At 40.4% G+C, this 72,089-nt stretch overlaps 1 protein-coding gene and 1 long non-coding RNA gene across 2 annotated transcripts; both read right to left on the bottom strand.

Annotated features, from left to right (window-relative positions):
• Positions 1-17,097: 17,097 nt before the first annotated feature.
• Positions 17,098-21,637, bottom strand: LOC134582900 (uncharacterized). Its single transcript, XR_010086287.1, has 3 exons — positions 21,584-21,637; positions 20,376-20,537; positions 17,098-17,163 (listed from the first exon to the last, which is right to left on the bottom strand). It is a non-coding gene; the product is annotated as an uncharacterized LOC134582900 (long non-coding RNA).
• A 3,868-nt stretch (positions 21,638-25,505) lies between these two features.
• SEL1L (SEL1L adaptor subunit of SYVN1 ubiquitin ligase) lies at positions 25,506-59,691 on the bottom strand. Its single transcript, XM_063440395.1, has 21 exons — positions 59,482-59,691; positions 57,806-57,834; positions 55,616-55,946; positions 51,463-51,630; positions 50,220-50,325; positions 49,760-49,922; positions 48,941-48,994; positions 48,802-48,861; positions 48,560-48,641; positions 41,444-41,598; positions 40,621-40,677; positions 38,482-38,550; positions 38,269-38,346; positions 36,815-36,877; positions 36,598-36,685; positions 36,102-36,250; positions 33,970-34,135; positions 29,872-29,946; positions 28,122-28,294; positions 27,281-27,409; positions 25,506-26,844 (listed from the first exon to the last, which is right to left on the bottom strand). Exons 1-21 carry the CDS (start codon positions 59,678-59,680, stop codon positions 26,617-26,619), a joined length of 2,622 nt encoding a protein of 873 aa, XP_063296465.1. The 5' UTR covers positions 59,681-59,691; the 3' UTR covers positions 25,506-26,616.
• Between the last annotated feature and the right edge of the window lie 12,398 nt (positions 59,692-72,089).

Raw genomic sequence — 72,089 nt, 5'->3', positions numbered from 1 at the left:
CCCCCCCCCCCCTCCTATGTATCCCTCAGTTGCCCTCCCCTTTACCTCCATTTGTCTCATTCCCCACTGGCCCCATCCATGTGTCTTCATTCCCCACCGGCCCCACCCTCTGTGTCTTCATTCCCCACCGGCCCCACCCTCTGTGTCTTCATTCCCCACCGGCCCCACCCTCTGTGTCTTCATTCCCCACCGGCTCCACCCTCTGTGTCTTCATTCTCCACCACCATGTGGCTCATCCCCCCCCCCCATGTGGCTCATTCCCCCCCCCCATGTGGCTCATCCCCCCCCCCCATGTGGCTCATTTCCCCCCCCCATGTGGCTCATTTCCCCCCCCCCCATGTGGCTCATTCCCCCCCCCCCCATGTGGCTCATTTCCCCCCCCCCCTCCCCATGTGGCTCATTCCCCCCCATGTGGCTCATTCCCCCCCCCCCATGTGGCTCATTTCCCCCCCCTCCATGCGTCTTATTTTCCCCATGCGTCTTATTTTCCCCATGCGTCTTATTTTCCCCATGCGTCTTATTTTCCCCATGCGTCTTATTTTCCCCATGCGTCTTATTTTCCCCATACGTCTTATTTTCCCCATACGTCTTATTTTACCCATACGTCTTATTTTACCCATACGTCTTATTTTACCCATACGTCTTATTTTACCCATACGTCTTATTTTACCCATACGTCTTATTTTACCCATACGTCTTATTTTACCCATACGTCTTATTTTACCCATACGTCTTATTTTACCCATACGTCTTATTTTACCCATACGTCTTATTTTACCCATACGTCTTATTTTACCCATACGTCTTATTTTACCCATACGTCTTATTTTACCCATACGTCTTATTTTACCCATACGTCTTATTTTACCCATACGTCTTATTTTACCCATACGTCTTATTCACCCCCCTCCATGCGTCTTATTCTACCCCCCTCCATGTGTCTTTTTCTACCCCCTCCATGTGTCTTTTTCTCCCCTCCATGTGTCTTTTTCTCCCCTCCGTGTGTCTTTTTCTCCCCTCCGTGTGTCATTCTCCCCCCTCCGTGTGTCATTCTCCCCCCTCCGTGTGTCATTCTCCCCCCTCCGTGTGTCATTCTCCCCCCTCCGTGTGTCATTCTCCCCCCTCCGTGTGTCATTCTCCCCCCTCCGTGTGTCATTCTCCCCCCTCCGTGTGTCATTCTCCCCCCTCCGTGTGTCATTCTCCCCCCTCCGTGTGTCATTCTCCCCCCTCCGTGTGTCATTCTCCCCCCTCCGTGTGTCATTCTCCCCCCTCCGTGTGTCATTCTCCCCCCTCCGTGTGTCATTCTCCTCCTCCGTGTGTCATTCTCCCCCTCCGTGTGTCATTCTCCCCCCTCCGTGTGTCATTCTCCCCCCTCCGTGTGTCATTCTCCCCCCTCCATGCGTGTTACTCTCCCCCTCCATGCGTGTTACTCTCCCCCCTCCATGCGTGTTACTCTCCCCCCTCCATGCGTGTTACTCTCCCCCCTCCATGCGTGTTATTCTCCCCCCTCCATGCGTGTTATTCTCCCCCCTCCATGCGTGTTATTCTCCCCCCTCCATGCGTGTTATTCTCCCCCCTCCATGCGTGTTATTCTCCCCCCTCCATGCGTGTTATTCTCCCCCCTCCATGCGTGTTATTCTCCCCCCTCCATGCGTGTTATTCTCCCCCCTCCATGCGTGTTATTCTCCCCGCCTTCATCCGTCTTATTATCCCCCCTCCATGCGTCTTATTCTCCCCCTTCATGTCTTATTCTCCTCCTTCATGTCTTATTCTCCTCCCCTCCATCTTATTCTCCCCATCTGTCTTATTCTCCTCCCCCCTCCATGTGTCTTATTCTTCCCCCTCCATGTGTCTTATTCTCCCCCCCTCCATGTGTCTTATTCTCCCCCCCTCCATGTGTCTTATTCTCCACCCCCTCCATGTGTCTTATTCTCCCCCATGTGTCTTATTCTCCCCCCTTCCATGTCTTATTCTCTCCCCCCTTCCATGTGTCTTATTCTCTCCCCCTCCATGTGTCTTATTCTCTCCCCCCTCCATGTGTCTTATTCTCTCCCCCCTCCATGTGTCTTATTCTCTCCCCCCTCCATGTGTCTTATTCTCTCCCCCCTCCATGTGTCTTATTCTCTCACCCTTCCATGTGTCTTATTCTCTCACCCTTCCATGTGTCTTATTCTCTCACCCTTCCATGTGTCTTATTCTCTCACCCTTCCATGTGTCTTATTCTCTCACCCTTCCATGTGTCTTATTCCCTCTCCCCCCTCCATGTGTCTTATTCTCTCCCCCCTCCATGTGTCTTATTTTCTTCCCCCTCCATGTGTCTTATTCTCTCCCCCCTCCATGCGTCTCATTCTTACCCAAAGTCCCCCAAAGTGGGCCCAATTTCCTCCTTCCAGACTATCCTTGTGACTCCCCCTTATGTCTAATTTCCCCCCTCCCATACCTACCTGACAGGAGCACTTCAGCTCAGCCACGCTACACACAGGGCAGGAGGGGAGCAGCACAGTAAATCTCTCCCCTCCTGCTGGTGACCGCAGGCCCCGGGCCAGTGTGGCTGTGCACCAGCCCAGAAGGTATGCAGGTGGCGCCTGGTCACAGGGGTCGTAGCTGCGGCCGGACCCCCTGGAATGATGGGTCCATTCGTAGTGGCGACACCTGTGACCATGGTAGGTACGCCACTGTATATATGTATGCATATGTCAAGTGACCTATGTATATAGTAAAAAATAAAAACTGAAAATTACAACGGACACTTGGCAGAAAAAAATATTCCAAATGTATATCTCCTGTATTTAGGGCCTCTTTAATGCAGGGCAAACGGGGCAGCTTCCCTGGGCCCAGTGACTTCAGGGGGCCTAAAGCAGCTGTCCCGTGGACCCCGCTGTCCTCAAGAATTTGCCACCCTAGTGCCGCCAGCCTGGGGCCCTACACACGAAGATGAACTTAGGGCCACCCAGTGGGCTTGTTTTTAGCAGGGGCCCAGTCACACGCTAAAACAGCGCGATCATCCACTTGATTATCAGCAGCCTTTTGGGAGGAAGTGACAGCCGAGAGTCACTTCCTCCCATAAAGAGAAAAGTTGTGCGGGAGGGAGGAGGAGAATGAAGCAGTGAGGAGTGGGGCTCCTCACTCCCATCAGCCTCAGGCACCATACCAGACCCCACGTACGAAACTGGAGGGTGGGTTTAAAAATTTACATTTCACATGTCTGTCTGTGTGTAGTCAGTATGCTTGTGTGTTTGTCTATCTGTGTGTGTTAGTATTTGTCAGTATGGGGGGCGTGTTCAGCTTCCAGTGCGTCTAGTCGCATGGCTTAGGAGCTCCGGCGATAACTCGGCCTGATAAGCTACAATCAAGCGATATTTAATAAAGAATTAAGAGAAAACCAAGCCTATATTCTTCGGACGAAGAAGAGCTGTAAAATGTCACCATCCAAGCAGCTCAAATTACCGGAATCGAAAATCAAAAAAGAAAGACCGCGCAAAACAAACCAAGATGGCAACGATGAATTAGAAAACATGACGGATGGCCTCTCCGATCAAGATTCTGTGTCGTCTAAATACTCAGACTCCCCTATCACAGAAAGGAGCCTCCATAAGATGCTACAGGAGCTGACTGCCACAATAAAAGCAGACTTCCATCGCATAGATGGCGACCTTAGAAAAGAAATAGCAAGTGTGGGTGAAAGAACCAGCCATCTCGAAAACAAGACTGGAGAATTATGTACTGCCCATAATGAAGTTGTGGACAAGCTTAAAAAATTGGCAGAAGAAAATGATTGGCTGATCTGGAGGACAGATCGAGGAGACAAAACATCCGTTTCACGGGGATCCCGGACGATGTCTCCCAAGATGCTCTTCCAGCCTACGTTCTCTCCATATGTAGATCTCTGGTCCCTGATCTACCCGACTCTGCATGGGCTTATGATAGAATGCACAGACTCCCAAGACCGGCCCGACTGTCTAGCGAAATTCCCAGGGATGTAATCGTTACATTTCATTATTATGCCGACAAGGAGTCATTGTCAGCAACGCTTCCAGATCCGCATACTAAAATCGCGCTGTTTGCAGATCTTTCAGCGGCCACCATGTCAAGGCGTAAAGAATTCATCACTATCACTAAAACCCTGCAAAATAACGTGTCCTACAAATGGGGTTACCCGACCAAACTGATAATCCGGTGCCAAGGCACAACACGAGTGATAGCTGAGCCTACAGAAGGTATGAAACTACTTTCCGAATGGGGCCTATGGAGTAACACCAGTGAACATCGAGAAGTCTCCACTGATGCTTCCCCGAGGAAAATCCAGGCAGAGTGGCAAATGGCTGGTGCACAGAAAAAGAAGAAATAAACTTTACAGTTGCTTCTTGTCTTAACCGAGTTGGCAGTATGGGTATGAACACTTGCAGCTGATCTGAGATATATGTGTTAGTTTTCACGTAGACCTACGAGCACTACACAGAGCCATGTTGTAAAGGGCAAGTTATTACTATGCTGTTAGCATAAGTTGGGTCTAGTTTATCTTACAACATATATACTGATTATTCTGACCAGGGATTCATCCCGGGTATACCTTCCCGGTACCTTACAGGTGATCGGTATGCTCACCTTTATGGTGCACGGTCACATACGAGCACACTGTAATCTATAGTTCCTGGTATAGATATATTTATACTGTATATTTGAACAAAAATGGTATTGCCTCCTTACCTCTAATGGACGCAAATATGTTATCGCATCAAATTTTGCCATATGGAACACGAAATATTCCTTAGATAGGGCAAACAACTGTTTAACAATTGACTCTCTATGGGTCAAACATGTCCCCCATATAATAGAGATACGTGGCAATTAGATGCCCTCTCGATATATCTTAGCTCATGGCAACCCGGATACTGCGGCACACCAAAATTGGTGGGTCGCTGACTTTACTTCATTTGCTTTCTAATCACCTACCAACTAGCAGGCATGACTTAAATTTAACTTTTTCTATTTTTTTTCTATTAAATATTACCAAGTAGCCAGGAGACAAACAGTTAAAGTGTTAAATTTAGCACCACGCTCCTAACATACTTAAGGTGGCCAGACTAATATTATTATCATTGGTCTTTGTACAGGTAACGCCAGCAGTTTATGTTCCTTTGCTTTTATTCTTTTGTACTGTTTTTCTCTTTATATGCATCCTCACAATTAACTGTATTTGGGTTAATCATTGTCAGGACGAAAGTTCCCTCCTCCCCCCCCCCATTCTAGGTCACCTCTCGAGATCACTACTTAGTGTTCTCCAAATGACCGAATTTCATCTCCTCAAATAAGGAGATAGATGTATATACTTTAGTTTTATGTTCCTCCCCAATTCCTCCCCTTTTTCCCTGTATTTCCATAAGATTCCGTTTATCGAACTCAACCGCACAGAAACAGAGAATGTTATTCAAGGTAGAATACATCTAACGAAACTATACTTCAATGGCATAGCGGACAAAATCTTCACACAGGCCTGTAGACGACCAGTATGGTCATATCAGATGTCACTCTCTCATTTGACCATGCAAAACCACTCCGCACGCTTAACAACACATTGTATCCATGACACATAACGCAATGAAAATATTATCCCTTAATGTCAAGGGACTTAACAGCCCTTACAAGAGACGACAAGTGTTGAAAGATATGTACGCATCTAATGCGGCAATAGTTTGCCTACAAGAAACTCATTTTTCCAAAACAAACCCGCCCACACTACAATCACCGAGATACCCCATAGGGTACCACGCATATGCGTCTAATAAAACCAAAGGGGTTGCCATATTTTTCCACTCAGACTGGATATTTACTTTGCCCAAACAATATGTAGACCAAACTGGCAGACTGCTGATCCTAGTAGGCGAGTTAAATGGCATACTATTAACAATAGCCTCCCTATACGCGCCAAATGAAGCCCAATATTCTTTTTTAAACAAAGCTATTAAAAAAATATTATGACTAAAACAAGGCCATGTAATAATTTGCGGCGATTGTAACTGCACATTAGACCCATTATTCGACACGCAACGCTTACAAAATAAACCACCTAATACAAATTCCATGCACACAGGTAAACATTTTTCTCACTTAATTCACTCACATGACCTATACGACTATTGGAGGAATCTTTATCCCACAGCAAAAGACTATACATATTTTTTACAAGTCCACACAACGTACACACGTAGACCTCTGTCTAATAGTTAAATCTACATTACCACATTTAATTAGTCAAACCATAGGACAAAGAACATGGTCCGACCACGCCCCAATTGAGACCATCATTGCAGTTCCGTATCCTACGAAAGGCTGGGGTAAATGGAGACTAAATTAATCTATTCTAGACTGCCCTAAGAACCACAAAACAATAGCTTTAGCATTGGACGACTATTTTACTCTCAACTCGACTGACGACACTTCAATCGAAACGCAATAGATCGCCCATAAGGTGTTTACCATATGGGCAACAAAGCGGTCAAATTATTAGCAAGCAAATTAAAATCCAAATACCTACAGACAAAAATCCCTTACATAACTTCCAAATCAAATACAAAAATCTACAACCCTAACAATATAGTAGACAAATTATCTTATTACTATGAGGATTAATACAATCTAAACACACATACAGACACACTCAGACCCACTCAGGAAGAGGTGTGGAATTATCTATCAAAAATCGATCTCCCACAAGTTACGTCACAACAAAATGATCAGTTAAACGCTCCATTTACAGTAGACGAAGTTGCAGAAACAATCCGGTCTCTTCCCAAACACAAAGCTCCAGGCCCAGATGGGCTATCAAATTATTATTATATTAAAATGGCAGCACAAGTCACCCCACACATCACAAGACTATTCAACACAGTAAAAAAAACCGGAAAATTCCCAAAAGAAATGCTTGAAGCGTATATTATAACTCTGCCCAAACCATATAAACCGCCAACAATCTGTAGTACCTAAGGCCAATATCACTATTGAACGCAGATGTGAAACTATATGCGAAATTAATAGCTAATAGATTAAAACCCCTCCTGACCACTCTGGTATCTATAGACAGGCAGGCTTTGTACCTGGTATTTATTGGACTGGGCAATCAAACATAAGCAAAATGGCATATTAATGGCGTTAGATGCGGAAAAGGCATTTGATCGCCTAAATTGGAGTTATATGGAAAACACTTTATCAGCGTTTACATTTTCCCAACCCTTCATAACAAGCATAAAGGCCCTTTATACATCGCCATCAGCCAAAGTCTTCAATACAGGCTTTACGTCACGTAGCTTCTCTATAACAAACGGAACCAGTCAAGGCTGCCCACTCTCACCTCTAATTTCTATATTATGTCTGGAACCATTAGTAAGAACGATAAAAAAAAGATCCCTTACTCCCGGGCCTAAAAACACCCGCAAGCGAAAAGAAAATCGCACTATTTGCGGATGACATAATGCTTTTTCTCACTAACCCAGTAAACTCTATCCCTCATCTTTTAGACACCTTGTTAATGTATGGCAAAATATCATATTATAAAAACATTACCAAAACACACATTCTTCCCATCAATCTGAATTCAGAGATAACAAACACTCTAAAGACACGATATCCATTCGAATGGCGCAAAACCTCGATCTCCTATTTGGGCGTAAAAATAGCTTATTCTCAAAAACAAACTATTCAGGAAAATCACGAAGCAGTCTTATCCAACATTCTGAAACAAACAGACTCATGCTTCCTGGTTAGGCAGGGTTAACTCCATCCAAACTTGGAGTTGTGGATAAAAGGCATATTGCACAGTCTGTTGTTCTACATAATTCATTTTCTGCACTTTCAGAGTGTAGTGGTGTCCTGGAGATAGGCACTGAGGCTAGTGGTGTTGTGCAGAGAGGCACTGAGGCTAGTGGTGTTGTGCAGAGAGGCACTGAGGCTAGTGGTGTTGTGCAGAGAGGCACTGAGGCTAGTGGTGTTGTGCAGAGAGGCACTGAGGCTAGTGGTGTTGTGCAGAGAGGCACTGAGGCTAGTGGTGTTGTGCAGAGAGGCACTGAGGCTAGTGGTGTTGTGCAGAGAGGCACTGAGGCTAGTGGTGTTGTGCAGAGAGGCACTGAGGCTAGTGGTGTTGTGCAGAGAGGCACTGAGGCTAGTGGTGTTGTGCAGAGAGGCACTGAGGCTAGTGGTGTTGTGCAGAGAGGCACTGAGGCTAGTGGTGTTGTGCAGAGAGGCACTGAGGCTAGTGGTGTTGTGCAGAGAGGCACTGAGACTAGTGGTGTTGTGCAGAGAGGCACTGAGGCTAGTGGTGTTGTGCAGAGAGGCACTGAGGCTAGTGGTGTTGTGCAGAGAGGAACTGAGGCTAGTGGTGTTGTGCAGAGAGGCACTGAGGCTAGTGGTGTTGTGCAGAGAGGCACTGAGGCTAGTGGTGTTGTGCAGAGAGGCACTGAGGCTAGTGGTGTTGTGCAGAGAGGCACTGAGGCTAGTGGTGTTGTGCAGAGAGGCACTGAGGCTAGTGGTGTTGTGCAGAGAGGCACTGAGGCTAGTGGTGTTGTGCAGAGAGGCACTGAGGCTAGTGGTGTTGTGCAGAGAGGCACTGAGGCTAGTGGTGTTGTGCAGAGAGGCACTGAGGCTAGTGGTGTTGTGCAGAGAGGCTTGAAGACTATGGTGAGGCCTAATAGAAAGCAGTTGTTGTTGGGGGATTCCATCATAAGAGGTGTGGAGATGGACAATGGTGGTCTTGTGAGGTGTCTTCCCGGAGCTACTGCTCACAGAGACAGGAGACGTATCTGTAATATTGTTAAGCAAGCAAAGCAGGAAGGGGAATTGGATGTAGTTGTCCATTTAGGGACAAATGACTTGGCTTGCAATGAGGTTTCAGAGGTTAAGGAAGTTTTTAGTGTTTTTGCCAATGATATACGGCAGGTTGCTTCCACACTGTCATTCTCTGAAGTTCTGCCTGTGCATAACACTCAGAACGACAGGCGGATGCGTATTAGGGACTTTAACTTGTGGCTTGGTGAATGGTGTCGGGAGCAAGGATTTGGCTTTATTGCTCATGGTAGCTCTGTTTGGAATGGAAATAAACTGTACAAAAAAGATGGTTTGCATCTTTCTCAAAAGGGAACAAATGTTCTCAGTGAGCAGTTCAGAGGTTTTGCTAGGATGTTTTTAAACTAGGAGGGGGGGGCAAAAGGGTGATAAAACATCAATCCAATTGTTCCCCAAAACAAGGACAGAAGGTGCCTGTAGCAAGTGTGTTAAAAAAATGATAAGCTTAGAGTCATGTCTACAAATGCTCGCAGTTTAGGGAATAAGATACATGAACTTGTGGCAATAATGGCAACTGATAGTGTAGATTTAGTCGCTGTTACCGAGACATGGTATAATGAGAAAAATGACTGGGACATAGCAATACCAGGGTACTCTTTATATAGAAAAGACAGGGAAGGCAAGAAAGGGGGAGGGGTGGCCCTGTATGTAAAGGATAGCATAAAATCTAGCCTAATAAAGGTTAGTGAGGCGAACATAGAGTTCGTTTGGGTTACGTTAGAATTTGGTAATCACACAGTAACTCGTGTAGGTGTGATTTATAGGCCCCCAGGACAAATTGAAGAGTTAGATAATCTACTAGTTGAAGAAATAGCTAAAATGACAATGAAGGGGGAAGTTATCATCATGGGTGACTTTAATCTTCCTGATGTGAATTGGAAAACAAAAATAGCTACTTGTGCCAGGAGCACACATATTCTAAACTCCCTACTGGGATTGTCTCTAAAACAAGTCGTTGAGGAGCCAACTCGTAAAGAGGCCATACTAGATTTAGTGTTAACAAATGGAGATTTGGTATCAGATATTACTGTAGGTGAAAGTTTAGGATCCAGTGATCATCAGTCAGTGTGGTTTAATATAAGAACAGTGACTGAGTCACACCACACAAAAACAAAAGTTTTAGACTTTAGAAAAACAGACTTTTCTAAAATTAGAATATGTGTAAAGGAGTCATTATCAGACTGGAGCAATTTATATGGAGTCCAAAATAAATGGGATTATTTAAAAGTTGCACTACTGAAGGCAACAGAAAATTGCATTAGGCTTGTCAGTAAAAGCAAAAAATTCAAGAAACCACTGTGGTACTCCGCAGATGTGGCCAAAATAGTAAAAAACAAAAAGTTAGCATTTAGTAATTATAAAAAAAACCAGAGTGAGGAAGACAGAATGACCTATAAGATTAGGCAGAAAGAGGCTAAGCAAGTTATAAGAGCTTCCAAATCCCACACAGAAGAGAAAATAGCACAGTCAGTAAAAAAGGGGGACAAAACTTTTTTTAGATACATAAATGAGAAAAGAAAAGTAAAACAAGGATTAGTTAGATTAAAAACAAAAGAAGGAAGGTATGTAGATGAGGATAAAGGTCTAGCTGACTGCCTCAATGAATATTTTTGTTCGGTATTTACAGATGAAAATGAAGGAAAGGGACCTCTGTTAACAAAAAGGATAAATGAGTCATTTATTACACGTGAGTTTACAGAGGAAGAGGTTCTATTTCAACTGTCAAAAGTAAAGACAAATAAGTCAATGGGACCTGATGGAATACACCCAAAGCTATTAAAAGAGCTTAGTGGTGTACTAGCAAAACCATTAACAGATTTATTTAACCAATCATTGAAAACAGGAGTAGTCCCAGAAGATTGGAAGTTAGCGAATGTTGTGCCCATTCACAAGAAAGGTAATAGGGAGGAGTCGGGCAACTATAGGCCAGTAAGCCTTACTTCAGTAGTGGGGAAAGTGATGGAAACCATGTTAAAGGATAGGATTGTTGAACATCTAAAAACACATGGATTTCAAGACCAGAGACAACATGGGTTTACTTCAGGGAGATCATGCCAAACTAATCTTATTGATTTTTTTGATTGGGTAACTAAAATTATAGATCAGGGTGGTGCAGTAGACATTGCTTACTTAGATTTCAGTAAGGCTTTTGACACTGTTGCACATAGAAGGCTTATCAATAAACTACAATCTTTGAGTTTGGATTCGAATATTGTTGAATGGGTAAGGCAGTGGCTGAGTGACAGGCAACAGAGGGTTGTAGTCAATGGAGTATATTCGAAGCTTGGGCTTGTCACCAGTGGGGTACCTCAGGGATCTGTACTTGGACCCATTCTCTTTAATATTTTTATTAGTGATATTGCAGAAGGTCTTGATGGTAAGGTGTGTCTTTTTGCGGATGATACTAAGATATGTAACAGGGTTGATGTTCCAGGAGGGATAAGCCAAATGGAAAATGATTTAGGTAAACTAGAAAAATGGTCAGAGTTGTGGCAACTGACATTTAATGTGGATAAGTGCAAGATAATGCATCTTGGACGTAAAAACCCAAGGGTAGAGTACAAAATATTTGATAGAGTCCTAACCTCAACATCTGAGGAAAGGGATTTAGGGGTGATTATTTCTGATGACTTAAAGGTAGGCAGACAATGTAATAGAGCAGCAGGAAATGCTAGCAGAATGCTTGGTTGTATAGGGAGAGGTATTAGCAGTAGAAAGAGGGAAGTGCTCATGCCATTGTACAGAACACTGGTGAGACCTCACTTGGAGTACTGTACACAGTACTGGAGACCCTATCTTCAGAAGGATATTGATACCTTAGAGAGAGTTCAAAGAAGGGCTACTAAACTGGTTCATGGATTGCAGGATAAAACTTACCAGGAAAGGTTGAAGGATCTTAACATGTATAGCTTGGAGGAAAGACGAGACAGGGGGGATATGATAGAAACATTTAAATACATAAAGGGAATCAACACAGTAAAGGAGGAGACTATATTTAAAAGAAGAAAAACTACCACAACAAGAGGACATAGTCTTAAATTAGAGGGACAAAGGTTTAAAAATAATACCAGGAAGTATTACTTTACTGAGAGGGTAGTGGATGCATGGAATAGCCTTCCAGCTGAAGTGGTAGAGGTTAACACAGTAAAGGAGTTTAAGCATGCGTGGGATAGGCATAAGGCTATCCTAACTATAAGATAAGGCCAGGGACTAATGAAAGTATTTAGAAAACTGGGCAGACTAGATGGGCCGAATGGTTCTTATCTGCCGTCACATTCTATGTTTCTATGTTTCTATGTTAAAATGATGGTAATGCCTAACATATTGTATCTATTCAGAACGCTGCCTATTGCGCTTCCAAATTCTCTTTTAAAACGATTCCAGATGGCCATTAATGCCCATGTATGGAAGAAGAAACCCCCAAGAGTCTCTTTCCACTCCCTTTGGTGCCCCATTAAAAAAGGAGGCCTTAACATTCCAAATATTAGAAACTAATATAGAGCAACAGTTTTGGCTCAAAGCCTTGACATTGTAACGAATAGATCCAATCCAGTGTGGCTCCAATTGGAATCAGATTGTGGGAACACTCAATCTTTATCTAACTATCTTTGGTCCCTATCCATACCCGCGTCATCGGCTTTGCTACCCACTACTAGATTTTTACTAAAATCTTGGATGTCCTGGAGCTCATTAGTGTGCCCTCAATATGAATTGCTTTTTACCGCACCATTACAAGCCCTTTCGGCTATTTCGCCAAATTTACCAGTACAACACTGGGTAACTAAAGGATTAACTCATGTATACTCATTATTCAAGAATACGGGTCTAATCCCTTTTCCAAATCTTAAAAAAAAAATGTAATTTACCACCACGAGATATGTTCTTATACTTAAGGGTGAAACATATATTACAATCCAGATCAATAGATTATATTAATCCTTCATCACTGAGTAATATGGGGCATGTCTGCTACACAATGAACAAAACTTCAACCTTTTCGAAATCCTTATCATTTTGTTATCTATTACTATCATCGAACAAGGACGTGGACAAATTGTCCTATATGCTTCGCTGGGAAGAGGATTTAGATAACAATTTTCGCAGCTCAGACTGGGAAACCGCTATTAAATATACCAAACAATCCTCAAAGTGCATTACTCACTGGAAAGCGTATTTTAAAATACTGATGAGATGGTACTTAACCCCAGACAGACTTGGTAACATATATCCTGGTTTAAATACGGTCTGTTGGAGATGCACCAATAATAAAGGTACAATAAAACATATATTCTGGGAATGTAATATTCTTCACAATTACTGGTTAAAAATACATTTAATTGAATCAGTAAGTGGCCAAAAACTCTCGCTTACACCAGCGAATTACCTTCTCCACCTAATACCAGATCTGGGTGAAGTCTCCTCAAGAGCGGCGGTACTGAATATCCTTTTGGCGGCTAAGACTAGCATTGCCGCCCACTGGAAAAGCACTGTATGCCCCACTGTTCAGGAGGTAATCAAAAGAGTCAATGCCACCTACATCCATGAGAAAGAATGGGCAAAAAGAGGCAACATGAAAAAATTCCTAAAATTGTGGTACAATTGGGAATCCGTTGTGGACTCCAAGTGGTAATCCAATCAATAACACGTTATGCTTATTGGCGGAAATGTCTTTATTTCAGCCTACTTAAAAAGCACACTAACCTACCTGAAAGACAGAGTATGGTAATTAAACGGTCTCTCTTTCCCCCCTATGTTTGTCCTCCCTGCGCTCACATCTCCCTACCCCTTTTCCACCACCCCCGTTAAACAACCTTTCAAGTTGCTACCACTTCGAGTACATTTAAGGAAGATTATTCCCAATCCCACCTGAATATTAAACATGTTGGTTAATTTTAGGCATGTCATAGAGGTTCCAGGAACCTACAATGCAGTAAATCGTAGACGTACAGCATACAAAAGTTGCATTCCACACTATTAATTTCAATGATTTATTTGAATCTAGCCTACCATCACGTCGAAAAGGCAATGTAGCAACAGTTGTTAAGGGGTTATGTATAGATGTAAGTCACCTAGATGGATGTACAAGCTTTCAGACAGGTGTATCTCCTACAAATGTAACAAAATATGCATGTTCGAATAGTCAATATGTCTTGAAAGTATAAGCTTTAACAGACACCCACGCACCATGTAACAGAGTGACATTTATACCCCATCTAGTTGTACATAGTCAAATCCTGTTTTATATTCGATAGCAACACTATTATAATTGTACACGGGGACTATGCTGCAAATTTATGATGGGAATTCATTGTGTGTATTGCCTGGAATGTTAAGGAGACCAATTTGTGTACTTAAAATGTTTACCACTGTATTGCCATTGTCACTGTGGATACTCTTGTATTGTTATTGTGAATACTCTTCCTATGCTTATTTAAACTAATAAAAATATATATTGAAAAAAAGGTATTTGTCATTATATGTGAATGTTTGTGTGTGATGGTATGTCTCAGTATGTCTTTCAGTGTATGTATTTGTGTGTGTCAGTATGTCTGCCGGTGCCTGTGTCTGTGTATCTTTATGTGTGTATCGGTATGTAGTCAGTGTGTATACCTGTGTGCTTGAGCATCTGCATGCGTCAGGTTGTGTATCTGCTTGTATCTGCGTCAGTTTGTGTCTGTATCTGCAAGTGCGTCAGTGTGTATATCTGTGTATCTGCATGTGTTTCAGTGTATGTATGTGTATCTTTGTGTGTGTGGCAGTATATGTGCATACATCTCAGCATTCAGGGCCGTCTTTAATTTTGATTGGACCCTGGGCAAACATTTACTTGGGCCCCCCTGCCTACATATAGATACACACAAATACACTACCTGACACACATGCAGATACACACTGACCGCATATAGATACACACAAGAACATACAGATACACACAGACACTGACACACACATAGACACACACACAAATACAAACACTGACATACATGCAGATACAAAAGGTACACACACACTGACACACATCCAGACACACATGCAGATATACAGATACAAACACTGACATATACAGATACACACACAAACGCAAATGGACAACATACAGATACAGAGACACATTCTGACAGACGTACTGACACAGACAGCCATGCTGAAACACACATACACAAAGACATACTGAACCACACAGACATACAGATACACTGACAGACATACTGGCACATATACACACAGACAGATGGACATACTGAAACACACATACACTGACAGACATATTGACAAACACAGACATACAGAACCACACGGACATTGACAGACTCACACATAGACATTCTGTCACACATACACACAGACAGACATACTGAAACACACATATACACATATACAGACATTTTGACACTCACAGACAGCCATACTGAAACACACATACATACTGAACCACACAGACACTGACAGACTCACACACACACACACAGACATACTGACACACTGGCAGACATTCTGGTACACATACACACAGACAGACAGACATACTGAAACACACATACACACAGACACACACACATACAGACATTTTGACACTCACAGACAGCCATACTGAAACACACAGAGATACAGAACCACACAGACACTGACAGACTCACACACACACAGACATACTGACACACTGGCAGACATTCTAAGTCCCTAAGTGCATGGGCCACCCGATGGGCCCTCATAGTTTGCGGGCCGGGGCAAACGGAGCAGCTGTCTTGGGCCCCCCAGCAGGGACAGGGCCCGGGGCAGCTGCCCCGTTTGCCCCGCGTTAAAGACAGCCCTGTCAGCATTGATACATCCACTAACACTACATACAAAACACACTCCTGCATTGAAATATCAACACTACATACAAACACACACATTTTGATTTTAAATACCAATAATATATAAGCACACCCCTACATTCAAAAAACAACGCTACACATAAATGCATGCTTGCATTCAAACGCCACATAGAAACACACCCCTACATTCACACAAACATACTCCATGCAAAAACATGCTTACATTCACACCAATACGGCTCAGTGTTAAATACAACCCTGCAAATATGGGAAAATGGCAGAGCCCCAGCTGTCAAAGCATTGTTGGAGTTGCACGACAGATAGGGATCTACCTTCTTGCCACCCTTGCGATTTGGGGGGAGGGAGGGCAAAAAATTATTGCACCAGGGCTATTTCTACTACAGTCCGTCACTGTGTTGGGTGGAGGGCTTTATTGCATGCCTGGGAGTGAGGGGGGAGGTGATGGCAGCAGTGTCCAGGGGGCCCAAGCAAATGCTTGCCCAGGGTCCATTCTATACTAAAGACGGCCCTGCCTATATTCTGTATTATAACTCTGGTTGTGCAGAATTTATTGGAAATTCAAAGAAAGCACCCACCGCTTCTGCTTTGGTATATATATGAACTTATGTCATTGTACAGAGGTTCCCCAGTGACTGTCAAGCACACTTGACCACTTGTTGCATTTCCTTTGGATAATTATTTTCAATTTCCCTTTTAATCAACACCCAAACGAATGTATCAATCTGGGATTTACCTGTGGAGCCTTTTTCATTGAATAATATGTATTCATTGTACATTTAACTATTTGTTGTCTATGCTGCACCATTAAAATGCATGGATCTTTTGACTCCCAGCCAAGGGATTCCTTTCAATATCGTATCTGATGTCTCCCACTATCGTATCTGATGCCTCCCACTAACTTTTTGTTTTATGACTCTGGGGCTGGCTTAACTCCACTTCCCCCAGGACTTCTGTCTCATCTGTCTCATTCTGTCTGTCATCTGAAAGTGTCTAAGATAGCAGTGCCTGGAAATACCATATTCTGCCATTTCCGGGGTGAGCGCATGAAATCACACACACGCCCAGGACCTACGGCTGCTAACTATGAACTAGTGTTGACTTTTGTCATCCCACTGGGATCTGTAAATCACCTCTTCAGGATGTGATGCAGAGCTGTAGGGAGTGGAGTATACACATAAAGGACCAATAACAAGCTTGACGTGGGCTGTGAGATTTATCAACCTCCTGGTCCTACGTAAAGAAGTGGTTATCCATTTTCCTTATGAATAGCTTTGTAATGTGAAGAACAGAAAATGGGGGGGCGGGGGGGGGGGAGAAACACGATCTATTGCATTTTATTTTATTTAAATAAACAAGACAAATCACTTTGTTCAGATGAGTCTATCTATAGTAATAATTATACAATGTGAAACAACTACTTTTACCTGCCATCCGTATAGAGAGAGCTGCTTTTTCATGCCCTCCAGGTAATTTTCCCACCAGTCCAAACCTTTGAATGAAAAACATTTACCTTTACAAAGTAGACTAAAATGCCACTTAAAAGGCAATATCCTGTAATTCATAGAAACATAGAATGTGACGACGCATCTTGTCTGCCCGATTTTCTCAATAGATTCATTAGTCTAGTATATCTAGAATAGCCTTATGCCTATCCCACACATGCTTAAATTCCCTCACTGTGTTAACCTCTACCTATTCAGATGGAAAGCTATTCCATGCATCCACTACCCTCTCAGTAAAGTAATACTTCCTGATATTATTTTTAAACCTTTGCCCCTCTAATTTAAGTCTATGTCCTCTTGTTGTGGTAGTGTTTTCTTCTTTTAACCCCTTAAGACCGCAGCCAAATGTACAAGTTGTGAACGAAACAAAATGTAAACAAAACCTGGCATTTGCGCTATATGTCTGTCCAACCGTAATTCACCTCTTTCATATTAACCCCTTAAGGACACATGACGTGTCTGACACGTCATGATTCCCTTTTATTCCAGAAGTTTGGTCCTTAAGGGGTTAAATGCACCCCCCCTTATTATATATAATTTTATTCAGGAAAAACAGGGCTTTCATTTAATATCAAATATTTAGCTATGAAACCTAATTTAATATGAAAAAAATGGGAGAAAATAAGATTTGTTTTATTTTTTTTAGTTCTACATGACATTTTAACTGTCAATGTCATAATACTGTTTGCTTTTACTGCAATAAAATACACATATTTGTATTCAGCAAAGTCTCACGTGTAAAACAGTACCCCCTATGTACAGGTTTTATGGTGTTTTGGGAAGTTACAGGGTCAAATATAGCGTGTTACATTTGAAATTAAAATTCGCCAGATTAGTTACGTTGCCTTTGAGACTGTATAGTAGCCCAGGAAATAAATTTACACCCATAATGGCATGCCATTTGCAATAGTAGATGACCCAAGGTATTGCAAATGGGGTATGTCCAGTCTTTTTTTAGTAGCCATTTGGTCACAAACACTGGCCAAAGTTAGCGTTAGTATTTGTTTGTGTGTGAAAAATGCAAAAAACGCCAATTTTGGCCAGTGTTTGTGACTAAGTGGCTACTAAAAAAGACTGTATATACCCTATTTGCAATACCTTGGGTTGTCTACTATTGCAAATAGTATGCCATCATAGGGGTAATTTTCATTCTTGGGCTACCATGGGGTCATAAAGGCAACGTAAGCAATCTGGCGAATTTGAATGTGAAAAAAATGAAACACAAGCCTTATATTTGATGCTGTAATTTTTGAAAACACCATAAAACCTGTACATAAGGGGTACTGTTGTACTCGGGAGACTTAGCTGAACCCAAATATTTGTGTTTCAAAACAGTAAAAAGTATTGCAGCAATAATATTGTCCGTGTAAGTGCTGTTTGTGCGTGAAAAATGCAAAAAACATAACTTTTACTGGTGATATCATCGTTGTAATACATTTTACTGTTTTGAAACACTAATATTTGTGTTCAGCGAAGTCTCCCGAGTAAAACAGTACCCCCCATGTACAGGTTTTATGGTGTCTTGGAAAGTTATAGGGTTAAATATAGTGCTAGCAAATTAAATTCCCTATACTTTCGGCATGGGTTGTCAGGCAGGTCCCGCTAATTGTAATTAATTAGGATACCTAATTATGTAAAATTATTACATAAATATGTGTAGAATTAATATGTGTATATATACGTATATATATATATATATATATATATATATATATATATAATTTTTGTAAAATATTTTTATTTATATATAGGTATATATATATATATATATATAGTGATATATACGTATATATTTATGTATATAGATATATATATATTATTTTGTTCTACATGTATTTTGATATAAATATATATATATATTATCACAATACAGTTAGAACGAAATAAAACACATCTATATATTTTTTAATATTTTATTTTCAATTTTTTTTATTTATTTTTTTACGTATTTACATATTTTTTTATATTATATATAAATATATATATAACCATAATTATATATATATTTAATCAGTATCAGTCTACATGTAATTTGATATTAATATATATAATTATATATATATTAATAATAAAATACACCTAGACAGTGTATGTGTGTGTATGTATATGTGTGTATATATATATATACTTAGATCATATATATATATATATATATATATATATATATATGATCTATTTTTTTTTTTTACACTTATTTTATTTTATTTTTATTTGATTTCAGCCAGCAGGGGGACTGTCATTACAGTTAGTCCCCCTGCTGGCAATGCACCAGGCAGCTATCCCGGCCATGTGATTGTGAGGTCCTCGCAAGGACCTCACTCTCACATGGCCCGGGGGGGCTGAAGAGGACGGAGGTGCCGCGGGGGGCTCCCTGGGAGTCCCCCCAACCGCGATCACCGGCGTGGAATCGCCGGCGACCGGGTAAGTAAATAAAAACCGGAGGGCGTACATTTACATCCTGCGGCGTTTAGAGCCGCTTTAAAAAGTACGTAAATGTATGCCCTCCGGACTTAAAGGGTAAAATATAGTCTCCTCCTTTACTGTGTTGATTCCCTTTATGTATTTAAATGTTTCTATCATATCCCCCTGTCTCGTCTTTCCTCCGAGCTATACATGTTAAGATCCTTTAACCGCCTACCTAGAGAGTGGGGCAGCAAAAATGCATCTTTGCCTATGTAGCCAAAAATCCTTGCACCAACCAACCTTGATTGTGTATATCTATAGGATATAGATCAGTTCACTGTATAACTTGTATATAGCTCAGATGTTTACTGAATAACTGCTGTATAGCACAGTTCTGAATAGCCCTGCTTATCTGGTATATAGCTCAGTAATTTACTAAATTTGTATATCTGGATATCAGATTAATATATATGCAACATTTCATAATAAAGTGGTAAATTATCAAGAGGAATGATAACATATGTTTAGCTTTCTTTCATAGAAGACACAATAGCAATCCTAATTTAATCACTTAGTTGCCTACACAGAAAAGCATATCTGCTAAACCTATTTTGAACAGGAACAGCCTCAACAATCATCAATTTGAGAAATTTCCATTCATTTTCAAAAACATTTTAGTTCTAGATGTCTATAGAAACCCTTTGCTGCCTCCTAGCTTTCCATGTTAATTCCGCCGTAACTCCCATACTAACAGTTAGCTATTCTTTGTTAGATTGCTGTAATAAGACAAACTTACTGTTTACATTATGGAGATATAAGGTGCAGACTAACACTTTCACCAGCAACGAGAATTCCATTTTTCTTTTCATGGTTGATTTGTAGAACTTTCTTACAATTTAACAGCAGGAATGTTTGGTTTTCAGGACATATCTTGATGAACTCCACTGCTTAAAGTGAGCTTTGTGGAACAAGGAGGCATTACATTGATTCAGTGTCTGCCCTAACATAGGTAGCACAAATCAATACTTGACATTTTCATATTAACAGTGGTGTAACCAAAGTCCAACTTGTCTACAGAATGCCAGGAAGTTAGATGGCTTTTCTAAAAAAGAAACATTAATTGCCCCTAATATTAACAGAGGTTGCAAGATACATAGTTGAAGCATCAGCGTTTAATCCATGCCTGTTATCAAATTAAGTTGAGTGCTACATAGAAATCCAAGCTCTTTTTTTTTTTTTTTTAAATAAAAGTAACAAAAGCGTTGAATGTCTTGTGCCTGGATTTTCCAGCAAAACAGTTAAATATCTTTAAATGGTTACTTTAATACACTTTGTAACATTTTGTTTTTTTAAATAAACACAGCCAAAACATTTTTATCTTTAATCCGGTACCAAGTGTTCCCTATAGCCCCAATTTTTTTTTCAGTCCCCAGCCTCTTACCTTTATCATTATTCATACATGGGCAGTTTAATGTGTATTAAATATTCTATCGTACATTAAAGTCTTGTATATAGATAAAATAATAAAAATGAGAAGTGTATTTGGTAGATTATGAACATTATAGGGTAGGGCTCAAGATTTTCCCTTGCCATTAGTGAATTAAAATTTACCCCTGGTGAGCATACTTTGACTTGCAGTGGTGAGTAACTTAAGGCCTAACTAGTAGCGTAGAATATCAAATGTTAATCAGTGTTTAAATTCATCTGTAGTATACCATATAACCATGTTAGGAATACATGATTCCAATACCGTTGTCATTTGGTGCTGGGTTGCACTCCTCAGATGCCAGCAAATGGAGTGAATCTAATGCACATTCCCCATAGGATAGCCTTAAATAAATGCTTTCCTATGGAAATTGTGAGGACGCTGGATGTGTGAGGACAGCCAAATCAAGTGGAAGTTGTGTTTTTGAAGCATTTGCAAGGTAAGTAAAAAAAAAAAAAAAAAATATATATATATATATATATATATATCTTCGTTTAATGTGCTATACTTTTACTCACCCAATTCACATTGTTACTGCTGTTATCACAGCTTGAACTCAAAGTACTGTAAAGGCAGCGCCGGACTTGTAAAAAAAAAATAAATTTGGCCCAGGCATTTATGAATCACAGCAGGACACTGAGAAGGGGATGGACCGAGGGGGGATGTTTTGTCATCACCAGTGACAAACACGCCCCCTCTCAAAGTTAGCATGTTGGTTCAATGCACAGAGTCCTGCTGACTAGCTCTTGCTTGAAAAAAAGGACCTATTATTGTTCTACGCAGCGCAAGCAAATTGAGTAACATGCTTGCGCTGTGTTTGCTTGTGACGTGTCTCTGGTGTCTCCATAAATGGGATACCAAAGGACAAAAGTGTAAGGAAAGCGTATTGTACATGTGTTTAGAGCCCGCTTGTGGGATTGCGTGTGTGTAGAGTGAGTTGATTGTGGTGTGGTGCTTTGTTTAAATGTCGGTTTCAGTTGTGTTTTGTTTGTGGTGTAATATGTATGGCTAGGGGTTGTAAAGAGAGAGTGTGAGTATAGGAGCTCTCTATGTGTGTAGGGGTTGTAAAGTGTCTTGTGTTTGCTTACAGGGGATCTAGTGTGTATGTCATTAATGTACTTTGTGCAGGTGGTGCAGTGTATTCCTATAGGAGATCTAGTATGTGTGGAGGACCCAGAGTGTGTGTGTGTGTGTGTATAGAGGATTCAGAGTGTGCATAGGGATTCGTGTGTGTGTGTGTGTGTGTGTGTGTGTGTAGAGGATCCATAGGTGGGTGCGTGGGTGTGTGTGTCAGGGATGTAGGGTGTGTGTAAGGTGTGCAGTGTAGTGTTTGGAGTGCTGTGGGGGGTGGTGTTGAAAAAAAGTGTGTGTGTGTGTTTTTGTGTTTTGTTTTTAATTGTGATTAGGAATATATTTAGAATTAGAAAGGGTGGGAGTTTAGGTCTGCAGTGGTCAGAGGGCTATACAGGGGCAGGTAAAATAAGATCTATCAGGACCCTTGGGATCTATGACAGATCTGTTAAATACAGAAGTCCATTTTTAACCTTTGGCAAATCAGAGAGGCACAGCAGCCAGAAATGTCCAGGGCAAATATTCAGTGACATTACACTGCTGATGTCACGCTATGATGATGAGCAAGTGTCTGAACCACCGCTACAGTACAGATATATATTTTTTTTTTATAAAAATCAGTTGGCTCTACATGTGACATTGGAGAGCAGAATCACAGTATTAGTGCCGTACAATCTGGACACTTTAAAGGAACACTATAGTCACCAAAACAACTTTAGCTTAATGAATCAATTTTTGGTTATAGAATATACCTCTGAGGTCTCACTGCTCAATTCTCTGCATTTATTAGTGTGTTTATGCAGCCCTAGCCACATACATATCCTGACTGACTAACACCGCCTACATTAAGTAAAATAAAACTTTTATTTTCAACCAGATATTACTTACTATAGTTTTTTTTTTTTTTTAACATTGTGTTTATTGATTTGCTTTGTCATAAAATTGATTGTTACAGAAAGGAAACGTTGCACAGGTTAGTACATATACTTTTGTCTTATGAGTCAACAGTTGTGCGGTTACTGATTGTATTGGGCTCTTCCATCCATAGTTACACATTTTATCAATACATTTTGTAGGCTTTAAAACGGTGCCCCATTTATTCGAGTGCCCCTGGAACTGTGCAGGGTTTTTGTCTGTGGACGCTTCTTTACCTCTTGTAAACTGAACTTTCTTATCCTGCTCTGTTAATGGTTTGACCTTGCAGGAGGATTAAACTCAAAATGAAACAGAATTTGCAACAAAGGTCGTATAAACATTCGAGTTCACTTCACAGGAAGTGTTTAGGAAGGCTGTGCATATTGATTGCAGGGAGGCAGGGCTAGGGCTGTATTAAACAAAGTGATTTAATTCCTAAATGGCAGAATTGCGCAATGAAACTGCAGGGACATGATCTATGCACCAAAAATAAATCAGTAAGCTAGTCTTTATGGTGACTATAGTGTCCCTTTAAACCCACCTGCTATTTTACCAACTATAAATTTGGCTACTACAATGTTCAGATTATAAATTGTTCTCTACTTATCTCTTGACTTTGAACATTGATTTTTTTTTTTTTAAACAAAAATGCAAAAGTTACATAGCTGAAAATAGACTTGTGTCCATCAATTTCAGCCTCTCACGTTTTTGCTGCTGTTCCAAAAGAAGGCAAAAACCCAGTCTGAAGCAACCAAAATAGCCGTCTGACATCTCCTTGGATAAAGCAGCTATGTCCCCACAAATTAGAAATTATATCCCTGTATGTCATTGCAAGTATGTATCCAATTGCTATTTAAACATCTCTATGGACTCTGATAAAACCATCTCTTCAGGCATAGAATTCCATATCCTTTTTGCTCTTACTGTAAAAAAAAAACCTTTTCTTTGCCTTAGATGAAATCCCCTTTCTTCCAGCCTAAATGCATGACCTTGTGTCCTATGTATAGCCCTGTTAATAAATAGATTTCCAAATAATGGTTTGTACTGGCCCCGAATATATTTGTATAATGTGATCATATCCCCTCTGAGGCGCCGTTTTTACAAACTAAAGAGATTTTAATTTAACCTTTCTTCATAACTAAAATGCTCCGTTACTTTTATCAATTTTGTAGCTCGTCTCTCCACTTTTTCTAGTGCCATGATATCCTTCTTTAGGACAGGTGCCCAAAATTGCACCGCATATTCAGGTGTGGTCTTACCAGCGATTTTATAAAGAGACAAAATTATATTTTAATCCCAAGAATTTATGCCCCTATATACACACACATAACAAAACCTTACTGGCCTTAGCAACTGCAGATTGACATTGCATATTGCTGCCTAATTTGTTTAGAAAAATTCCAAAATCCTTCTCGTGTCTTGTTATCCCTAATTTACTACCATTTAGGGTGTAAATTGCTTGTGAATTCTTAACACAGAAGTGCATAACTTTACAACTGTCTACATTAAATTTCATCTGCCATTTTAGTGCACAGTCCCCCAATCTATCTAAATCCCTCTGCAGCAAAGCAACATCCTGCTCCCATTTTATTACTTTACAAAGTTGTGTCATCTGCAAACACTGAAACATGGCTTTCAATGCCTATTTCAAGATCATTTATAAATGTGAAATAGAAGCGGTCCCCCAAAACAGAACCCTGAGGGACACCACTTATCATTAATGGTAAATTTTCAGGCTGGACAAAAGTGGTAACTCGTTGTACTCTATCCTTAAGCCAATGTTCTACCCAAGAACAAGAATATTCATCTAGACCAATTTATTTTAGTTTGAAGACTAACCTATCGTGAGGAACCGTATCAAATGCCTTGGCAAAATCCAAGTAGATCACATCCACTGCAACACCCTGATCTATATTTTTACCTACTTCTTCATAGAATGCAATTAGATTAGTTTGACAAGACCTATGTTTCATAAAACCATGCTGATTATTGCCAATAACAAAGTTCTTCCCAATGAATTCCTGAATATTATCCCTTAATAGCACTTCAAATATTTTCCCAGTCACAGAAGTTAAGCTCACAGGTCTATAATTTCCTGGCAAAGATTTTGAACCCTTTTTAAATACAGGAACGACATCTGCCTTCCTCCAATCCTAGAAACATAGAATGTGACAGCAGATAAGAACCATTCGGCCCATTTAGTCTGCCCAATATTTCGAAATACTTTTAATTAGTGCCTGGCCTTATCTTAAGTCTAGGATAGCCTTATGCCTATCCTCCGGTACAATACCTGAAACAAAAGAATCTTGAAAGATTAAATAAATACAGAGGTTCACTTATTTCCCCACTTAACTCCTTAAGTACTCATGGGTGAATACAATCAGGCCCCTGGAGCTTTAATAAACTTATGATTGAGGTACAGTGTTTGAGTCTAAAAATAACCAGAGAACAGTCTTGTTTCATTTTTCATATTTTATTACTTAAATAAAACTCACAAGCCGAGGTCATAATTTACAGTTTCTGCTGACCCCTTGCCATCCCATACTGTATCTCCCCCACCCCAAATTATCTATAAAAACAGTATCTCCCTTCTCAAGCTAAGAGGTCCATGTATGATACCCACAGATCTTCCTAGGAGTCAAGTCTTCCATGCCAGGGTGCAACGTGGCATATTTAGCATCGAACAGTTCTGTGTAAGAGAATGAGTCACTGTAGTGCACGAGTCCCTTTCTCAAAACTAAAATTATAGTTCATTCTGCTCCAAAAGAAACACCTTGTGTTCAGTTTAACACAGAAAACAAAGTAACACACCTGCCCATTGTTTGTAGCATCTATATTGTGAAATGTATCCGGTGGTCTTGCTCTGACATGCCCTATCAGTGTTTTCAGAATTAATTTGGCTCAGAAACAAACATGCTGCTGAAACATCCAATAATTACGGGGTTAGCAACTCTGTAACTGAAAGCCAAGCAAAGTAAAATTCTTCCTTTACTGGGAAATTAATAAACCAGAACTGCAACTATATGAAAAGTTTTATATTCCAAATCAGTTGGGGGAACTTACGGTTTATGATTAGGTTGTAGGATGCAAAATAGAGAATTTCATTTATGCACACATGAATGCCCTTCATATGATTTTCAATAAATAGTATAGTGAAAAGAACGGGACTTACAGTAAGAGGTGAGAATCCAATGTAATACAGGGCCATTCACATTTTACGCTCTGAAAAGAATCATTTCACCCTTCATATCGGGGGAAAGAATATCCTGCCCGGAAATTTACAGTGAGAGATTTTTCTCGGTAATGGTTGGTTGCTGTAAGCAAACACCAAGAGTCTTTTATAAATAATGGAGTCCCTTACACACTGTGCTCAGATACATGGATAGTAAATTAAAGAAAATGTTATTTAAAAAAAAAAAAAAAAAAAAAGTGCTTCATTTCAGAAGTCACGTAGCAGGACTAAGTGGTTATGAATCGTTCTGGAAAAAAATGCTGGACAAAGCCAGATCCGGTTCCCTGGAAGCCTTTGAGAATGTCACGTAATGTTTCAAGAAGCCACATGCCATCACTGCAGTTGCTGAGCATCCTGTGGCTGCTGGGGGTGTTCTTGTGCTTCTGGGTCTTGTGGTGCAGGTCTTTCAGGAGGTGGTGGGGGTCTTGGTACAACCTGTGGTTGCCTTTGCCGATAAGCTATGACTGTCCCAAGTAGTAGAGCAATAATAGTCATGAGATACAAGTCCCATTCTGGCCCCAGTAACTGGTCCATGTCTACTTGGGAGAACATTTCCTTAACCTGACAGGAGAAAGAACACAATCAGATTAAAGATCTGATGCAAGACACAAAATGTATAACAGTTGGAGAATAATTTAGATATTTTTTGTGTATGTTTACTTTAAATACTGTTTAGCACCTTCTTATCCCATAAGGACTGTCCCTGAAACAGAATATAATTCACATATTGCCCATCTTTCATCCATTTCATATAAAAAGAATGTTACATTTTCAATTAACTGCAAAACACTTTCAGTATCTCAAGAGTTTAACGTGTTAAATGCTGTGTGTGTGTGTGTGTGTGTATATTTATAATAATAAAAAAAAAAAAACACACCACACCTCAGGAACGAACTAGCTGTAACACTAAAAATATTGTGAAAGAGCCAGAGACACCAGCTGTAAACATAACATAACCCCAGACTAATCCCACATATAGCCTCTATATCAGACTTACATTTAGTTCTTTCAGATATTGAAGTGCATACAGGATGCCTAGTTTACACAGAGCGAGGAAGACTGGTACCTGGGCATCAGGACTGGCTTCAGCAGCCATATCATAGAATCGTTTGGCAAGGTGGATATCCTGTTAAAAGAATATTCAGTTAGAACATTTAAAAAAATAAAAATAAAGTTTTCTGACCTCAAATCTGGTGAGTAAAAGGAGGCAGAGACAAGCACCACAAAGTCTTGCAAGCACAATGTTAACATTCAGTGACTTTAGGGGAAAAGCCTCTGTGGCCAACAGTAAACTCAACCCTTGCTGCTTAAATTATATTTACGTTCCAGTGACTGTAATATTAAGAAATGCTTATATTATAGGTGAGCAATTTTTGAATAATTAAGATGTGCCTATCAGGCACATTAATGTTTTTCCTGCAGCTCTGGTCAACACCTGCTTCTCAATCCTACACATGCACATTAACTTTGCTATTGGCTGGGTTATGCAGTAAATCTTTTTGTAACCCATATGAAGACAGTTTTCAGGGCTCTGATTATTATTGCTCTTCATATTTCCTAGATATCACATTCTATAGAAATCAATATATCGTAACTTGTATAAGTTTTCGTTATTTCCATAATAGAGTGAGTAGGAACATTGTGTTTGATGGCATTTGTCTGAAAAAGAAAACCTTGAGGAGGAGGGAAAAAAAAGGCGTAGCTCTAAGATTACGTAATCGATGATTGTAAAGAAGTATTGATAATCCAATGCACTGACCTGATTGATGCCCATCGATACCTAATACATGTATCCTTTTAACCTTTTGTTGGTTAGTACTAAGCCAACATGTGTTTACCTGCTTGATGCCCAGTCCCCTTTCATGCATGTATCCCAGGTTAAACATGGCTTGCGCACTGTGTTGTTGCTCAGATGCCAGGCGATAGTGAATAAATGCAGTTTCATAGTCCACATCTGTCCCATAGCCATAGAAATGGTAATCCCCTAGCTTGATTCTTGCCATAGTGTATCCTAAACAATATACATTCCAGTTATTAGACAATTGCACTACACAGATAATCCGAAACATTGCCTTATCACAGCTGTATGATCAATCTTTAATAAATCCAACCTGTATTTAACCCCTTAAGGACCAAACTTCTGGAATAAAAGGGAATCATGACATGTCACACATGTCATGTATCCTTAAGGGGTTAAACAACTGAAAACTGTAATACTCTGTTACAACTTGTAATGACAATATACAAGGTGTTCATTTCCGCTCTTATTTTGCCATGACAAGTTGGTACGTAGTATGCTTTATATTTTCCCAGGCAGTTTATTAAAAAATGTCTTGATTTTCTGCTTAAATAATTACTTAATGATTTGAAGTAGTCATAGTGCCTGGAATCTGCATGTGCCGCATTTCACTACAAAATGCTGCACATACACAGATCAATCCCTCTGCTGCCAGAGGTGTAACTCCATCTACTGCAGCATTATTAGGAGTCATTATAAAGCTAGGAACTAGAGGTCTGGGCTGGCGAATATCAATTCTGTTGCCAGATGCCAATTTTGCACAAACAGCCAATGGCAGAATGCCTCCCCCTTTCTGCCCCTGTCCTACCCTCCGTCTGCTCTCTCCATTGGTGAGGGGGAAATATTAGACAAGCAGGATCAGGCTAAGGGGATAACATGGCTTCAGCAATGGAAAAAGGGTAAGTTTACATTAAATCTTTTTTTTGGGTGTTTGGAAAGGGGGTGACTGAAAACAAAAAGGTATTGAGTTTGAGTAACCCTTTAACATGAACACAAAAGGCTAGGGAAGCATTAAGTGAGCAGTAAAGAATGAATATGTCAAGTAAAAAAAAAAACTTAACATTTAATGGAATGATATTCTATCTTCCTAAGAAGCACCAGATAAAGTATTAATATGGGTAAAGGGAAAAAAGCTTAATAATATATCCTGCTATAAAAAAAACCAAAAAAAAAAAAACACACAATCGAGCACAGCTGGCCAGGCTATGATCTAAAGATAGAGTAAATCCAAACACTATCTGTAATTTGCATTGGCAAGTAAATTGTAAGAAAGTGATCAAAATTTAAACCGTTTCCACTTAAGTTGCACTACCCATGATACTAAGGCTGCTTACCAAAGTGAAATGTAATAATCAGACACTATAATTCCTTATACTAGTGTTATTTTTCTTCCTTCCCCCCCTACCCCCCTAAGTTATTTACCTATATTAATACTTTATATGCTTAAGAGGTTGGCATATCATCCCACATAAATTTGAATATACACTTATTTACTTTAACTGGTTTATTAAACGCTAAGTTTTAATTGAGAATTATAGGTTTGAGAAACTTTTTTTCCATTCCTTTGTGCATAACCCTTTAACATCCACAAGAATGCTGTAGTCAATGAGAAGGGAAGGAGGGGGGGGGGGGAGATGGAGGGAAGCAGCTGTTTGTTTTACATTTTACTTTTGTACTTTCTACAAAAAGAATGGTAAAATGGCTGTATATTTTTTATGTACTGACTGGAAGAATATACTTTTATTTTAGGGGTTACTGATTCTCTAAGCTGCTATAAAGTGAACACAGACCTTGAGATGCTGCCCGGTTCCAGTGAAGCAAAGCCCTGGGAAGTGTCTCATTCTCACCAACGACGCCAGCTTCTTCTGCAAAGAGATGAAGGGTATGACACTGTACTCATGCATAGGCTGCTACCCAATGTAAGCATATCTTTTTATCGGTTGTGTGTGTTTGTTATGCAGATTGTCCTTTTAAACAGTAATGCCGACTTCAACAACAAAGCCTGACCTGATAAGCTTCTAAGACACTGGCATGGATGCAGTATCACTTGGCCCGAATCCTGAACTCAGCCAGGAGGATAATGAATAGAAGGTACATTTGTACACAGACATGCCTGGTTTCCCTTTCAGGTTTACTGAATCATTGTAGAAGAGAAGCAAGTATGTTAACATTTCTATGAACAAATGTGATGAACGGAATTAAAAATTAAAAAAAAAGTTATTTGCATTACTTTTCCAAGTTAGGGGAGGGGAGTATTTCTCATTTATTTAATATTTTTTTCCTCCCTTATCAAAATATCAATGTGCAAAGGGCTGCTTGTTCTCACAGATAAGCTATCAAAATAACCAAAGGTTTCTCAAACACTCAGGCTCTAGCATTGCATAACATTTTAAAACATGACTCATCACCTGATTGCTTATTAACCTTATTTACTGTTAAGAGGGACACTTTATCACTGCAAATGTGTTTTCACAATGGCAGTTAGCATGTGTACCCCAATATGTTACATTGTTCTGTAAAGCTCGGCACTTTTCATGAAATCTGGATGTAAAAATACCTTAAAGGGACACTATAGTCACCCATACCACTTTAGCTCAATGAAGTGGTCTGGGTGCCAGGTCCTTCAGGTTTTAACCCTTCAGATGCAAACATAGCGGTTTCAGAGAAACCGCTATGTTTACATTTGGGGTTAAGCCAGCCTCTAGTGGCTGTCTTCCGGACAGCCACTAGACGCGCATCTGTGACGCTGGAGGCATATTATCCCTCCATCGCGCAGAGCGTCCATAGGAAAGCATTGAGAAATGCTTTCCTATGGACACTTTGAATGCATGCGCGGCCCTTGCGCATTCGGATCCTGTGACGTCGGAGGGGGAAGGAGAGGTCACCAGCTCTGGAATAAGGTAAGCTGCTGAAGGGGTTTTAACCCCCTCAGCGCCACGGGAGGGGCACCCTCAGGGCACTATAGTGTCTGGAAAACCGCTTTGTTTTCCTGACACTATAGTGATCCTTTAAAGCGGTGTTAATGATTTATTGATTAAAAGGGACACTCCACTGTCTAATACAAAATAAATGAATAGCTGTTTAGTAAATATACCCCAAAGGAAAACATGCATGCTTTTAGAAATATATATATTTTTTTTCTTTGGGGTCATGGCTTGAAACCTCTTGCAAAATCTGCATTTATTTTGTCTGCTGTCTTTGCAAGCCCTCCCCTATTAACCCCACCTAGACTTTCTGTGGCTGTCTAATCACACACTTCCCAATGCAATTCAATGAGAAATCTTTGCAATGCAGGTGATCTGGGCAATTGCTGCCTCCTGAGTTTCGTTCTATCGAGTTAACCAAACCAGGAAGTAACAGTAACTGTTGTCTGCTTGAAATCCAGGGTGGTGTAACTAGGTTAATTTATAAAAGTGTCATTTAGGGTTCTGGGTATCTCTTAAAAGATAGCAAGGGGGGGCGGGGCCTGACAGCCGAGATGGCCGGACGCATCTCATATCGGCTCCTGTCTAATCAAGCTAAATATAGGCTATTACTGACCGATACTACAGAGATCAAAGCCCTAAATGAACAGCAGACGGGCACCGTGAGAGGGAGCACCGCGAGCGCACTCTAATATAAGGGCTCCACCGAGCACAAGCGACACCTGACAGCGCGGCCTACCAAGTCTGATGGCCCGGTGAGTGGGGGATGCGGCCGGTCTCGCACCGCTGGACTCGAACGCACAGCCCTGACCCCCCCCCCCCCCTGGACCGGCAGGGGTTATCCCGGTCGCCGCAGGAGGAACTACCCTCCGAGCACAAGCAGAGTCTTACAGCAACCTGAACACACAGGCACTGCGTGGCAATCCCAAGATGGCTGCCGCGCTGCAGGCGACACTGCCTCCTGAAGCTTCAGAGAGCCAGTGCTGGCAGGCACGCTTCAATGCCCGTTTTGAGAGGATATGCCAAGAATTCTGGGATCGCATCCAGAGCCGAACCCGTGTCCCTGTACTACCAACACCACAGGAGGAACGGGCAGTGGAGCTAAACCACCAACCCGGCAGGGGTGTGAGGGCACAACAGCATCGCATACCCAAAAGACGGCAATAGATGGAAGCCGCGAAAACCTCCTGCTGGTAAGATGCACAAGGGGAAGAAAGCCCACCTCAAGCTTGCCCTCTCACGACCCATATTGTCTCACACCCGCTACTACCCTTCTAAGATAGGGGCCCAGAGGGAGATTACCCAGACGCCCTTCCCACACCCTCAGAGGGAGCAATACAGACCTCAAGACTGCACTCGTGGAGCAACAAGCGAACGGAGCAACGAGAACTGTGCACGGGTTGGGGCATGGAGCCGGCTCTGGAGGGGCCCTCACGCTGAGCTCCAGTTCCACGCATACAGAATGGGCGTAGGATGACCATCGAGACCTACCGCAAAGACTAGCCAAGCTCTCCAGTGCACGGAAGCAGGCTCAGACCACATCGCCCGCAGGTGACTTCATTAACTCATATTATAGTCTATTATCGCCTGAGCATCAACAGTCTCCCGCAGACCACCAGCAGGCACCAGATAAGAGAGACATTATCTCGAGCCCACAGGGCTCTCATGATTCTCCTAATGTACAGTTAACTCAGTTATAACGGTCAGGTTAGCCAGCATGAGTAATAAGACAAATACCAAGGTCTGGGGAGTAGAATGTCTTAGCCATTTCTCCAGGCGTAAAGTCACTGATTTAGAACTGTTTTAAAATGATTGCCTCACTGCGGCATTAGCCTACAGTGATACACAAGCCTGAGATTAGCTTGCCTAGTTCTACTAAGCGACAGAAAAAGTATACGTTACTGTGGGGTATTGGGCTAATGAACCGAGCATGTTAGACTCCGGTCTTCTACTTGATATAACTTGTGAAGCTACTATCTATGCCAAGTCATGTCACCCTTATCTTTGTGCATGCATCTCTTGCTATAGATACCTGTTTTTACTAAACTTGCGACTCCCTCAGCAATACCTTAAACCTAAAAAATGTGCAGCTTTCATCCTATGTCACAGTTTGTCAGTTTTGAAAAGTCTGTAAATGCTGTTGTGGCACTGCAGATATGCTTGAATCTTCTTTTGCACCATTCAAAAAGAATTTAAAAAAAAAAATAGTAAGGAAACAACATGTGTTACAAATTGTTGATAAACCACAATGCAACTTTTTTGCTTAACTCTAAATGTACTTTTTTGTTGACCATTAAAACAAATATTGCTATTAAAGGGATACTATAGTCACCAAAACAAATTTAGCTTAATGAAGCAGTTTGGAGGATAAATTATGCCACTGATTTCTCTGCCATTTAGGAGTTAAATCACTTTGTTTATGCAGCCTTAACCACACCTCCGTGCATGTTACTTGCACAGCCTTCCTAAACACTTCCTTTATTGAAAATTCTGTTTAATTTAGAATTTATTATATCCTGCTCTGTTAATAGCTTGCTAGACCCTGCCGGAGCCTCCTTTATGTGATTAAAGTTCAATTTATAAAGTCGTTGCATCTTGAAAATGAAACCATTTCGTCATGCAGGATGTGTCAGTCACAGCCAGGAAGGGGTGGCTAGGGCTGCATAAACAGAAACAAAAGTAATTCAACTTCTAAGTGCCAGTGAATTGAGCATCGCAACTTCAGAGGCATGAGCTATACACAAAAACTGCTTCATTCAGCTAAAGTTTTTTGGGACTAAAAGGTCCCTTTAACTAAACTCCATTATTTTTGCAATTTGAATCATTTCAAAATTTAGTGAATACCCTGCAAACAATGTATTCAATAAGGGTTATTGCCAGGAGAGGTCTAGGATTATATATACACACACGTTTGGGCAGAGCCCTCTCAACTCTTATTAACCAGAAACAGGGTTGGTTCCTTACTCTGATCCAGGATAAATGCTGCATTGCTTTGGGCCACCTCGTACCCCTGCTCTGCTAGTAGCAAGTATTGCACAACAGCAGTATTGGCATTTCCATTCTTATAGCTGTTGTAAGCCGTCATCAGCCTCTCCGACCAGCGCCCACGTTCACAGACATTCTTAAAGAGCTTGGAAAATTAATAAAGACTTCAGTTATCTACCAGCTATAAAAACTGAAAAAATTCCGAACCAGCACATAAAAACAGAAGAGCACCACTAAACCTATTTAGAGTAACAAAAGTTATTTTTAAAAGTACTTATACTTATGAAAACCTCCACATGCTATAGTGGTTTTGAAGCCTGGAATTCTCTGGAATCACCCAATGTTATTAGTCAAACAATTTTACAACAGTCCGACTGCTTACCTGCAGTCAACTGGGCACCAGTCTTCACTGCCTCACAGCAAGAAGCGCTGAGATCTGAGTTAATTATAACAAGTGCAGGGCTTAGATCACTGGACAAGAAAGGTCAGATGACAATGTCAGTCAATGAGCTGGCCGGGCAGAGCAGGGCTTAACTCAGGACAGCTAATGGAAGCTCCTAACAGGAGTTTTTGGTTCTTGCTTCTAACTGTGAGGAGGCAGGAGTGGTGCCAGTGGCACTAGGAAAAAAGCAGATAAACTGCTAGAAAATGGTTTGAGAGCTTACATGGTAATAGCTCGGGCACTCCTGACACCATAACCATAACAGCATGATGTAGTGTTTATTGTGCTTGTAGTATTCCTTTAACATACACGTCTTTTTTTCCCCCTCTACCCTAACTGATCGGAAAAGAACAGGCAGTTGGAGCACAAGTTACTATTCCATACAGGTAAAATTTCACCTATTTAAATTTTGTAAAAACCGATTAGTGTCACGGTTTGGAATATGTCTGGAAAAGCTAAACTAAAGTGCTTTTGTGGGCCAAGTGCTAAAAAGTAAAGCAATTAACACAACATTCTACCGATGTCCATGCCAACTGCACTTGTAGTACTTCTAGAATAGCTCTTTATAAATAAATTGCAACTAATCTTTCAATGTAAAGGTTACTTTAAACATTTTTATAAACCATTACTTCCATCCACAAGAGGAATATTTTTTTTATTTCAGAGACCAGCTGATCTAAAATATTGTAAAAAGTGTAAATATTTATATAATTACAGTATAGTTAAATATCATGCTTCTAAGACTAGCAATCCTAGTACAGGGTAATTTGTACCTAAATGTCAGTTTCCTACGATGATTAATCTAAATAAGCTTCTAAACGGAGCAGTCAAGAGTTGAAAGCATTTTGTACTAAATTGAAGTCCTCAATACATCAGTTTGAGAATGTGCTTGGTCTGCATGTTTTTCCCCTTTTGCAATTAATTGATAAAGTGATTCATACATATTTAAACTTTAAAGGGACACTAGAGGCATCAAAACATTTTTGGCTTAATGAAGCAGTTTTAGTGTATCAATCATGCTCCTGTAGTCTCACTGCTCACTTTTCTGCCAATTAGGAGTTAAATCAGGTTTGTCTGTTTGTGCAGCCATAGCCACAACCTCCCCTAACTGCAGTTGATACAGCCTGCATGGTTTTATTTTTAATCAGATCTCAACTTACTTTAGCAGTTTTTATCTCCTGCTCTGTAAATTGAATACACGGGGGGCTCCTGCAGAGTCTAGAATGGTATTAACAGAACAGGAGATAAATTCTAAAGTAAAGAGAATGTGCAAAAAAAAAAAAGTTAATGATATCTCTCGACAGGAAGTGTGTAGGAAGGCTGTGCAAGTCACATGCAAGGAGTTGTGAACACCCAAACTGCATCATTAAGCTAAATATGTTTTGGTACCTACAGTGTCCCTTTAAATAAATATCTGAAAGTGTCTCACTATGAAATAATCTATTAATATTCAGGATTTTTAACCATTTTAAACACCATCAACGAGCAGATGGTTTGGACAGAGATTACAGAATAATTTCACTTAAAAGCAGTTCTTGTTTTGGATTGGGGACTGTGGCTAAACGGTTACATGCAAGTGTATTTACTACTCTGACATGGACAAATGCAAAAACATTCTTAGCAGAAAACAGACAAGTGTAATGTGGTAATTATAAAAAGGGCCAATTACCTCCACTGCAGTGTGGCAGGACCTCATCACACCAGTCCCTGTGGCATGCATCTGTGCAAGATTGTAGAAGGCCAAAATATGGCCACCTTGGGAAGCCAGGTTAAAATATTTAAGGGCCTGCTTGTAATCTCTCTTCACTCCAACTCCATCTGTAAATTGGACAGTCCAAGTTTATATGGTTATGACATCCTTTATATGACAAAGGTAATTTAGCCAAACAGACATACACCCGGACCTCACTGGATTACAGCCATGCTTTCTGTGTTATACAGGGTAGTCATATTTCCTGTTTTCCCAGCCACTGTCCACTTATCCAGGACACAGAGTTAGTATAATACTGTGAAACTGGCACAGAGAGGTCATCACCTTATTAACCAACATGCTGCCATTTATAAATCTCTGCCTTCACTCAGGACGCAGCTCCCTGTTCCTCACAACGTATCAAGATGTTTTAAAGAATACGTCTGTTGCCGCAGCAGACAAGCATGCCACTTACTGTAATACATGGAACCAAGCTGAAGCTGACCATCCACCCAACCCTGTTCTGCTGCTTTCTGGAAATATTTCAAAGCCATGTCATAGTCCTGTAAAAGGAGGAATTATAAATATCCCGTTAGAAGAGAAGTAGTACACACATTCAAGGTTTAATAGGTCATGCAACAGCAAATAAATAAATCTGAGCATTGGTGAGACAGGTCAAAAACAATACTTACAACAGGAACTCCCCTGCCATAGAGATAAGCCATGCCCAGACCACTCTGTCCAACAGGATTTCCCTAAACACAAAACAATTATTTAAAACTGCAGTTGGTGTTATACTGCCACCTAGTGTCAGGATACCATACACAAACTACTCATTAAAGAAACAAATGTTAATAGCAACTGTACCAAATGTTTAGGAGCATGTATTATACCCTCTGTAGTCAGTTTAAGGCAACTACCAGCTAACTCTCATTGGTTCAATGCAGTGATAGACTACAAATCTCTATCAAGAACTTGGATGGAATCAAGGGACAGTCATCTAATGCCTCAAGGAACACTATGATTTGCCTTGCTATGGGTTGGAAAAGCCTTTGGAATTGTTCTTTTACTTGATCACTGTGAGCTAGGAGCCTCAACCAAAGCTATAAAAGCCTTAATATGGACTGCCAGCTGCAATGTTCTCATAGTTGCAGGCTAGCTGTAACTGCAAAGATTTTCAGTATGTATTTATTTGGTAAGAGCCAAGTTGATGCATTGCAAAAAAAATAAAGAATATGAGAACTCTGAGAATGGACAAAAGCTTAGAGAAACTCCAAAGCTTGCCCTTCGACAAATCCACACTCAGGTCTCAAAATAGTTTTTGCTCACTTGTGCCCTTACAGAGAGAATGATCCCACCCATAAGGGCAGTCCAGAACCAAAATGCAAGCAAGTTCCCTCTGCACGAGAGGTACAGCAACCTCAGACGATCGTTTCAGCCTTCTTTGGGCCTCGACAGTGAGGTGTAGCCGATACCCCTCTAGGCACAGTGAACACTGGGTCAACGTCTGGATTACCCTTTTAAATTGGGAGAGACAAGTTAATGCATTGCAACAAAAACAAAAACTATAAACGGACATAAGCTTAGTGAAACTAAGTAGTTTGCCCTTCGGTAAATCCCTGCTCAGGTCTCAAAATAGCTTTTGTCCGTTCTCAGAGTTCTCATATTCTCCGTTTATGTCTATTTGGTATCACATTGATTTTATAAGATATTTTCTGCATTTGTACATTAGGTAGTAATCCATTTTCGATCTGTTTTGGCACAAGTTCCATTGATGTTTGTAGGTTAAACCCTTACCCACATTGGATATGGGAAGGCAAAGTTACACTAAAAGCATAAATCTAGTTACTATTTATTTTCGAATGCTTTTTATGATTTTAAAAAGAATAACATTGTACAAATTAGTAATCATGCCAACAATCAATAATGTGTATACATTGTAACATACGTATATTGACATAATGAGAGAATCTTTATTATAGAAAAAAAAAAAAACTTGGTGTATTTGTGATTTGAAGATGCAATGAGGTCTGCACTAAAAAACAATAATTTGTTCCAGTGCCCAACTACCTGATTATATCAACCAATCAAGAAGAGTGGATATCAAAGCCATCACATAAATTAAAATAATAAGCATCACCATTACCATGTCTGCAGCTTTCTTGAAGTATTGCAGCGCGGTTTCGTTGCTCTGCATCACAGAGTCACTTCCTTCTGAGTACATCTAAATATCAAATAAATAAAATCTTCCATTAGGGCATCAGGAATTGAAACTTCCCACAAACACCATAAAATGCTTTATGTATGACAAACAATGACCGAGTACTGTCCAGAATGTGTCACATGACTAATGACATACCTTTCCCAAGAAAGCCATTGCATGCGAGTTCCCGGCGTTGGCTGCTTGATTGAAGTATTCAAACGCTCTCTGTAAGAAAATTAGAAAACATGATAATCTTCTGCTTCTTCTGCAATATGAGGTATGTTTTAACAACTCTACTAGTTGGGCGTTTTCCTATAAAACAGGCTGGTGTTGCTTAAAGAAACACTCCCTAATTTATTTAATTTTTCCTGAGGTTTAGTAGATGTACAACAATGTCATTTTCATAGGCAGACCAGGAAGCCACACGCTTGAATTAGGGCAGAACCCGGAAGTGACCGCTGAACATTGGCATCCGCTTGTTTTGCATACTCTGTTGTGGGTAAATTGCTGGTAATATCCACCATGATTTAAGTAAGAGTTTTTAAACTTTTTTTATTGTAATAAAGATTTGGATACTGTTCAGTTGGGTTCCTGGCCTCTCTGCTGGTCTCCTACCTATATAGAAGAACCTGTCTGGCGGAGAGGAGAGTTGAGAATATCGATCCTGTCTAATTATCCTGTTGTGGGAAGTGTCCCTCTCAGGCTGCATTTTTTTTTTTTTTTAAAACAAGATCCAGGGGTGACTACGCTATGGTAAATGTGAGTTTAATTCCAGACACTCCCTGCACTTTATATTATGTATACATACACTCTTAACCAGACGGTCTGCAATAAATATATATATTTTTTATTATTATTATTTTTTTATTATTATTTGCAGAACATCTGAAGATTCTATGTTTTACACAATTTAAGCATGCTGTCACTTTTGGTGAATGCTGCTGTAATCGTATGGATTTGTGAACTACCGTATTTATAATTTTGGAATTCTTAGTTTTTTAGTTTCTGATCATTCTAAACCTATTCTAACATTTAAATTGAAAGTGAAACCAAATAACCTTACTGTACTAAATTTGTTGCAAACGACCTGCAGTGTCATTGTCTTGATTTAAATTATCAGGATATTTTTAGAGGCAAAATTGCAGGATTAAGTAGTAATTGTTTATACAATTTGCAGATTTCCAGATTCCTTAAAATTCATGATTTAGTGTAGGGATAAGTAACCTATAGCACTCCCCTGGTGCTTTGCCAGCATTATGGGTACAAGAGCATTATGGAAGATATAGTCTAAGCATGTCAATCTCCAAGACTAAATAAACAAGATTTAAATGTATGTGTGCCACAAAAAAAAAAAAAAAAAAATTCATAGAAATGTAGGTTTATTTTGAAATATACCATATAAAAAAAAAAAGAATGTATATGGATGAGTGTATATGAGGGGCTGCTTATGGCAAAGCTACTTTTAGGTCTGTGTGTATATGATGACTGTCTTCAGTGGTGACTGTGACAGGATGAGTAAAGGGGTAACTGGCCGGGTGAGTTTGATATGGCGAGAGAGTGAATGAGACAAGTTGGAGGGGGGGTGCGAGTGAGTGTGGCAGAATGAGCGAGGGCGACTGTGACATGTTTAGAGGAGGGAGTGTTACAGTGTGAAGCGAGGCAAGTGTAACAGGATTAGGGGGTTATGTGGCATGGTTGGAGGGTCAGTATTATATGGATGGGGTGAATATGGTTTGGTAACAGGGAAATGGGAGGTGAATGTGACAGGATTATGAGGGGTTAATTGACATTGTGAGTGTGGCAGAGTGAGGGGGTGAGTGACCGGATTAGAGGCATTAATATAACAGGGTGTGTCCTGTCAGAAATACCTTTTTTTATTTCCTAATCTATTCCCCGTTTATCTGGTATGCAGCTCCACTGGGTGCAGAGCTGCAGACCACATGGTAAGTGTCTCGCTCCAGCACAGTCAGAGTTGCCGTGGTAACGCTCTAATTGACTGGAAAAGCGAGTCACTTCAGGATGCAGAAGGCTGTGCTCGTCTCTCTCTCTCTCGGCAAACTGAGGAAATGGCCTCGCACCCTGCGGCATAATGGGCAAGCCGCTGGGCCCCCTCAAGCATGAAACTTTAGATGGCCACCTAAATCGCCTATTTAGAGAGCCGCCTCTGGGCTGGCCCGCATCGTGGGCCACAAGTTTGACAAGCTTGATGTAATCCATAACATCTAGAGTGCCAGAGGTTGACTACCCTTGGTTTAGTGAATAACCATAACAATCTTTATTTTCTTGTAAACTTACCTGGTGATTTTGCTCCACACCACGTCCTCCGTGCAAGTGCAGTTGTCCCAGACCCACCTGTTTGAAAAAAATAAATAGTAAAAGAAAATTGAGACAGTAACAAATACCTCTACACATTGACGAGCAGCACATGAACATTGATACCATGTAGGCCCCATATGTTCCAGGAAGTAAATAAAATGAGTAGTCAGTGTACTTGTTTTGGAATTTGTTCAAGATTTATGTGCAGCTGCTATGAATTAATAATTTGCCTTTTAATCTGCGCCCAAACGAATCTGACTGGGATATACCAATGGAGTTGAATCCATGTGTAAATCTCAGAAGAATCGTTTGGGAGCAGATTAAATGGCTGTTAGCAGCTGAAATTAAATTTGTGTACAAGTTTTGTTTGTCCTTGATTAATCGATTTCCACTCTTTTGCATTAAAAAAAAAAAAATTACATAATGTTAAGTTATCTTTACTTATTGATTAATATTGAACGGTTTGCATTTTTGTTTTGTATTTTTTTCTTCAGTAATTCTTATCTTGTTTTATGGAGTTAATTGGTTTGTTACTCTGTACTGCACTTATATCAAATCCTACTGTAATATTAATTGTAGCTCTTGACATTAAAATCCACTGTTATCTGTACCTCTTTACCTTAAAATTAAAAAAACAAAACAATTGTCCATCATTTCTTAATTTACTGAATACACAGTGTATGAATTCAATTTCTTATAAAAAGAGCAAAAACACAGCACCCAGGTTTTCTACAGCCTAGTGAGCTATAAGGTGTTCAGATATAGATGTTTCCAATGACTGTTGCATAGAGACTGTGCCAACCTGAGCTTGGATGTCACCCTTCTCTGCCAGGAACTGGTAATATTGGATCAGATCTTCCTCCAGCATCCCACTGCCCATTCCTGGATTCTCGATTTCGTCTGCCAGACGGATTCGGTGTACCACGGTACCCCCAGTAAGAGATATGTCACTGGCAACTTAAGGACAAAAAAAAACGAAAGAAAGAAAAAGAAAAGTTAAACACCACACAAAGAAAAAAATAAAAATAAACCCAAACACTGAAGATGCGGCCTATATAATTATTTCCAAAAAACTACCGGCCAAAGAAAACTCTGGCAGGGAGTGAAAGGGTTACAGGGGTAGTAAAGGGCATAACCCTAGATATATAGAAAGAACAGAGAAAGTAATGAGGAGAGCTCCTCGTGAAACCGGGATACTTCTCCTCACCACTGCTACCCCCAGATAGATATCAAGTAATTGTAGCTTAAAAACTGACCAACTTTATTGAAACAAAAGTAATAATTAAAAACTCCCACACACACACAAAAAACATACACTATCACCCTAGATAGTGAAAGACTAGAGACCACAGGTCTAGCTGGTAGAGTATTCAGGCAAATTCCTCGTATAGAAAAGTATATAACAATGTATCAAAACAGTGCAACTGTGTAACTTGTATAGTTATATGAGACAACTGAACACAGTTGCAAAAAATTGTATACCAAGGAAATCCAGCGTGTTAATGGTTTAATTGCAGCCAAAAAACAGATGGCCTTCCCCTAACTAATCAAAATAGGGTTAAATGAACTTAAATAACCTCTTCAAGAAAATCCCTGATTTAAATATCAGCTTCTAGCAGTGAAAAAAACAGCAATTTTACTTACCGTAAATTCCTTTTTTCTTTGTATAGTGGCAGTACTCACAGTTGGGATGTTCCTTCCAATCTGGGACAAGAAGCTCCCCCTTCTTCCGGTTTTTATGCCTGTGCTCCGCCTGCTGCCTCCATAAATCCTGTATGCCCTGTACACACGCCAGTAAAAAAAAAAAGAACCCAAACGGAGACTGAATCATGCAAAATTCATTTAATCTATACAAATGAATTTGAGGGAAAGCCAGTACTGCCACTATACAAAGAAAAAAGGAATTTACGGTAAGTAAAATTGCTGTTTTTCCCTTCGTATAGTGGCAGTACTCACAGTTGGGATATATCAAGATCCCGGTAAAAAAACAAAGGGTGGGGACTCAGCAGGCCACAGCTTGCAACACCTTACGCCCAAATTCAGCCTCAGATGATGAGAATATGTCCAGCCTATAATGCTTGATAAAGGTATGCAATGAAGACCAAGTAGCCGCTTTGCAGATGTCTTCAGGCGAAGCCGCAGCTCTTTCAGCCCATGAGGTAGCCATAGCCCTAGTTGAATGAGCCCTTAATGGGAATTTTAGGGGAATCCCTTTGGAGCGATAGGCCAACCTGATGGTATTTGTCAGCCATCTAGCTAATGAGGGACCAGAGACAGCATTACCCGCACATTTGCCTTGAAAGTAAATGAAAAGATGATCTGAGGATCTAAACTCCTGAGTTTTATGAAGGTAGCATTTCAGGGATCTCATAACATCAAGGAGATGCCATTTCTTTTCTAGCTCAGATGTGGGTGATTGACAAAAGGCTGGCAGAACAATAGGCTGGTTGATCGTAGCACTTGAAATAACCTTAGGCAAAAATGAAGGTCTGGGATGTAGAACTACTTTTTCTTGATGAAAAATGGTGAATTCCGGCGAAGATGATAGAGCTCGGATTTCACCAATTCTCCTAGCGGAGGTAACCGCCACCAGGAAGGCCGTCTTGAAGGTAAGGAATTTGATGGAGACTTGAAACAAAGGTTCAAATGGTGGTTCACAAAGGGCCTGAAGAACCAGAGACAAATCCCATGTAGGAAAGGAAACCAGCCTGGGAGGCCTCTTCAACCGTATGGACTTAATAAACCTTCGAACAAGAGGGTTAGATGCAATATCCTGAACCAGGAAGTGACTAAGCGCAGAAATTTGGCCCTTGAGTGTAGATACCCCTAGGCCGGCTTCGGAACTGAGGCTTTGGCCGGATCAGAATTCCGGAGATAACACCAGGTTCTGAACTTCATCCAAACCCTGAAATAGATTCTTGAAGTGGACGAGCGGACAGATGACAGCAAAACGTCACATAGACGGTCAGAAAGACCCTGACCTTGGAGTATCATCCTTGCAGCAACCATGCCGTCAGGTGAAACATTGCTAGGGTGTCTTCTGGAAGCTTCACGTTCTCTAAAATGTGAGAAGAGACCGGGAGGTGCCAACGAGAGATGGCCATGTTTTCCACTTCCGAAAACCAACTTCTGTTCGGCCAGAAGGGCAGGACTGCCAGAATTCTTGCCTTCTCCCATCTTATTTTCTGAACAATTCGTGGTATAACGGCTATAGGAGGGAAGACATAAGCCAGATCGAAAACCCAAGGGAACGATAGACCGTCTAGGACATCTGGGTAATCTTTTGAATGAAGTGACGCAAATCTCTGCACCTTTCTGTTCCTCCTTGTTGCCAACAAGTCCATCTCTGGCCTGCCGAAGCGTGCAACCAGCTCCAGAAAAACTTTGTTTGATAGAGCCCAGTCTGCTTGAGACCAATGGCTTCTGCTGAGGTCGTCTGCAATAACGTTTAGAGACCCTTTGATATGGGTAGCTGATATTGCGCGAAGATTCGCTTGGGCCCAAGCCATTATGTGGTAGCAAAGATCTTGAAGAGCTTTTACCTTTGTGCCCCCTTGGCGATTCAAGGAGGCCACCGTAGTGGCGTTGTCCGCCTGAATCCTTACCGACTGATTGGCGATGAGAGAACTGAAGGAAATCAGGGCTTCCCAAACCGCTTTTAATTCCCTGAAATTCGAGGAAGCGCATGCCTCTTCCTTGTTCCAAAGCCCTTGATGGAAATGAGAGCCTAGATGAGCGCCCCAACCCGTCTGGGAGGCATCTGTGGTTATCGTAATCCACCGTTTTAGTGCGAACGACAGGCCCTTTGAAATGTTGTCTCTTACTTTCCACCAGTTCAGTTGTCTTTTCACCGTGTCGGATAGACGGAAGGGAGAGTCCAGATCTTCCTGTTTCCGCGTCCACTGGGACAGAATGTCCCACTGTAACGGTTTGGATTCCGCTTTTGCCCAGGCGACGGCCGGTATTGTAGCCGTTAGGAGGCCTAGCAACCTCATAGCATCTCTGATTGAGCTTAAGTTTCTTTGCAGCTTTGATACTGCTTTGAAAATCCCCACTGGTTTCTTTTCTGGAAGAAAAAGAGATAGGGACTGGGAATCTATCCGAAGCCCCAAGAATACTAAACTCCGAGACGGAGTTAATTCGGACTTTTCCAGGTTCAGGATCCAACCGTGATCTTTTAAAACCTTCCTTGCAATCTTGAGATGAAGTTCTAGCAGTTGTCCTGACTGTGCTTTTAGGAACCAATCGTCCAGGTATGGAACAATCGCAATACCTTTCAGACGTAAAACTGCTGCCACGGGTGCCAGAATTTTTGTAAAAACTCGAGGAGCTGAAGCTAGGCCAAAGGGAAGAGCCTTGAACTGCAAATGGAGAATCCTTCGCCTTCTCGTTAGAACTGCAAATCTGAGAAACTTCCGGGAAGATTCTGCCACTGGAATATGCAGATAGGCGTCTTTTAAATCCAACTTTGCCATGAAATCTCCCTTTTGTAAGATGTGTGTTACAGACAGAATGCTCTCCATACGGAACTTCTGGTATGGTATGCAGGTGTTGACTTGCTTTAGGTCTAGGATCGGACGAAAGGATCCATCTGGTTTTTGTACCAGGAAAAGGCGTGAGTAGACTCCTTGAAATTCCCAACCTTTGGGTACCTTCTCCACCACATTTTTTCTTAAAAGGATGAGTGCTTCCGTAAGCAGGGCCTCTGTTTTTACCTTTGAAGGATAGCTTGACAGAAGGAAGGATGGCCGAGGACTTGATGAAAACTTTATCCTGTAACCTTCTGAAACGGTTCTTAAAATCCACCCATTTGAAGTGCTCTTTCTCCATTCGTGGGTGAAGAACCGAAGGCGTCCTCCCACTCTTTTGGCGTCAAAACTTCCTCTTTTTGTCTTGTCTGTTGGATTCATGCCTAGACCACTGGCTGTTGTTGCCACCCTGTTTGTGGACAACCTGCGAAACCGCCCTTGGTAACGAAAGGACCGCTGGCCCTTGTACTGGAATCTCTTATATCCCTGGGCTCTTGGTTCCAGCGGAAGGGCTTTCTTTGTATCTGACATTTGTTTAATAATGTCTTCCAACGGGGTACCAAACAACTTGTTCCTCTCGAAGGGTAATTCACATAAAGCTGCTTTCGATGCTGAATCAGCTGTCCATGTTCGAAGCCAAAGAGCCCTCCTGGCTACTGAAGATAAACCCATAATTCTTGCTGATAAACGAAGAAACTCCTCAGCAGCATCCGAAAGGAATTCATTGGATAGCTTCAGTAGGAACATGAGATGGGAAGGGTCCGTATCGGATTTTCCCATAAGGGAATCTTCCAGTGCTTGAAGCCAAACACTCTGGGCTCTGAGCACTGCTGAACCCGCAACTTCAGCTCTGCACTGAAAACCTGCGGCCTGGTATATTCTTCTACATGAAGTTTCGGCTCTTTTGTCCATAGGATCTTTGAGGCCTGAGACTTCGCCAATCGGTATAGTGGTTTTCTTAGATAGTTGGGCAATCTGAATATCTACTTTAGGAAGATCTTCCCACTTTTCCTCAGACTGTAGTTTGAACAGTAGTTTAAAATGTTTTGAAATGAACGCCCGTCTTTCAGGATTCTTCCATTCCCTGTGAAGGAGATCCAATATTTTTGGAGACGTAGGGAAACCTTTAACCTTCACATTGGTAGGTTCCGTCTCTTGAAAAGCCGCACTCACTTCTTTAATGAATCTTTTCAACTCTTCTGGTGGAAAACCCTCCTCCACACTAGAAGTTAGGCTGGAAATATCCGAAGGGGAAGAAACGGAACATTCTCCAGAAGAGACGTCAGACTCAGAAGGGGATCTATTCCTCCTACGTTTTTTAGGCAATTTCTCCTGAATTGCAGGGTCTTTCTTCATCGTATCCTTAAAAGACTCAAATGTCTGGGACAAATTTTCCTGAAACCAGCCCAGGAAGGATGCCATATCCGACTGTTTTGTTTTTTCAAGTAATTCCGAAGCGCACTGGTTACATGTCTTTTTGCGACATCCGTCAGGTAGAGGAACAGCACATTCCAGACAACTTAAGTGCTTAGACTTGCTTGTGGCTTTTTTGGGCACAGAAGTAGACATCTTGTCCTTATCTGCCTTGTCCGGAGCTATAGGGCTGGACATATCTGCGAATCAGAATAAGGAATGAAATTAATAAAATTTTTAAAGTAAATAAACGCATGCAAAATAATAGGTGATAAAGAGGAGAGTTTAAATAGTTAAACCTCACCTTTAGCCACCTGAGGTCCGTGTAGGAGGGCTGGTGACACGGAAAAACCGAACTGCACACCCACCCTTGGGGTCAGAAGGGTTCAGCACAGCTTAAATACCGTTTTTGAATTTTTGCGCCAAAACTCCGGATCGCGCATGCGCAGTAGCGCGATACCGGGTTTGGTGGAACGCAACGTCACCCGGGCGTGCGTTCCACTGCTGTGCGCATGCGTAAAGTCCCACGAGGAGGACCGCCCGGGAACTCCTGTGGAAGAGCCACATAAATTGCCCTACCTGGTCGCGTTCCGTAACGCTAGACCGGAAACACTCTGCCACTCAGCTCCCGCCCGGGGAGCTATCGGGCGCACACCTCCCCGATCAGCAGCCTGTGCTGATCGCACCTTCTCCACCAGACTGGGGAACCTGTCCGTCCCGTTTGCCGGGACAAGAAGAACTGGCGTGTGTACAGGGCATACAGGATTTATGGAGGCAGCAGGCGGAGCACAGGCATAAAAACCGGAAGAAGGGGGAGCTTCTTGTCCCAGATTGGAAGGAACATCCCAACTGTGAGTACTGCCACTATACGAAGGGAAAAACTTATTGTATTTAATTGATCCAGCAGAAATTAAATCGAAAGGACAGGGAGATGAGAGATAGAGGAAACAAATAAGTTAGAAAAAAGTTCTGTCTAGACAGGGTGCAGTATAAAGAAAAGGACTCTGTCACCACACAAAACTTATATAGCATAAATCCCTATGGTATACGAAGAGACCGCAAAATAGAGGATCTCTCGATAGGGGGTGTCCAGCAGGCTGTAGTCTCAGTCAGTAAAAAAACATCACCAAAATCATCAAATCATAACTGAGTAGTATATACAGAAATCGCCCAACGCGCGTTTCGGCGGTTATTTAAGTTCATTTATCTCTATTTTGATTAGTTAGGGGAAGGCCATCTGTTGTTTTTTGGCTGCAATTAAACCACTAACACGCTGGATTTCCTTGGTATACAATGTTTTGCAACGGTGTTCAGTTGTCTCATATAACTATACAAGTTACACAGTTGCACTGTTTTGATACATTGTTATATACTTTTCTATACAAAGAATTTGCCTGAATACTCTACCAGCTAGACCTGTGGTCTCTAGTCTTTCACTATCTAGGGTGATAGTGTATGTTTTTTGTGTGTGTGTGGGAGTTTTTAATTATTACTTTTGTTTCAATAAAGTTGGTCAGTTTTTAAGCTACAATTACTTGATATCTATCTGGGGGTAGCAGTGGTGAGGAGAAGTATCCCGGTTTCACGAGGAGCTCTCCTCATTACTTTCTCTGTTCTTTCTATATAATTATTTCCCACGGTTTACACTCTCCAAACAAGGAAGTGAACAGGATGCTCTAATGCGTTTATTCTAAAAGGATTTTTTTTAAAACAGATTTTCTCCCATAGACACTTGGCCACAGATGGGCAGAGAGAACAAGGTTTCTGAAAATTGTATTTCAGTAATTAGTTGAGTTTATTTTTTAACAAAACTTTTGAAAGTGGTCACTTGAGCTAAAACTCAAAGAAACATTTGCTATGCTTCCTGATGGCATGTGCAATTGGGTTACTGAACACTGCATGTTAGGGAGTGAGAGTCAGAGAGTACTGCATTCACCTACAGTAAAAAGAAAGAGAAAACGTCCAGAATATCTCACCATGGTTTGCCACAAGCCGATAATGAGTAAGAGCAGATTCACAACTCTGTACCACTCCAATACCAGCCCAGTAGCGGTAACCCTTGAAATAAAAACAAAACAGAAAATGGGGGTCAAGTCGCTGCATACAGCACAATAAATATTAACTGAAAACAATTACCAAAGTATAACTAACTGTGTTTATTTTGTTTTGTTTCGTATAAAGCTTGTACAAACACCATGTTCAAAAAAATAAACCTTACCAAAATCATGTGGGAAATCAGATTTCCTCCAAGGGCTCCAAATGTATAATACACCAGGGCCTGAAGAGAGACAAAATATCAAGAAACTGCGAGACAAATAATAAAATACAACTAGATGCAAATAAATAATGGCAATTACCTTCGCTTGACTGGAATTGACACCCAGACCAGAAGCATACAGGAATCCCAGAGCCTGAAATTTTCAACAAATCGCACACAAAAGTAAATCAGAAAAGTGGACATGAAAATTGTGCTTACCATTACATATTGAGACTAAACATTGATTAAAAGGTAAATTAAATAAATAAAAGCATCATTTGTTTAATATATATATATATATATATATATATATATATATATATATATATATATATATATATATATATATATATATATATATATATATATATTTTAAATTAAGCTCTTTAATCAAAATTATTTTTTTCTTTTCTTACAATATGTTCAATTTTTAAATTAATAAAAAAAAAATGGCCTGGTTTGTCTCATGGCCTTTTTTATGAAGGCAGCCAGAGCGTTAATTGAGTTTCTGTGCTTTTTTTTTTTCTTTAAATTACTCACTTTGTGTAACATGACTGATGACTTTAGCTTTCAAGATAAAAGTAGGTGAAACCAATACTATCTAGAAGCCCAACTCATGAAAATGTTTTAATGTTCATCACACTGATTGATTTCCAAAAATAAATAAATAAATAGTTTTGGAATTGCAACAATATGTTTGGGCATGTTCGCTTCACAGCACTGTATTTTCAGGTCTTCATTATATCTGGGATAACAGCAAATACAGCAGATGCTGTGGGCAACGCAAGATCATTTGGGCAGGCCCCCCAGCACCTTCTGTTCCTGTACATACAACTTGTCTTGTTGAAACTACCTGTTAGTTCATTTATAAAGTGCTGGGGAATTTGTTGGCGATTTATAAATAATAATATTAATGTACCATTTGGCCTCTTGGTGACCCCTGCTCGGTTAGTTTCTCCAGAAGTTCTTTGGCCAAATGAATATCCTGCTTAATAGGGTCCCCAAACAGTAGGGCATAGGCCACTTTTTCCATTGCTTTTATATGGTCCATATCAGAGGCCTTCATAAAGTACTGGAACGCCCTAAATAAAAAATAAAGAGAACAAAAAAAAAAAGGAAACCCATAAAGTTGTTTTTTGTAATAAAAGTACATCCAAATAATTACACTTTGGGTACATTTTTTATTTTCTCGCTAGAAGAATTGACAACAATTTTCTCCATGATACAGTAACATATTATGTAGAAAAAAAAAATACAATACAATACTAGAAAAAAAACTGGCAGCAGTAAATCAGCTAGGATTCCCAAAACCTAGCAAACAATACAGGATATAACAAACAGAGTGACAAACTGCGCACAGACAACAACAAATTACGTACTCTTTCTTTTGTGACCGCTTGCTGCTTTCATTTAGGATTTTCATCCCCAACTGGTAAAGGACTTCAGCTTCATGTAATTGTCGCCTCTTTGTGGCTTGTTCTTCAGCTATGGAAGAGACAAAATTACTTAGAAACTTGGAAGGGAAAAATAAAGGGTCTGGTAACATGTGCAGAAGCTAACAGCATATGCATGAGGAAAGTAGTAGAACCACAAGCAAGTACATTTGTCAGATGCATGCTATGCCCTCAGCATACATAGGTAAGCCAACATCCTTCCAGGTGAGCGACTATGTTTTTAATTTAGAATTTACACATGTGTTGGCAAAACGGATTGAACAATGTATGGATTACTTTTTTTTTTTAATTCTTTATTTTCGTGGTCAGCGTTGATCTCTTAGCACAACACAACTGGAAAGCAAAAATAACAATGCATACAAGAATGGTATAACAATCACGCCACCAGTATAATAACAACCTATGTTTTATATTTACTGCAAGACCCTGCATGCCAATCATAAATTGCTATAACAGTGAATTAACTTAACTGGTACAAGGCTTTGTGTGCCTGCATCTTGGCAGAGTAAGGTGCTGACTGCGTTTTGCGCATATGGCACCAGTTTGTTGTCAATTACTGTAACAAAGCGTCACGAAGCTTGTGACTGTAGCCGACTCCAGCCAGGAAGGTATGTAAAAAAGACTCTGGGCCTATGCTGAATGTGGTATTAAACATGTAATTCAATAAAGGGGCAACTTGACACGTTCATTCTAGCTTGTGGGGGGGCGAGGAGGGTAACAAGTAGGTTAATATGCAAGACAAATGCTTACGGAGCCAGGGTGCATGGGAGACTTAAGGTCTAACACAGAACTATAAAGGAATGAACAATAATGCATTTGGCAGTAACATCGGCCTCCTTAGGCATCAGGTAGGAGAGTCAGAAGTCCCCGGTTTTGCCCTTTTGGGTACAAAGGAAGTAATTCTATCCACCGTCCAAGATGGCTGTGCGTTCTTCTTAATTGTCTCCGTTGGTATGGTTTACTTTTAATGAACACATTAAAATGCAACTTTTGAATTGTGTTAATGAAATTACCAGCAAAGGTATACATTAAACTTCAACTAAACCTGAAGTTCCCTCTACAACAAAAATTAGAACATTCACTCTATTCAATGCCACAGTGCCAAATATTGAATCCCATGGTCACACTCAAATTAATATGAGCACATCGATGTCAGCAATAAACTCACTTTCACAGAAGCCCCACTTGTGGTCACTTTTATAGTCATAGCTGGTTGCACACCAGAGCCTTCCATCCTCCCGTCCATCTGTCGTGCAATCTGTGTATTCCTTCTCCATGAATAAGAAGGGGAAGTGGCATGGTTCCCCAGGCGACGTACCTCCGAGGACAGTGATCACTAAGAAGGTATAAATTATTAAAAGAAGCAGAGGAATAAAAGAAATGGGTCAATTAACCCCATTAAGGACCAAACTTCTGGAATAAAAGGGAATGTCATGACATGTCATGTGTCCTTAAGGGACATGTCACACATGTCATGTGTCCTTAAGGGGTTAATCTCATACAATTGCAGGACTTACAGAATTGCAAAAAAACAAAAACGGAGGGGAGTGGGGAAGACAGGTTCGATTTAACAGGATGAAAACAAGATCAACATTAACAACTTTATAAAAACAATTCTATGAAAGTTTCAAATGGCTAAGGCACTATATTACCCACAGATTACAGAATACACGGATTCCACGCCCTTACTTTTCAAGCTAAGGGATCTGTGGCCATTTAAGTAGAAAAAAAAAAAACATCGAAAATCATAAAATAAATAATTGATTCTATTTTGCATATGGTGTCCACATACAAAGTATTCTGACACTGGTCTCTGTGTGTGTGAAATATTTCGAGAGAAGTACTGTAGCTATCCACCAATGCAGTACTTTTCAAATGAGCACTATAACCACTACAGGTAAAGAGGTCTGTCTGTAGGAGCTGCTCCTCCAATTTTGTTTTACAAATCCCACAATGACCTGTCATAATGTAGAATGCCTGAATATAGGCATATGCAAGTGCTTTATTATGTAGGTGAACTCCCTTCACTAAAACATGAATTAAATTATATATATTCTACTTGAAAACTAAAGAGAAAAGAAAACAACCATTTTAATTTATACACATGACACAAAGCAAACAGTATGCTGCCTAAACTGATTTCCAGTAGTCTGCATGCACAGGAAATACCAGTATCAAACCTCCATTGTATAAATAAGTTAATTAAATTGGCCGTCACCTGACAATTTCTAGCACACAGTGCAGTCAAGATTTACGAGATGGCACAACAACTGAAACACATGAATAATCTACAAGGTTGAGCTTTTGGCTGCAATCCCACTTTATTTCCCTGGCATAGGATGTAGGACCATGGTTTTGTGTCCTGCGCCTATATATATTATCTACCCCTAAATGAGTTCTGCAGACTAGATGACCCAAGAAGACTACAGAAAGGGTAATTCAATATTTTCTACAACAGTACAACAAGAAACTTTCAGGCTGTTTACAGTACATATTCTTGAGTCAATGCCTTCCTTCGATGAGGGAAACATTTTCTCATCTGAAACTTATAAAGCTCACCTACAATTTACTTAAAGTCCTACTAGAGCGATCTATACCTTTAGATAAATTTACTTATTCATTTTTACCAATTGTCAGGTGGTAATGCAAAGTTTGGATGGTATCTTTAGAGAAGATACCAACACATTTTAAAGGCAGAATTCAATTTATTACAGCCATGAAAATGTGTTGGTGGCACACTTTGAGGGTGCTTGAGGCATCCGTGCTAAAAACCACTAGTATAGGTTAGCATACAATGCAGAGGACGTTCAAGTGTGCTTATTATTTAAACATGTGATTCAGTATGACTAATAAGAGGACAATCAAGAAGATTTATTAGGCTGGATGAGACTTGAAAAAGTTCTCATCAACCTAGTATTACTGTCAAAATCTTAAATAGTTTGTCTCATCTGCCCTTTAAGAACATTGTAATGCGCTGCAGAACTAAGGGACACTATAGGCACCCAGACCACTTCAGCTCATTGTAAAAGGGACACTGCACCCATACCACTTCACTTAGTGCTGCAATGTTAAACACTGGGGTGCTTTCTGGATTGTAACAGACCATTGGTCAGGTATCTGACCTTGGACGTCCACACGCTCTGCTGAGGACATCCAGCGTCGGTTATTTCCACGTGTATTAAGTGTCAGTCTACAAACACTTCTGCTTTAGCTATTAAACCATACAGCCCCACATCTCTACCTGGACAAGTAATTTTTTTCCTCTTTACTAACAAATTATATTCAAATGTTTGAGTTAACTTAACTGTGAACTACTAATGTGACAAAGAGCGGTGAATGTCTGAGTCTAGGAGAAAAAAACAAAACAAAAATAAAAATCTAAAATTATTATTAACATCAAGGGTGAGTCTCAAAACAAAAAGACCTTTGTCATAAAGAACATGACAGAGTATTGTGCTAATCTGTTAAAAATATATATATATTGTGCAAGCCAAAGATAATTATCCTGTGTCCAATTCCATGTTTGGTTAAAATACAGAAAGAAAGTGCACAACAAAACTCTCCTTTGTGCTCCACAATCCAACACGGAAAAATTCATCTACAGTGGTCTACAGACAGCACCTGACACACAGGTAGTATTAAAAAAGGGCAATTTGTTATACAAGCAATGTTTTGGCTCACCGATAAAGAGCCTTTACTAAGACTCTTCAATATGCTGAAATGTTGTGTAGGTTACACGTGAACAAAACTTTTGAACAGTTGTGTTTTCCATAAATGTGCTAAACCAGTGCTGGTGAAATGCTCCCCAAAAGCGGCTGGACTACAACACCTTTAACATGAGGGCAAATTGAAAGTATGAAATCTTGTCTCCTGCATCTAAAGAAAGAAGTAGCAGTTTCGGCTTCCAAAAGTAATCTCTGACCACAAATGTTTCACTGTTTACAGAAAATTATGTCGTGGGCCAATGAGATGATCAGGGAACAGGAAACTCCTTACACACCTGGCAACCCAGGGGACGCAGCACAGTCAGATATGACAGCTGGGGGTTTCACAAGGAAAGGTTCTTGGTGATGAGTGCAATTGCACATCCAAAAATAAGTGAAAAGTTGCACAACCTATCTTTAGATCTCTACCCACTTTCATGGCATACATTTGTTATATTATATATATATTGTGATAAAATGAAGGCAGAGAGGCCTTTTAACCCCAGGGGAAGTATGTGTAGTTTTTGTGTTGCACAACACAAAGCTTTGTTTAGTTATGGGCCCCTGGGGTGGAGTATTTGGAGAGAAGGGTGGGCCAATGCTCCACTCCACAGTTTAGTGGTTTTCTTGGGAGACAAAGATCCAGGCCAGGGTTTTTGGACTGTCTCCAACCCACTGCTCAGCTGCAGATGATCAGCTGTAGCAGTGGGAATAAACCACTCCCTGCTAGGCAGGTACAGGGGGAATGCTGGCTTCCTCTCAGGAAGCAGGTAGGAGAGAGGGTGTTCTCTCCAGTAAGAGAGTCAAGGAGACTAGGCACTGGGAGTGCTGGCTTGAGGCACTGGGAGTGCTGGCTTGAGGCACTGGGAGTGCTGGCTTGAGGCACTGGGAGTGCTGGCTTGAGGCACTGGGAGTGCTGGCTTGAGGCACTGGGAGTGCTGGCTTGAGGCACTGGGAGTGCTGGCTTGAGGCACTGGGAGTGCTGGCTTGAGGCACTGGGAGTGCTGGCTTGAGGCACTGGGAGTGCTGGCTTGAGGCACTGGGAGTGCTGGCTTGAGGCACTGGGAGTGCTGGCTTGAGGCACTGGGAGTGCTGGCTTGAGGCACTGGGAGTGCTGAGAGGAAGCAGTCAAGGCTGGCTTGGAGCACTGGAGTGCTGAGAGCGGACAAATACACTAGGTTGGTGAAACCCACAAATTTTGTTATAGTTTAACCCCTGATAGATAGGGAATCTGATGTGAGTTAGTGCTCAGACGAGCTAGGCTTTTTGTTGTAGGGATTTGTGTTACATCATTGCATTTATGTTTCGTTTGCTGCTGCCTGATGTGTAAATTTACAAATAAAGTTGCCGGGATTATAAGAAAATAAAAGGACTGTGCATGTTTTGCCCTAGAGGACCGTGCTATCTACTAACAAGGATCACAATATATATATACACACACACACACACACACACACATAAAAATCAAAACATCAAAGTGACACTCTAGGCATCATATCCACTATAATATAGTGGTTATGGTAAACTGACTTAAAAGGCCAGTAATCTACCAGAACCAAGCGGTCTCCTGGCACCATAACCATTTTATAACTATGCATGCCAAAAAAAAAAAGTTACCATTATTTTGTATTTCAGCAGACTTAGTGTCACCCTGCCATGGTTCTGTGCCATCCTCAGACACAAGTGCCGACTCCCCCTCAGGACTGTGAGAGTGGTCCAGAAAGGTGATGTGCTGCATTTCCTCTGGTTCTACAATGGTGACATCTTGCTCTGGTGTAGGTTCAGTAGTGATAGGAGAGATAGGAGAGATGTCCTCTGAAGTTTCACTGTTAACCCCAGAATCTTTATCATTTTCAGGCTCCACAAGCTCGATAACCGGTTGGGAATCTAAAATCAGCTCGTCTCCTGTAGGGTACTCATCTTCTTGCTCCTCTGCATGTTCAGAAATCTTAAAGAAAAAAAATAAATATAAGATAGAACCAAAGTAATTCCAACACCAGCCATTCCATATGTATGCAAATGTTGTGACTTGTATATTATAATGGTAAAAATGTCAAAATAGAATAAAATATATATATATATATATATATATATCATTTGATCATATCTCCGTACATTGTAGCAGAATAGCAAAAAATGCAATATGAACAAAAATAAATAAATTGAGAATAAATCTCGGGGAAATAACACAAACCACTCAATGTCCTGTGTTCACACCAACATTTCTCTTCACTGCCAGGGATATACAACAGGGACTATAAAACAAATCATACTTGATATTTTGATATCTTGATGTATTTTGTCATTTTAACCTACACCTCTGTTAAAGATATTGTTAGACTCTTTGCTTGACTTAATTTGTCTCATGTATTCAGATGTATCGTATTTATCTCCTTCTGCGTAAGGAAAAACACAATGACTTGTCGAACCCTGTACCCCCTCCCCCCTCTTTTTCTTAATCTGTATCCCTCCCTGTTCCACTTATTTTTTGTCTTCTACTATACAGAAAATAAAAATCTTAAATTTTAAAAAACAAAATCATACTTATACTAAATATAATAAAGCCAAACAAAAGAAAAAATACAATAAGCACAAAACAGGACCTGAATCATTTGACCAAAAAATATGTTTTACTACCAACTGAAGAGCATTGTTTCCATGAAGTGCAATAATAAATCTATCACCTAGTAACCAAAAAAATGCACATACACACAAAAAAAAAAAAAAACTCACAGTGAGACAATGTTTTCCAAAATGTTGTTGTGCATCTTTGCTCCTTATATTTTCTCTGCATTGCTTTTTACCATTTCATTGGGTGGTATGTATTGCACATTTGTACCTTAGTTATGCATTATTGGATTTACCAAGGGTCTTCATACTTTAGTATCATACCCATATATTTTAGATTGTTGAATTTTCATTTAAAAGAACAGTGCTACTCACAAGAAAGCTAGCTTCAAGATGGTATATATGTAATTCATGCAATGTGCTTCACAATTAGCAAGTGATACACATGATATTTGGGTTGCATGGTTAAAAGCTCAAAATACATAGCTTGTGCATCATTCTGGGCTGCAGCCTTGACAGTTTTCTGGCGGTCGCACATCAGTACCAGAAATCTGGTGACACATATTTCGTGTCAAATCATGATCTATGCATGTGCTGATCTTCTGATTAGATAAAATGTACAGCACAGCACAAAGCTGATGTTGTATTATACAAGTTATAGGTTCTTTATTGTCATACTATGGAGCTACTGCTTTATTAAGGTTCTCTATTTTACAAGGAACTTCACAAAAGTAACCTCCTTTGAGGTTTGCCAATATATAAACTATTCGCTCACGGTTGACTTACATGGTAATAAACTGCAGTCATTGACATTGAAATTAAAGCTTTAACCCCTTAAGGACACATGACATGTCATGATTCCCTTTTATTCCAGAAGTTTGGTCCTTAAGGGGTTAAACAATGCATACATAAGATTGAACAAGAAGCAGGTGATTAGGGCATTGTGAAACCAGTGCCTTTACATTAAAAATAATAGGATCTGCTTGAATAAGCGAATGAAAAACTAAAGAGGAAGTCTGTCCCCCGAGCCATGAAGCAGCAAGGTCTATGTTTCTTACATGTATTTAAATGTTCACTTTGTTACTTAGTTTGTGGTTCCCCCGCCACTTCCGAAAACTGATTTGTCAAAGCAGTCTGCAGCATAGTTTGATTTTTGAAGGATTCTAATTGTATATCTCATAATATTTCTAAAGTTGTCGTGATGGCATGCACACAGAATTAATCTAACGGGGAACTCACCGGAGTCTCCTCATTGTCCCCACCAACATCTAGGAGGAAAAAAAAAATATTAAACCTTTAAAGAAATTTCACCCTTTCAAATGTGATAAAAAAGTTGTACTGTAACAAAATGAGATTATAAAAAGAATGAGTTTTCTTTTGGATAGCTAGTTTAAAAGGAATCTCTGTTTATAAAAGGAATAATGGTTAACTACAGATTTGTACTATATGCAACCTAGGTCGTTCCTGTAAATAATAGAAGATGACACACAGTACACGGACAGTGAGCACCTTACTTTCTGACTATCTTCCATTACCTTCAACTGGTAACCTTTATCTTACACAGTTCTCTCTCATTTAACCCCTTAAGGACACATGACGTGTGACATGTCATGATTCCCTTTTATTGCAGAAGTTTGGTCCTTAAGGGGTTAAGCAAACATATTTCCTACAGAGGGCTGGGTATAACTACACAGGTCTATTGTGGAAATTATAGCTATCAGAAAAACTTAACTAAGGCAATATTATCCGAGCTGCTGTCACATTTCCTCACATTGACATCAGTCTCCCATGAAGCAATAACTCACAATTCAAGCATCACATTTCTGTCATTTACACTCCTATTGCCGTCACTCATCTTTTGCAATGCAGTGTCAGTCATCCCTCCACCTAACATTGCTGTCATTCACATTGATGGTTTCTGTCACTCACACTCCTAGGCTGCGGTCTTGCTTCCCCACTGCATCACATTGCTGTCATTCACACTTCTTGGCTGCTGGCTCGCATCTCCCTGTCTCACAGTACCGTTATTCACCCATACTGCCTCACGCTCGTGTCCTTCACACCCCTTGCAAGCTGTCACTCATCCTGCCTGCCTCCCACAGCTGTCAATCAAATTCCTTGAAAACCACTCACCCTCCCTGCCTCACACTCCTGTCAATCACACTCTTTGCAAGCTGTCACTCACTCTTCCTCATTCACACTCCTTGCAAGCTGTCACTTATCCTTCCTGCCTCCCACTGATGTCACTCACACTTCTTGCAAGCTGTCACTCACTCTTCCTGCTTTACACTGCTGTCACACTGCTTGCAAGCTTTCACTCATCCTTCCTGCCCCCCACTGCTGTCACTTATCCTACATGCCATACACTGCTGTCACTCACACACCTTGCAAGCTGTCACTCATCCTTCCTGCCCCCCACTGCTGTCAGTCACACACCTTGCAAGCTGTCACTCACTCATTGCAAGCTGTCACTCATCCTCCCTGCCCCCCACTGCTGTCACTCACACACCTTGCAAGCTGTCACTCACTAATTGCAAGCTGTCACTCATCCTTCCTGCCCCCCACTGCTGTCACTCACACTCCTTGCAAGCTGTCACTCACTCTTCCTGCTTTAAACTGCGGTCACTCACACTGCTTGAAAGCTGTGACTTATCCTTCCTACCTCATACTGCTGTCAATCACATTTCTTGGTTGCAAATCACTCATCCTTACTGCCTTACATTTTTTTTTATTCCCTCTCACTCCTTAGCGGCTGTCAATGGTGCGGTCTGGCCTCAAGGTTCTATCACTCATGCTGCCTGATTTGCATTACTGTCACTTACGTTCGTTATGTTTTCCTATACCACACTCCTTGATCTCTAGCACTCACACTCCATGGATATTGCCACTCACACTCCCAGGACAATGACACTCACCATCACCAGACCCTTTGGCTCCCAGCAGGACGGACAGAATGATGCAGCAGAAGAGAAGCGCACCGTACAGACCCCTGCCTCCCATCCTCCAGCCTCCCCGAACCGAGCTCCTTCCCAGCTGTGACAACCTGAGGCTCGGTTCGCGGCCTAAACACTCCTTCGCAAGGAGCCAAGCAACCAATGAACAGCCTCCGATCATCCACCTGGACCAACCACGCCGCACTTCCTGCTTCACAGCCAATCACAGATTGCATGGATTGAACCCGGCAGCGAAGGCTCGTCACTAGCACTCAGCTACATGGCCCTCTCTGATTGGCTGCTTGGTCACACATAGTAAACAAACTACAATATCCGTCATGCTTCACAGTCTGCCTTCTTCATAAGGCGTCTAGAGAAATGTAGTTTAAGGCATCAAGTTCCTACTTGGTTCGCCCTCTGAGATATAAGTAACTAGCATAAACGTGGTCGTGTTTACAAGAAGTTAGAGTTTAAGCCATCAAGACAAACTCCTGCAATGAGGGTACACACTGTGTGCAAAATGTAATTTCATGTAAATACACCATTAACCCCTTACTGACCAGATCGCTGTGTTTACATTTCTGCGATGTTTGTGTTTAGCTGTAATTTTCGTCTTACTCATTTACTGTACCCCAGTGGCGTACTAAGGAGGGGGCAGAGGGGGCGGTGCGCCCCGGGTGCCACTCACTAGGGGGTGCTCAGGCAGACTGTGTCAGGTCCTGGGTCACTGAGGACCCGTCACCAGGAGGGAGTACAGCGGCTTGCTCGATATGCCGCCGGGTGCGATGCCCCTCTTGCGCCCATTGCAGACACCAGTCTGCAGCACCACAGTGTGCAGAGCTGCAGACCATGTGTCTTGCAAGATCTGATCAATCAGAGCATTGCTGCAGGTTACCAGGGCAACGCTCTGACTGGGTCTTGCGAGATTCATGGTCTTCAGCTCTGCACACTGCGGAGCTGCAGACCGGATATCACCACTGGGCCATCAGGGAATTAAATAAGGTATTTAGTTCCTTCCCTCCCTCTCACCATCACCGCCCTCCCTCTCACCATCACCCTCCTCCCTCACATCATCACCCCCTCCCTCACTATACAAACACACTACATACACTATACAAACAGACACACATGTATGTTTGTATCAGTGTGTCTGTATGTGTGTGTATCTGTATGTGTCTGTATATGTGTGTGTTTGTATCTGTGTGTCTATCTGTATGTGTGTCAGTGTTTGTGTGTATGACTGTGTTTCTATGTGTCTGTGTATGTGTGCCAGTGTGTGTATATGTGAGTATATATAAATGTGTGTCTTTGTGCATATATCTCAGCATTTCGCCTACACTACACACAAATACAACCCTGCAGCCAAATGTCAACATTGCATAAAAACACACACCATATTCAAAAACCACACTACAGAAAAATGCACACCTGCATTCAAATGCCAATACGTGCAAATACACCCGTACATATACTCGCACATACTCCATACAAAACATGCTTACATTCAAACACACAAACACTGCTCAGTGCTAAATATATATATATATAAAAAAAAAAAATTCAAACACTGCTCAGTGCTCAATACATGTAAAAAAGGTGTGGATGTTTTTTCATTTTTTAAGCTGGTGGGGTGCCAAATATAGGATCCGCCCCAGGTGCCAAATGCTCCAGGTACGCCCCTGTTATACCCACACATATTATATACAGTTTTTCTCTCCATTAAATGGTCTTTCTAAAGATACAATTATTTTAGTCATATATAATTTACTATAAAAAAATTATAAAATATGATGAAAAAATGTAAAGAAACACACTTTTTCTAGCTTTCACCCCCAAAATCTGTTACACATCTACAACTGCCAATAAACACCCATGATAAAAAGTTTCAAAATTTTGTCCTGAGTTTATAAATACCCAATGTTAACATGTTCTTAGCTTTTTTTTTTTTTTTAAAGTTATAGGGCTATAAGTACAAGTAACACTTTGCTACTTCCAAATAGATATTTTTTTTCCAAAATTAACGCAAGTTACATTGTAACACAGATATCTGTCAGGAATCACTGAATAACCCTTCACATGTATATATTGTTGTAAAAGAAGACAACCTAAGGTATTAAACTTGGGGTATTTTGACTCTTTTCATGCAACCATTTTACCACCAATCTATGCCACATTTAAAAAAAAATTATAATAATTGGTGGGGTTTTTTTTGACACACATAGCAATTTAAGAACACATGTACTCATCCGATGTGGGCGGACGTGCACGGGAGGACGTGAGCACGTCGGGAGGCGGGTCTAGGAAGAGCGTGTGAGAGGCGCACGGCGGGAGATGAGGGAGAAGGCAGCGACCGCGGCTTACAAGTGACCACGACTCGATGGGGAAGACGGAGCAGTAAGCGGCAGCGGCAGAGACGGAGTAAGCGGAGTAAGCGGCAGAGACGGAGTAAAAACGGAGCAGTGAGCGGATAGCTCTCCATCGATAAGGGAAGTGCTTAAAATTTGTGCTTAAAATATTTAAACCACGTTGGGGGATAAGACCTGACTCAGTTGGAGGGGACGAAAAGACAAGGGGACAAAAATTGTTGCCTACAAATAGGAGGTCCAAGTTAAATAAGTGGAGTAAGTTAAGCCCACATATAACCGTAGTGGGAATTTTTTTTTTTTTTTTTTTTTTTTCTATTTTTTCTATCTACGTCGGTATTATAATTTACTCTACTTTTATTAAAGTTTACTTCTAGTAAAACATGGTAACAAGCAGGATATAGCAGGATATAGTAGCAACAAAACCTTGCAACAAAATCTTGGTAAAATCTTGTGCAAAATCTCTGCATATAAAAATTGTACCTAAGGAAGCTTTCGCTGCTGCTGCTAAAAGTCAAAGCGGCTTGAAAGAGGCTTGAAAGAGGCCCGAAAGAATCTGAGTGAACCTCCTCCCCCCAGACTCAGGAAAGAAATCCAATATGGCGTCTAAGAGACAAATAAAAAGCAAAGAAAAAAAAGATGACTCTCAGCCAACTAGGTTGTCAGGTTTTTTTTCCCCCAATAAAGAAAAACCGGGGCACAAAGAGAACGAAACGATATTCCATGATCAGAACACGCAAACAACAGTTGTGCTCAATACAGATCATAAGAATTATGCGAATTATGTGTCTCAAGATTTTCTGGTGAACAAACTAGACGAGCAAATGGCACAGATTGCTAGCCAGATTGTTAACAGCTCAAATACAATTAAAATGGAGAAGGAGAGAATTAATACCAAATTGAGCTCGGCATTAGAAAAAATTGATAGAATGGAAGACCAAATAAATAATATGCAACGGGAGAACACTCAAACAGAAGCTTTAATACAGCAAATAAACTTAAAGATTAGAGACCTTGAAGATCGGTCGAGGAGGTGCAATGTTCGTTTCAGAAACATATCTGAATCTATAACCCAAGACCAATTACAGGATTTTTTACTCTCTTTCTTTCAAGAAGCTGGCTTACAGAAGGAAATACCTCAACCTATAATAGAACGAGCACATAGATTAAGAAAGCCTCATGAAGTTCCTGCCCATTATCCAAGAGATGTAATAGTTTGCTTCTCCTCCTATACATACAAACAACAATTGTTAAACCTGCTGAGGAACAAGGACAACTTATCGGAGAAATTTAAGGACATCATTACATTCCAAGATCTCTCAATGCAAACAAGAAAATGGAGAAGAACATTTTTTCAAGCCTTAGACCCATTGAAGCAAAGAAACGTGAAATACAAATGGGTACAATCATCCAAAATAATTGTGTGGTGGGAAGAAAAATGGATACCATTCACTTCAGCTAAAGAACTAGAAGCATGGACAAAATCATTAACCCTCTAATAACTTTATGAGAGCTGGGAGAGATGAGAGATATGGGAGTAAAAGAAGAAGGCGGTGGTTTTTTCTTTTTTTTTTTTTTTTTTTTTCTTCTTGAAAGGGGTTAAGCATATTAAGGTTAAGCCCGGAGCTCAATGCTCTCTATGAGAAGGATGCGAAGGAACGAGAGAAAAGGGAAGTTCAAAGGAACTTCAAAGGAGGAGAGAAAACTTAAAGACTCTACTATGCAAGTTACACTCCACCCAAATTAGTTGGTAAAGAGGATCTATTCACCCAGACTATTGAGGAAAAGAAAGCTTTCCTATTTTAGAGAAGCAGAAGTATGGACCGACCTATCTACAAGCTATTTACAACCCATTTACAAACTTAAAAAGGGAAAAGGCACGGAAAACAACTAATGCTTTTTTCTTTTTTTTTTTTTTTTTTTTCCTGTAAGAAGAATATGGGTCAAGATATATCTATAAGGGACACAAGATGCCCACTTGGGGACAAAATTGTTTTAGAAATGTGTGGAATAAATCACTTACTATAGAAACATAGAGATAGAGAAACAATTTACTAGAATTATATTTGTAACTGAAAAGTTTACAGAGCACGGTACAATTGAAAGTGTTTATAATTATACGTCACTATTGAATTTGCTAAGGGGAATAAGGAAAAAAAGCTTAAACTGAGGTATGACAACACGAGTGTTTTTTTTTTTTTTTTTTTTTTTTTTGGATTTAGGTTTGAGATATACCTACTTATGATCCAGTAAAGGATTTTAAGATATGAGATGCCCGTTGTGGGGCTAAAAGGGTTTTAGGAAAGTGTGGAACAATTACTTAGTATAGAAACATAGATAAAGGTGAGGGGAGAGAAATAATCTCTACAATTATATTAGTAATTTAAGAGTTTTATAGAGAACGATACAACCAAAAGCTTGCACAAGCACACGACACTACTGAATCGGTTAAGGGTAATATGGAGAAAAAGTTTAAAACGAGGAATGTTAATACGAGTGCCTTTTTTTTTTTTTTTTTTTTTTTTTTTTTTTTTTAGTACTTATCACAGAATACATATATAAGGGTATGGGTAGAGAATGTATCATTATAATTTATACTAGAAAACCTAGAGCCTACAGAGATCGTTATAACTGAAAGTTAGTATTATTAATACGCCACTATAAAATTGGTTAGTGTAAATTGGAAACAGTTTAAATCATAGAAGAAAGGAAAGAGAAAAGAGAAAAGAAAGAAAAGATATATATATATATTTTTTTTTTTTTTTTTTTTTTTCCCTCTCCCTCTCCCTCCCCCAGTCGCCCCTCCTCGACTCTCACTTAGAGTCCCGCCTGATGCTTATATTAAGCATAAATCTCGGAGTAGCGATCTACTCACGAGACGGGGGCTATCCGCTAGAGACTAAGGTTAGTCCTAGGCGAGATAGGTAAAGATGTGGTACCAGAAAAGGTTCCCGATTAATGTAGTGTTGTTTGTTATGAACATGTGTTATCTGAAGGGTCTTAAAGGCAAGAGGCTAGAAAATAAAGAGAGAGAAGGTAAATATGGTTAAGTTTTTGTCTATAAATGCTCAGGGCCTAAATACTATGCATAAAAGATCTATGATACGCAACCAAATGATAAAAGAAAAGATTGATATCTGCTTAGTCCAGGAGACACATTGGAGACAAAATGAGAAACCCACATGGGGAGGTAATAAGTTTCCAACTATCCTACATGCATCCATGAAAGATAAAAAGAAAAGAGGTGTAGCAATGATAATTTCGGACAGGGTTAAGTGGGAGAAACTCTATCAGGAGTTAGACACGGAAGGTAGATTTATGATTTTGGTGGCGAAGATAAATGACGTGAAATTCACCATAATTAATCTATATCTTCCGAATGTAGCTCCAGTTTCCCAATTAAAGAAAATATTAAACAAAGCGGATTTGGTTAAAACAGGGATATATATAGTGGCGGGCGACTTTAATTGCATACTGGATCCACAAAAAGATAAAAAATTGCTGAAAGGGAGCTCACTGAATAAAGCAGTAATTAAAAACGCTAGTTCTTTGACCAACATTAAAAACAATTACGATTTATTTGACGTCTGGCGCCTCCAAAATCCGGATGTAAGAGATTACACTCATCTATCGAGAGTATATTACACATACTCAAGAATTGACATGATTTGGGGAAATATGAATCTAGTAGATAACTTGACTAGGATAGACATTGTAGAAAACGTCTGGTCGGACCATAGTATGTATATATTTGAACTAAAAGACAATTTGACAGCTAGAAGTAACTCAACTTGGAAACTAAATAATTATTTGCTATATAACAAACATAGCAAGTCCAAGCTGGAGAATCTGATAAAATGCTTTTTTGAGGAGAATGACCCTTTGGATACCTCAAACCTCAACACTTGGTGTTGTTTCAAAGCAGTGGTAAGAGGCTACCTTATAAAGCTAAATCATGAAGCTAAAGGTAAAGAAAAAAGACTAGGAGACCTGCATATTGAACTCTATAAGCTTACAACTGATAATAAAAATGAGCCTACTATGGAGAGAGGTAGAAGAATAGCAGAAGTTCAAAAAAATATTTTACAATGTTTGAATATTAAGATAGCAAATAATATAAAGAAATTAAAACTTAGATTCTACTGTAGAGGAAATAAAACAGACAAGATGTTAACTAATAAGCTGAGGAAACAACAGGCTAAGGCGCGCATATCCAAGATTATATATAACTCAAATACCTATATAAATCCAAAAGAGATTGGAGACTGTTTTAGAGATTACTACGGGTCATTATACAATCTTCCCGTAGAAACCTCTGTAATAAAGATTAAGGAATATTTAACCAGTACAAAGCTAAAAAAAATAGATCAAATTCAGAAGGATAGTTTGAACAAAGAGATTACAGAGGACGAGGTTATTAGGGCTATATCTAAAACCCAGAAGCTAAAAACACCAGGCCCAGATGGGTTTTCTAATTTGTTTTTTCATACTTATAAATCTATTTTGAGTTCACATCTAGCACTAGCGTTTAATGATGCAGTGAAAATAGGTAGCTTCCCGGAAGAGATGACAAGAGCAAACATGCTTCCCATCCTGAAACAAGGAAAAGATCCAGCGGTAGTATCTAGCTACCGTCCCATCTCTCTAATCAATTCAGATGTAAAAATATTCTCATCCATCCTGGCAGACCGCCTTAAAGGTATTATTAAAACTCTTATCAATAATGACCAAATAGGTTTCATACCAGATAGATGGGTGGGATCCAATTCAAGAAGAATTATAGGTATTATAGACAACGCTAACAAGAAACATATTCCTCTTATGACCCTAGCAGTCGACGCAGAAAAAGCCTTCGATAGGCTAAACTGGAAGTTTTTAGAACTAACCCTAGAAGCCTATGGAATAGATGGCTGGATGATAAGAGGAATTATGGCCCTATATAAAAACCCTTCTACTAGGATAGTAGGCCCTAATGTATGTTCAGATTGGGTATCAGTTAATAATGGAGTCAGACAAGGGTGCCCGCTCTCACCTCTATTATACATCCTCTCAATAGAACCCTTAGCGGAAAATATTAGAAACAATGTAGATATAAAGGGATACAAAATAGGAGAAAAAGAACTAAAAATTAGTCTTTATGCGGATGACATCCCTCGCAGGCTGTTTTCTGATGCCGCGGGAGCTGGAATATGACGTCATATTCTGGCTCCCGCGGCATCAGAAAACAGCCTGCAAGGGAGCCGGTCAGAGAGATCGGAGAGCTCCCTCGCCGCCTCCTAATCAACTTCAGCCGCACGCCGCGCAGCAGCTCCGGGGATCCAGGAGGTGACCAGGCAGGAGGGAGCACTTCCCTCCTGCCGGTCACTGGAATTTTGCGCCCCCAGAGCCGGTGCGCCCTAAGGCGGCCGCCTGTGCCGCCTTATGGACGCGCCGGCCCTGATCCCACCCAGGCCTTCTATGTTTGTCCAATCACAGTATTTCTAATGCAGTTCAATAAGAAGTCTTTGCAAGGCAGGTGCTCTGGGCAATTGATGCTGCTTGAGTTTAACTCCACTGAGCTAACCAAACCAGGAAGTAACAGGGCCAGTTTTCTGACTGAAAATCAGGGGGGTGTAACCAGGTTAACTTCTAAAAAGGCCAATTTTATTTTTGGTAAAATATAAAAAAAAAAAAGGCTGCACTCTTCACATATAAAGCACTTCAGCAAGCTAAAGTGTTTAGGTGTCTGTCGTGACCCTTTCACAAAATAAGAAAAACAATTAATAAAAAACAGATACTTTAAGTCCCAAGATTTGCAGCATCTGAAATGAACTTTCATCAAATGAAGAACTTTATCAAACCAGGAAGTTAATAATAGATTTCAGGGCCCTGTCCCACTATCCTGGGTGTGTTTCATGGGGTCAGCCTTCTAGATTTGCTGTTAGCCTGTTCTGCATCAACACCAGGCTGACATGACAATGCATTGGGAAGATTCAACCTGAGCAGGTCCACCCCCTTTGGGCTGCACAATTAACATGTTGTGGACCACTTCCATTTACTCCAATCACCAGTGGGGTATGAGATAGTTCCTTAATATGCTCCATATAAAGACACAGAGGAATTTGTTCTCAGCAAGCATCATGTGAATCAGGCCTCCCAACAGTTCTGATTTTGGCAGGATAGTCTTGATTTCACAGTACTGCCATCCTGGGTTTGAATTAGACAAGCTCCCACTATGCTCAGGGTACCAGGACCATGCTGAGAGTATTCTAACAGTTCACCCTGCATGGTCCACCCTTAGTGGGCCTGAATGCACGATTGGCAGCCTGGAGTGCTATTATGCTTGGCTGACACACGCGTTTATTGGGCGACTCAGCCACCTTTCCATGCAGGGCTACCTATTCTTGGGTGTCGTCCATTATGCAAGTGACATCATAGGTCTGCCCACCCACAGTTCCAAATGCCAATAATGCACACAAATTCACACTTGCATTCAAACAGCAACACTACAGGGAACTATTATGCTGCAAAAAAACCAAAAAACCCTAACTATTAGTAAGGTGCAGATTATTGACCAACACTTTGATAATGGGGCCAATACAAATCACTGTGTGGAAATCTATTCACAAACAGGACTATACATACAAGGCCATGCGTTTAGACTGGAAGAAAGAAGATTTAATTTAAGGAAAAGGAAAGAGGCGTTTTTTCACTGTAAGAACAATAAGGATGTGGAATTCTCTGCCTGAATAAGTGGTTTTATCCGAGATGTTTAAATAGTAACTAGAGCATACTTGCAAAAACATAATATTCAATGATAGAATTTTTCAACTGTAGGGTAATAACTTCTTGATCCAAGGATAAATCTGACTGCCATTCTGGGGTCAAGAGGGAATATTTTTCCTGGTTTGTTGCAAAATTAAAAATAGTTCTTCAAACTGTTTTTTTTTTTTTTTTTTTGCCTTCTTTTGGATCAACAGCAAAAAAAAAAAAAAATGTGAGGAAGACTGAACTTGATGGACACATGTCTCTCTTCAGCCTATGTAACTTTGAATTTCCTCCAATGCTTCAAAGTTCATGTATACAGTGGTAAAGGTGTTACGGTACTTTATTATTAAAAGTCAATGCAGGAAGCAAAAGCCTCTTGGCCTCCTGAATATTGCAATCTTTATTCAAGGAACTGTATGGAGGCAGCAGAATAAATCTTCCCTGAAATATATAAAACGGCAACCACTACCATAATTCAAGGTAGAATAATTGATAGTATCACAATTTACTTGAACTCAGTTTCCCTGACATCTCCCAATTCTGGGAAAGATCATCTGTAAATTAAAGGACATCTGGTGCATCCTTGTGTCACTAAGCTATGTTGTGTTTCTTGTGAATCTGTGCACGTGGGGCTCAGGCAGGAACAGTAACCTGGTACAAAGAACAGACAAGGGCAAATCCAGAAGAGTAGTCAGGCACGGTATCAAAAAGGTCATTGCAGGCGGCAAACAGGCAATAAAGTAGATTCCACAAGCAAGAGTCACAAGCCAAGTCAGTCTTAGGGAACAGGAAACATGAAATAACAAACTGACACTGCCCTCAGAGAGACGGCAGTGTTATATACCTGCCTCAGGTGGACTTAGATTGACAGGTAGGAGCCACTGGTGAAATCCAGCAATCCAGCACCCTAGTGCTGCAGGCAATGCCGGATAAACAAGGCTAGATCCAGAAGTACAGAAGTGGCTCAGATCCACGTCTGGCCGTCTGGATGGCACGGTGAGAACCGTGACACTTAGGTCCTTCTGAATTTTACTGTGGTTCCGAACCACTGCTTGCCTCTCTGACACATCTAACCTCTCCAATTCTTGACTCAGACCTGGGTCCTGACTGTGCTTCTGCCTGCCAATGCCATTGGCATCAGCCTGACAATTTCTGTCAAAAGTAGCTACTAGAGCTGTCATTACTGCTCTCTACTTCTCTTAGAATCCATCTGTACAAGTTGACTTAGGCTCCAGACAAATTTCAGTAAATTCTAAAGTGGATTAAAACTAAGAGGAAGGGAATAAGAATATATAGGGAGAGAAGGGTTAAATGATTTGGGGAGAGGTTGGAAGAGTAAGCAAGATGAAATGGAAGGGGTATGGGAGGGATGAGAGAAAAATGGGGAGGGGACAAATTGTCATTGGGAAAAGTGAGAGGTTGTAGGATAAGATGACATCTTGTCTGCAAGACACTACTTTGCAAGTTTTCTGTTTACTCAAGGGATTAAGTTTCTTTACTTTAATGACCGCCCCCCCCCCCCCTTATTTCTATTGTGATGTGTTTCTTCTGTTCAAATGTGTTGATTATTCTATAATGTATGTTGACTTATAACATGAAACCAAGAACATTTATTTTTATACTAGTCATCAAGTCTTGCATTTACCAGCGACCTAAACTTTTTACTGTAGCCAGGGAACCCCATACATATATTATGCCCAGGTTATAGTACACTAGCAATACAATGACAAGTCTGGTGCAGCAGCAAAGAACTAACACAAATTTAATGACGTGGTGGCAACCCAACATATTTGAACACCAGAGAATATCATTTTGGAAAATATAATTTGAACCCAAAGTAAAACGTTTTAATATTTTGCATGAGACACATTAGCAAGGTGCAATTTAGGTGCCCTTTTTATAAAAAAACAAACATGTTATATGTTAAAAAGTGCTAAGGTCACCAATCATAACATAGTAGTTGCCTGACATAACTTGTATTTTCAAACTATTTAAAATACTAGTTGATACTTTTATGGAAATAAAGTAGTGCGGAGCACGGAGAGATATATGTCCTCACAAGTATCTCTGAGCAGCAGACATTTTATACATAAAACCCAGGCCTGACAGAAGACACAGAGATACAGAGAAACATTTACCTTTATGGGTAGCATAGTCCATTCATTGCTTTTCCTCTTCCTCTCTCCTTTGGTCTTTGAATGCTTAAAAATGGGATCAGGTCTTATTATTAATCTTCCTCTTATATAAGGCTAGGATATGGCTGACTGAGTTTTAGTTAATTATTGTTGTAGTCATTAAAAACCCACTTCTTCATAAAAGAGTATCAATTAAACTGTTAATAGCTCCTGACTGATTCCTCTCTTGCAACTGTCACTAGTCTAATACTATCCTTACCTTTTGTGTCTAGCATGTAAGCTCATTGAGCAGGGCCCTCAAACCCTCTGTTCCTGTGTGTCCAACTTGTCTGGTTACAACTACATGTTTGTTCGTCCACCCACTGTAAAGCGCTGCGGAATTTGTTAGCGCTATATAAATAATAACATAATAATAATAATAATATTAATAATAATAATAATAGTGTTTTTTATGTTAATTTATCAATTTGAATGCTCACGAATTTATACGAATTTATATATGCACTTAATATTTGGATCTGAACCTTTTGATCTTTGTTTTTGACGTACTAACACCTGAATGCTATGCACTTTAATGATAATTCTATTCTGAAAATTATACATGTGAATATTCTTGTTTAAAATCAAATACAAATTTGGATAAAACATTTTATTTAAAAAAAAAGTGGATCAGGTCACTTTGTGATGTAGCATTTTTATATGAGCTTGTAAGCAGTAGGCATGTTTTTTTATCCAAATACTGGTGCAGCCTATAGTCTTCCAGGAGTACTTATTGTACCCATTTTATTAATTTGACTTATTTTTCCCCTTCCACTTTACCCATTTACAGGGGCATACAGGGGCATACTTAGAGCATTTGGCACCCGGGACGGATCCTGTGCAGATACAGACACTGACATAGATATAGGCATTGACACACATGCAGATACAGATACTGACACAGATATAGGCACTGACACAGATATAGGCACTGACACACATGCAGACACATACACTGACACAGATATAAGCACTGACAAACATACAGATACATTTCCTGACACACAGATACAGATACATACCCTGACACACACACATATATATATACACAGGCACACTTAAGGATACATACACTGACACACAGATACATACCCTGACACACAAATACACAGATACACACTCTGACACACAGACACATCTACTAACAAACATGCAGATACACAGATACATACACTGACACTCTTTAGGATACATACCCTGACACACAGATGCACACAGATACATACCCTGACATACAGACACACAGGCAGACACACAAACTGACACACAGATAATTACCCTGACACACGTAATGATACATACCATG

The sequence above is a fragment of the Pelobates fuscus genome, chromosome 13 (assembly GCF_036172605.1).
Source record: "Pelobates fuscus isolate aPelFus1 chromosome 13, aPelFus1.pri, whole genome shotgun sequence".
Classification (NCBI taxonomy): domain Eukaryota; kingdom Metazoa; phylum Chordata; class Amphibia; order Anura; family Pelobatidae; genus Pelobates; species Pelobates fuscus.
The sequence above is the reverse complement of the archived record's forward strand: the minus strand, read 5'-3'. Positions and strand labels throughout refer to the sequence as shown.

Excerpts from the sequence above, each read along its gene's own strand:
- SEL1L (XM_063440395.1), bottom strand. The coding sequence starts at position 59,680 with ATGATCGGAGGCTGTTCATTGGTTGCTTGGCTCCTTGCGAAGGAGTGT. Across the intron at positions 41,599-48,559 it reads TCGGCTTGTGGCAAACCATG|TTGCCAGTGACATATCTCTT; the intron begins GTGAGATATTCT and ends TTTGTCCTTAAG. Across the intron at positions 34,136-36,101 it reads CCTGCCACACTGCAGTGGAG|CTCTTTAAGAATGTCTGTGA; the intron begins GTAATTGGCCCT and ends TAATTTTCCAAG.